Consider the following 61,521-nt stretch of genomic DNA (forward strand, 5'->3'; position numbering starts at 1 on the left):
GAACCTGGTAAATACTTCCTGACCGCACATGTTGATCATTTGGTCGCAGAAATGGAGATCAACTGCAGCTCCTACAAGAAAAGATTCAGATCCATTCTTTAAATACAAATTGTGACATATTTACTAAAAAGGTTGAAGTGTTGCAAGAAATTCAGTCCTTCAGTCTTCATAGTCCAAAGAGAAATGTTAGCGCCCCCCTGTGTTCAAGCACAGGAAAATAGGTTCATGAGGTTGGAACCTGGAGCCCAAATCCTTCTTTTAGTCAAATATTAATCTGGTGAGATGAAACAGACCAAATCCAAGAATTGAAGTTTCCCAGTCTCAGAAATGACTCTCTAGTATTCTGTGCGTATAAGCAGCTGAACGTAAAACCTTTACTGCGTGTGAGGAGAGGTTTGATGGATGTATGTGCGGCAAAGTTTGAGGCAAGCTCTGCATTTTTTTTTCCTTTAGTATTCTCAGTGTGGGATTATCCCAGCAGGACCCTTTGGAGGCGGTCTGCAGGGACGCTGTTCTCCTCCTCAGACTCTGCGTCGCTCTGAGGGTTGGAGCTGCAGGGAGACGTGCACTCCGGGGAGCACAGGTAGTGCATGAGGGGCAGCCGGTACTTTCCACAGAAGTCAACGAATTTGATCTGTCGCACGCATGAATCAAAGTAAACACCTGGGGAGAGACAACAACAAAGTCAAATATACGACACGCTAGAGTACAAAGTGCATCATCGCTCTGCAGTTCAAGGTTTCCGTTCTGTCTTTAATTTTTAGAGTTAATGTTTTTCTGCAGGTTTTAGAATATTCTAGACATTTCAGAACAAAATATTAACCTTCATTTGTTCAAATTGTCATTGCGCCTCATCTGTAAGCAACACAAATCATAAAACAAACTGACGCTGAAATTGGCTTCAATAACTTCTCAGGATTTGTTCATAAAAATGTGTACATTTGTAGCAAAAGTCCATAGAATAGCAGTTTAAAGGCTTCCTTTGGCATTTTAGATCCAGTTCAAGAATCCCAGGTTCAGTTCAACCTCAATTTATAGATAGTCTAAATCTGTGAAAACAGTCTATGACATTTTTGTAATTAGTGAGCATTCAATCAGTGAGTCCAAGTCCAAAATACTGATGAGTAAAATCTTAACTTCTGATGAGGCAAATTAAAGAAGGTAATTAAAAAAAAATTAGAGATTTGTAGCATTTACTAAATTCATTAACTATTATTAGATTGTTGCCGTTTATAAAATGTACGAGGGAAAATGTTTGGAAAACCAAATACTTTTTCTGATTTTGATACAAAATATTAAAAGCATCATCATACCAGCACATTTGGGATTAGGGCACTTGCTGGCAAGGTCCAAGTAGCGCACTAGGTTGGAAGGCATGTCGTATGGAGAGTAGGGAATATTTCTGCTTTTAATGGTACGTCCTGCTAGCTCTAGGAGCGAAGGAGGGTCGTAAATCATCTCTTTGACAAAGCGCACCACAAGAGGGTTGCCTCTAAGACTGAGCTCCTGCATGTGCACCAGGCTGAGGATCTCTCTAGGCAGGTAGGTGAGCAGGTTGTTATGGAGACTTAAAGATCGTAGAGAGTGGAGCCTGGAAAAACAAAGGGGGGCATGAAATCTCAATTGCAAAGTTCAACTACTGGAACAGGTGTACTTATCAGATAAAGCATTTCTTAAGCATAAATTAGGTGGAGGCTGTTAAGATCTGCTGGTAATACCTGGCGAGCTGCGGAGGGACACTTTGGATGCGGTTGTCACATAGTACCAGGTAGGTGAGGTAGGGCAGGTGTGCCAGTTCAGGAGGAATGTCTGAGATGAGGTTTCCACCCAAATACAACATCTCCAAACTAAAAATGATACATGAATAACAGAGCACTTAGTACTGAAGGGAGAAAACATTTTTTTGTCTTAAAACACTCGTTTATGATGTTCAACTCAAAACAGTTCTTTAGGTCATCATCGTCAGTTTTTAAAAGTACTAAATAATCAAACTCAGACAAAAATATCTTCATTCTTAAAAAAAAAAAAAAAAAAAAAAAAAAAGAGAAAAATGTGAAAGGTAGGTTTTATCAGTTAGTTTATTTTTAAGATGCCCATCATCAGTTTTTTGGTAAGAAGCTTAGAATAAAAAATGTTTAGCAGTAAAAGTCAAGTTTTCGTTAAATTTAGCCTGCATTAACAATCCACAAGGGGGAGCCAAAGATGCATGAATCTATGTTTCAAGGATATTCATGGATGATGTCTCCTTTTCACCTGTTTGCAGGCTGGCTTTCTAAATAAAGTTAGAAAGACAAAAGATATGAAGTTGTAGAAAGAGAAAAAAATTTCAACATCACAACTCATTCATTATTATGAGGAAGACATTTGGGAGTAATATCTGCAGAGATATAGTAGCTCTGTTTTAACTTCATTGGCAATAAAATTGTCTTTTCTTTTTTGTTTACCTTTACACCATCTTTCACAAACTGCTCTCAAATCTGTCAGGAGTACACACGTTTATAGCATTAGTAAGAACTACATTCAGCTTTCTAGATGTTATTTTGCCATCATTAGTAATCTTGACTTTGTGCTCCTGACCACAAATTAAACCTGGCGCTACCATGTCTGCATACAGCTGTAATAATTGTCCGTTTGTGTTAAATATGATACGATCTGGCAAGTTATTGGCGGCATAGAATACAAGGTGGCGTAATTAGGAGAAACATGGCGAGAACTATGGATGACTAGTCAGCAAAAGTAAAGGGCCAGACCATCTGCCTGCTGAAACTGATGACACAGCATGTGCTAGTGAGGAGGCCATTATTCTGTCCTGGTGGCAGAGCAGCAAAAAACCCCACTCCTGTGACGGGAAAGGAAATATTCGGGGTCCGCTTGCTGCCCAAATCAATGCACAGAAACGAATTATCCCATTAAGTCTGACACCAGTTGGACTTGATGCAGTTTAAGGGACACAATAACATAATTGCTTGATAACCTTCAGAAGCTAAAACCACCTTTACAGTATCATTTTTTACCACAGAGATGGGAGTTTCATCAATAATCCATACAGAGCTCTACAAATACTTCAAAATGCCTAACATTTGTTTTCCACACATAATTACAAAGAAAGTCACTTTTCATACATAAGTGTCTGCAGCATTTTGAAACTGCTTCTAAAAAATGACCTACAATTATAGCAAAGGCTGAAGGAAGCCTGCTGTAGTTTTCTTTGTAAGTTTGCTTCTGATACCACATATAAAATCGACTCTACAATTGAATACTCAACCCTATCTTTCTGATGTGGAGAAGATTGGTCTCAACTAGAGACTGGCCAGCTGGAAACAAATTAATTTAAAAAATCTGATGTTTTTACAGAGCTGCTACATCAAGAAAAGTGCTCAAATTTAGCTGATTTTTGTTCCGTTGAGGTGTTAAATAAGGGCAAAAACTACAGCGTCAGAGGTATAAAGTGTTTATACAGACCAACACACCTATTGTATCTTGAAGACAAAGACATGGCTTAGATTAGAGGTCAACTCGCCTTCTTTATCCCCCACGTGTCTGATAAAATAGTTTGGAGGTTTAATCTTTGTTCTGGTGTTGGGTCACTCTGACATTTTGTCAAATCAACCCAGGATAAGATAGAAACCATCTTGTGACCGACTGATATCAACATCTTTGAATGCAGACAAAAATCAAGCATAAAATCCATCAATCATCTATACCCACTAATCTTCACAGGGTCACTGGCGTCCATCTCCAGTGGTCATTGAGCGAGAGGCTGGGTACACCCTGGACGGCTTGCCAGTCCATCACAGGGCAAAGCTTCAAATGTTTTGGGGATTCCTTGTTGTTCTGGCCACCAGTTTTTCTTCTAATATGTGAAATTGTGATTTACAAATGAGCTTTTATAGTACTTTAAGCAGGTTTTCTGTTTTATTACATTTTCTGCTATTAATCTTATAACCCCCCTCCCCCCAGTACAATAAATGAGTTTTACATCTTAGTTGCTAGGTAGGTTACTGGCCCAGTACACTAATACTGAATGTATCAGTCAATCATCAGGCTTACAAGTGGAATATAAAACCTTTAATTACCACATCAGGATGCAGACATGGATAATTTAGACCACTAAAAAAACGCTTCATCTAAATTGATTAATGAACTAATACTGAGGAACACAAAACATGAACTGCATAGCTTCAGCACCAGGACAGTTTGTAGTAGGGTTATGCAGCCCGTGGCTCTTTGGACCATAGGTTGCATAGATTTAGTTTTTTAAACACTATTTTCCACAAATATCACTTGTTTTATGTCAAAACTTAATAAAAACAAAATTGAGGCTTCTTAAAAATTTGAACACATTTCCTCTAGTAAATATTAAAATTAAAACGTTTTTTAAAGGACTGTGTCACATTTGTAGATCTAAAGTTTTAATTACTACCCTTTGCCAAAGCTTCACCTAAGAGAAGGCGAAGATAAGACAGTTCCAGTTAAATTGTGATTAACACATTAAGATTCATGGGTTATAATCTGCAGAGGTTTAAAACCTACTCCAGGTCTTTAAAACTGTATTCCATAATTTTATCTTTTGTCTCCATTTCTTTGTTTTTCTATATGTAATTTATTTACACATTTCAAATACGGGGTTCATTCACTCCATCTTCTAGTGCCGCCCTGGCCATCTGCCTGTGCTGGTCATATCAATAACCGTCTCTGGTTAAAACTCCCAGCATGCGATGTTGCACTCACTGATAACAGTGTGACTACTATCAGTTGATGCCACCCGATTAAGTAGGTCAAACTGACTCGTGAAGCACCAGGCCCAGGGTGAGGAAAGTGGGTTTACAACACTTTAAATGACAGCTTGTAATTGATGACTCAAAACATATGCACCAAACAATCAACTTTGCCATTATGCCAACTATGGGAAAAAGAAACCTCAGCAAAACACATTCAACTACTGTTGTCTTGTACCAAAACATAGCATGGATAAGTGAATAGTTCAAAATGTTCCTCTGTGCAGTCAACATATTTAGGTTAAACTGAAGAAAGAAAAAAAAAATTCTCAAATGTTAGTGTTTCCACTTAAATTACCAATCCTGGTTTAAATTTTGTTTACTTTCACAGTAGTTTAGATCTGAAATGTCTACTTGTCTTTAAAATCTGACTTAAAGGAAGTTCTGATAAAGACATTTTGACCGTGAAGCAGCGAGTTCTTTCAACAGAACCAATGGCTGATGTAAATCAGCAGAGTTGGGGAGCTGGCTAAACTCTGTGACCCCAATTCATATACCGTCCATGAATGGGACCTCTTCTCCCTTAGCGAGAACCCATCCCACCAACAGTTATTTGCAGGAGTTAAAAAAAAGGAAGCCACTATTATCTTAGAGGTTAACCAAATTTATCAGCCTACCATCTTTTTAAATGTTGGCAATCGGTCTTGACAGGACAACTTTCACAGTTTTTTTTTTTTGCTTTAAAGACTATCCTTTGATAGCACAATGCTGTATTAACACAATGATGTGTGGCACAAAAACTGCTTCTTTTGTGTTATAGTCTTTTATATTTATTTGCCTAAACACCAGATGTTATTGTTGGAGAAAAAAAGCACATACAATCCCTTTCTTTGCAGAAAAGCATTCAAATATGTTGGCGTTTTTTTCAAAGCAGCATTGGGTTTCAGAGCTAAATTATTAAAAACCATTATAATAAGGGTCCCCTTATTAGCTGCATTTATATGTTAAATGTTGCCTTGTAGTGTTGGATATGGTACATAAACAATTTTACAAGGTTGAGAGAGGCTTTACATGCTCCGTTTAAACACAGCTTATGATTTGCTGAACAAGTGAACTGAACTTCACTCATTATTTAGATATAAGTGCTAATAAATGAGAATATCAAAGGATATTCTCTTACAATTTGTGTAGAGCAAGTATGAGTTAAAATTGACATACTAGCCAAACAGCTGAGAGGTACTTTAACTTTTTGTTCACAATGATTTCCTTAGAAGCAGAACAGGCACAAAGTTTGGGGATGCATTTAATGCAGGAGACTCCAACCTGCCTTTGCCAAACCGTGAAGTTTGGCAAAGGCCTGGTAAATACAAGATTCATATGATCCAGGGTTCCATCTAAAACTTGCAGGACAGTAGAAATTCGAGGACCTCTGATTGAATGGATGATCGGATTCTACTGTCATTGATAGGCACTATTTGCACTGATGTTACCCGTGAACTGCTGAAATAAGGGCATAGTTTTGTATGGGTGAGAAGACTTGCAGAAGTCCATAACTTCAGTGCATAAGTAAAAAAAAAAAACAGAAAAACACAGAAAAAAGCATCATATGCCATACTGTTGCCTGAGCAACATAAAAACTTGGCATTAATTGTAAAAATGTGTTCCATATAATTATTTTTTTTGTACAAAGCTTATCTTACTTCCAAACATTTGCCCCATTAAGTGGGTATGTGTGAATACAGAATTCAAATACTTTAATTTTGCTGGTTTAAATAGTCCAGATTTATGACTAACAATTTTTAAAAGCACGACTGACCAAAGACCGCATGAATTTGAACTTTTTGCATATAAAAAAAAATATTTCTTGCTAGCAGGTCAATCAGCGCAGCAGGCCTTTAGAATAATGGTCACCATAGCAACAGCACATTCGTTCTGTAGTTCTGTTGCAAATTAATGACTTAAATTGATTCCAATCTCTGCATTTTGGGAAGAAACCAGAGTTTGAACAGCTCAAATACAGGCTGCAGTACACCGATACTGCCATATGATCGATTGAATTGATTGAATGAATTGAATCGATTGAACAGCTAGCTGTCTCCTTTGGTTGACTAACCGGCGTTGTTACCTACCTTGTTAAATATTCTATCTCTGCAGGAATACTTTTCAGCCTGTTTCCGCCGATAGAAAGCGACTGCAGGCGCAACAGTTTGGTACACTGGAGCGGGATCTCCTGGAAGCGGTTCCCACTAAAATTCAACACTTCCAGCTGCAGAGAGCCGAACTCCTTGGGCAGAGAGAACTCGTCCAGGCGGTTGTTCTTGGCTAAGAGGGTTTTTAACTTGGTGAGTCTGGTGATGCCCTCACAGATGGCCGTCAGCCCGTTGTTGCTAATGTCCAAAAACTCCAGGTTGCAGAATAGGCTGACCGACGAAGGCAGCGAGGATAGTCGGTTGTAGTTTAGGAAGAGCTGCCTGGTGTCCCTCCGTCTATCCTCGCTGACATTGTTAACGTTGAAAGTATTTAAACTAAGACGTGAAAAGTCAAGCACACAGTCTCTCGTTGCTACTGCTGCTGCTGCTCCTTCTTGACTCTCCATTTTGGTTATTTTCTTATTTTCCCCGTGCGCGCTTCTTCCTAAACTCTTCCCTCAAAACTTAAGTTAGCTCCAAAAGTTTTGTACTTTAAAAAACGAAAAAGGCATCCCTGACTAAACACGGGCTACTCGTTTAACACAACTAGCTTCTGTAGCCAACATTTAACTACTCTCAATGCAACCCTGCTACAATACTGCCTTTCATTCACTGAGGTTTTACTTCCACGTTTTACGATTGGTTGATTACTGACATAAACCCCACCCACTGAAGCGCTGGTTGGTTACTATTCTTGGCTGTCACATTGTATAAGTAATGGAGTAGTTTTATAAGTTTTCCAGATTTACTGCTCAATTTTGATAAATCACAGCTACGCAAAATCACGCCAGGGTGTGTTACAACGGTGAAGAGGTTTTTAGGTGTTGTAACAGTGGAACAATGCTGGTTGATGATCCATCATGCCTGGGGGGCAAACCCTATAGTCATTATGCAACTCCTTTCTTCTGTTGCATTATGCAATGCTCTGCAGATGTGATATGCAGACGAGAAACAAGATAATTTAGTCCAAATTAAGTCTTAATATTATCGCAAAAAAGAAGAAAAGAAAGTTTATCAGCACCATATATATACACACACTTATGGTGCTGCCATCATAATTTTTCACAGGGTGCTGATATTGCATCAATATAGTGATGTTAAGTTTTAGAAACAGAGCACATCATTTCCAGCCTGACTTAAAATGAAAGAATAATCAACATTACTCATTTAATTAAGAAGTTCAGGTAGAAGACCTTTCACTTTTTACAGATTATGTAAAAAGTCATTGCATATTGCATAAGACTATTGGTCAAGTTTCTTAACTGCTACTCTGGACTGAGCAAAAAGAGGAAGTTATGGAGTAATAGGTTGATGATCCCTGGTTTAGTTGATTATCATGTTTTGGTATATTTACATACTCTATTTTCAGATAATGCTTTAACAGTGCTTGATGTGACAAAATAGACTTCTGAAGGCAATTGGTTGTGGTCGCAAGGTGTAAGTTTTGGGGTTGAATACAAATATATGCCTCAGATTTTTGTATTGTGCACCAAGTCATGTATGTTTGTACCAAAGAATCAGATTAAAGTGAAATTTGTGGTCCTAACATGAAAAAGTTTAAAGGGTATGAATACTTGTGTAAGGCACACTATCAGCTACTCACTTAATTCAAGCAATATTTATTTATTTATTTTTCTTCATTTCACAGAGTCTATAACAATAAACTCTTGGCAGGTAGAAGAGCTCAAAACAAACAGAGAAAGTAGTGTTGTGGTGTAAGGGCTTTATTGGCATACATTCCTTACAGTCTGCACTTTTTGTGGAATAGAAAGATGTAGCTCACACCTAATAATGCAACATTCACACAATCATCTATCAGACAGAGTTACAAAGCAGTGGTTTACTGCTAAACTTAAGCAGCGCCCACTCTCATTCTTTTTAGAGGCTGAAACTGTTTGCAGGTCTAAGGCACTCGTGTGTATTGGTCGACACCTCAATTTAGATACAAATGAACACATAAAATAAGACCAACTACTCCAAGGTCACAACACACACTCACGCACTCACACAGTTTATTTGCACCCAGATAACTGGTACGTCTATGCTACTTCAGCTGAGGCTAGTCCTTCTGTTAGTGATTTTGAAAGCACAGGTATAGTGTTGTTGCTGGGTCCAGAGTAACGTTTTACCTGGATAACTTTGTACATCATTCATCAAAACACTTCTTTACGGCTTTGGTTTCAGTTCTCACCATGTAACACTCAGATCAGGTCTCCTTGAGGTGCAGCTCGTCGCAAAAAAAAAAGGACAGACAGTTGGGGAAATGTTCAAGCAACAAAAAAATAAAAAATAAAACAACTTGTCCAAGCATCACATGGTAATACAGGGTGGGTTTCAACACAAGCCAATAACACATTGCACACAGAAACAAACCTTTTTTTTTTTTTTGGCTGAAAAACTATAATGAAAGCATAAAGATACACATACAGTACTTCTGCTTTTTAGTAAACTAAGGGAAGATCGGAGGAAAGAAAGAAGTGCAATGGTTGTAGCGGTGGCCACTGTGGCAGTTCTACGGCAACAAAGTAGCAAGTAGCTTTACCTTCTTAAAAACTCTTAAACCAGGTACCCTCATTTCAACAAGTAGTAGTTCCTACCTTTACCACCTTCAACAGCACAAACATATAAATCCCAAAACAGCTGCGACTTCTTTCTTTTCTAGTAAATGTAAAAAATATATAAAGATAGTAGTAAAAAACAAACAAACAAAAAAGAGCCCTGGGACTAGTGTAGGGGCGCAGTAATACAGTCGATCGTAACAGCATTGAGCAAAAGGCGATCTGTTTCCATTCAGAATGCCCTTGAAACAAACAGACACAGCAAACACTTAAACACTGCAAAAATGTAGAATAATTAACATATCGGGGAAACATAAAAGAAGTCAGTTAGATAAAACTTGTTCGCGAGGGAAGTCAAGTATTAAAGAAGGGTGATGGCACGCATCCTCTTCTTTTTTTTAAGTGTCCTCACTCAGACCTCTTTTGTGCTGGCCTTCATCTTCTCAACCGTTTCCTGCGTTTAAAGACGAGACAAAAACAAAAATTGAGGTGAGTAGATCTGTGAAGACACCCAAGAAAGATTCAATGTATTCTCTCGTAATGCAGTTTTTATCCATTCATCACGGGCAGGGATGTCATAATAAATCAGGGCTACATTTTTAGGTAGAATGATGGGCTCATTAGGACGCTGGTAGGACACTTAATTGTGTCCAATTTGAAACCGTTTACAGTCCCTTTTGATTGAAAGGGGTCCTGTAGGTTTTTGGAGCAACTAATCTGGTCAATCACACAACTCTTGTTTGGAGAAGACATGAGATATTTGCAATATCACACTTTCTTTGACATCTACATAAACAAAAGGTAACATTTGCTATTTAGTAAATTTAGTCCAACTGTTAAAACTTGAAATTATAAAACAGAACAACTTTTCATTGGTATCAGTAAAAAAATAAAAAAAAAAGAGGGAGGTCACACAAAGACAAACCTGCCTCTGTCAGGGCTCTAGGGCATTTACCACTGCTCTACAACTTTTTTGGAAACACGATTATGTTTGAAAGGTGAGCTTAGAGTCCCTCTGTCAGAAATGATTCCCTCAGAGTGACATCTGTTTGCTGTGGCTTTGCAAATCGTTCCTCTGTGGGGTACAGAGCACACGACCCAGCTGACTCAGCAAATGCCTCCAGTCAGACCCCCAGAGGCACCTTTCGAGAATCTGAAGCTGATTTACACATGCAAGTAAGCACACACACCATTAAATAGCTTTTTGCTAACATGGAATTAGTTAAGTGTAGTTTAGTATAGATTGTTACGCAAAACATCAGAAGGCCACAGGAGAATAAGAAAAGCTAAGGATGATTTTTATCTGCTGTCTGTTATCTGTTTCATGTATATGACCCAGTTTTATTGCTCTAATTGAGGTAGCATCGCTTTTTTCCCCCAAGTGTTTGATTTATCTTGATATGCCTGTGGTGATAAAGCTGCTGATAGTGAGATTCACCGCCTCACCAGTGTGTCAGGGTCACTTTAAGTCCTTAATCTATTGTTTTGTGCCAGCGGAGGGTTTGGACTCCAATGTTCTTTGTCCAGACACACACCAAGTTCAGAGTTCACAGAAGGAATATTTGCACACTTTTAGTCTGGTGCTGTTTTGTGAAGGACAGTCAAAACAATATTGTGTGAAAAAAAAACCCCAAGTACTGGGGATCATTTTGTTCCAAAAACGACTTGTAATTTTAATAAATATTGTCGCTCATCTGACTCATATACGTTATCAGTCAAGGAGCGATTTCCACATTGGAGATACAAACCTGGTGTTTGTTGAGCTCAGCCACGCGGAGGTTCCACTCCTCCTCTGTCATTTCTGCTTCAGCATCTGCTGACTCACCCACTGCCGCCTGTTTGTCTGGACAGATAAAACAGAAAAGGTCAAGAGGCATGTGTTAGGTAAAGCGGATACCTTGAATCGCTCCAACGATTCTTAGCAGCAAATCAGATCGTTACCGCCGCAGGTCATCGCGGTGCAGACCCAGTTGCCGCACGCGCAGACGCAGCGATTGCATTCAACCTGGGTCTCTGCCCCGTCTTCGTATGTCTCGTCCTCCAGGGCGCATTCTGCCAAAAAATGCAAGGACTAATGAGCCAAGAGTACAGATTGTGAATGGCTGCAGAGGGATAGCAAAAAAAAAAAGGCATTACAGATATCAGCTTCGACAAACACAACCTGTCAGCGTTTTAGGATGCCGTGTCATCTCGCAACCTTGCTGCAAAATCAAGTTTTAGCTTACTCATGAGTGGTCAGCAGATTTGGCGGCTAAATATGCAGGCCATAAAGTTTAGTGACATGGTTATCACAGGAAATAAAGCAAAAGCGGATCCAAAAAACCTACAGCACTCCTATCATCAGTGTGAGCGTGAGCAGAAGCCGGAGTTTTAAAACGCTTGTCAGCGAGCCAAAATGTGTTTGCGTGCGTTTGCCCTTGACTCTGAAGTAACCACAGGGATCAGTGCTCCCTCCATGCTGACTGGCTGACAGAGTAATGCCTCCGCTTCCTGTGAACTTTATCCCACATACATCCGCACCAGATGACTGACCGAGCAGACGGCATTCCAGATTCTTGAGGAAAGGAAAACACGAACTGGAGGGCTCATTTTCAGAGTTATTTTTGGAATCTTCAAGGATTCAGCTTTATGTTTTTTTTTTTTTTTTGAAAGAATCTCTTTCAGCTCACTCTTCTCTGGTGGGTTGAAACCAGGCTTCAGACAGTTGAGGAACTCATCAAAGTTCAGCTTCCAGTCGGCGTTCTCATCAGAGAGCTCAATGAGGGCGTCGATACAAAGGCTCCTATATAAGAAACAAACAAGCATGCAAATATTAACATAATATTAGCTCTCACATTCACATAACAACAGAGCCCTGGAAAAATAAGAAATGTGAAAATATAATTATAGTATTTAGCAAAAGTGTTAATTTACCCTTTTTATTATATTACCACCACAAATGTTTATGTTTTATTGGGATTTATGTGATGGATCAGCAACAAGTACAGAGTTGTGAAATGATCGAAACTTGTATATGATTTTTTTTTTTTTACAATTCAAAAATCTGATAGGTTTAGTGAGTGTTAGTATTCAGACTCCTTTACTCTGAAAAGCCCAGATAAAATACAGTGAAACAAACGACCAGAAGAAATCACGCTGTTAATTAACCAGCCATCTGTGCATAATTTACTCTTAAAACTGTTGTCTGCTTCTTTAACTGAATCAACACTTTGTATAAACACATTATGTTGAAATTACATACATATCATTTGAGGTTTGTTTCTAAATCGATTTCCCCCCCAAAAAACATCAGGCACAATGACTGAAGAGTTTCTATGAGCATATTTTTAAGCTGTGCTAAAGATTCTCAGCTAATCTTGGATTTAGGCCTGGACTTTGACTGGATCATCCTGACATGAATGTTCTCTAAATCATTCTTTGTGTTTTATGTTTGGAGTTGTACTCCTGCTGGAAGGTTAGTCTTGTTTGCTTTATTTATCTTCCCTTTGTTTCTCACTAACACAGTTGCTCCAGCAGTTTCCAGTTCATGGCTTAAAGAAGCTTTCTGCAGCTGTGTTTCTCAGCCTTGCACTGTCTGTGTTTTGCAGCCAATGTTATTGTTATACAACCTAATCAATCAAACCCAGAGACGTTTGTAGTAATAAGACAAAATGTGAAACAGCTTAAGAGGAGTACATCATGCTGCAAAGCACTTTAGATGAGAAGGCTTTTATTGTGCAGCGTACAGATGCTGACGCCTTAGTAAGTGACTACATGTGGCCTTCTGTGCTGTCCGCTCCGGTTCTGACTGGTTTCATCAAGCTTTCTCAAAATAGCACCACAGCAAACATAACCTAGCTCAGAGTACCACTACGAGAGCGGATATTTGGCAACACCTGGAAAAAAGAAGTGTTGTTTCTGCCAACCCGACCTCACCGTACAGACTTATGTAAGCGTACGAATCAACAAACGCCCACTGACCTGAGCAGCTTGTTGCTCTCCTGGTCTGCGTAGGACTGCAGCTCTCCAACCGACTCGTTGTGCTGGATGAATTTGAGCAGCTCAGAGGAGTCAAGCTGAGAATCGCCATTGTCATACGACTGTAGAAACACGGATGAATGTAATGAATATAACAGATGAAAGGTACAATTAAGAGCTGCACGTGGCCCAGAGCAACCTGGGATGAGCCGCTTTGTGTCCATTTCTGAACATTTTCAGGCACTCGTGCTGTAATTCTGATTTGAAGTGAACATGTAGCCCCTGAAAGCAGGTGCCTTATGTAAAGGCATGCCTCTTTTCATTTTCTTGAAGATGAGTGGGTTGAGGCTTTTTCTGAATAATACCAATTACTTGAATAAAACGGGATCTTTGCACTGAGATATTGTCAGCCAACAGAGAAGGTTTTGCTCTCCTGTTTCTGCAGGGCAACATAACCAGAACATAAACATCTAAAATCTGGTATTTTCATGCGCTGTCAAGAAAACGTGTGATCTTCCGTTTCTTGCTGTCCCAAATGAAATACAACTATACCTTTCCTGCTTTGAGTTAGTCAGTATCACCAAAATCATTTATATTAATTACATTTCGCAAGTAAGTAATTTACATACACAAGGATTACTATGCCTTTAAACAATTCGGAAAAGCCCAGATGATGATCATGGCTTTTGAAGCCTCTGATAGATTAGCATAAGGATGTTCAGTTCCATCAAAAGTTCTGTGAGGCAGAGATGAAATTATTTCGTTAAGAAACGTCAATATCAATACTTGGATAAAAGGAAAAGACACAGTGAAACAAGTCTTGCATTGACATGGGCTGAAAAGCTCCTCAGTAATAAATAACGCTTTACTCCAAAAGCAACGTACAAAGTCAGATTACATTTTGCAAATGCACTCAGGGTCAAGTTCTTCAGTTCTGGAGACTGTCTGGTGAAGATGAAACGGTGACCATTTTTACATTTGAAGGAAAAAGTGGGAAGTTTGCTAGCCTTTGAATCCCAACCAAACAGTGAAGCACAGAGATGGAAGCATCTTGTTTTAGGAGTGTTTGCTGCAGGAGGGACTGGTGCACTTCACAAAAGAGGTAGCATCATCAGAAAACTACAGTGACTGAGGGATATCAAAAACATCTACCCAAGTCAAACAATTTAAATTCAATTGTACCAAATACAAGGAAGATGTATGGAAAATTATAAATTGAAGTCACTTAAAGTCTTTCATTCATTTTTTCTACTTTTTAGCTAATTAAATTAATGTTTAGATATATATCTAATTATACAAATGATGTAAATATCAGGTTTTAATTCAAAATTTTACAAAAATGGCCCTGGAACTCATTTTTCACCAGTCAGCCACCGTTAATACAATTGAAGCAACCAAATTTTAAAAAGATTTACCCAATCCAGATAAGAGAGTAAATCCTTTTTGTTTTTAACAAACTGTTCCAGGAGCCATTTACTCTTAAGCTTTAATGTAATTTAAGTTAGTCAGTAAAGAGGCGGGAGGAGTAGAGAGGGGTGAGACCTCCTCTGTAGAACAGACGTCCTCATTAAACTGAATTATAACCAGTCCTCATGTTTGAAAGGTCTGTAGCAAAAATAATTAGATCCAGTCTGAGTCGGCAATCGCAATCCGGGAGGTTGGAGAAAGGCAAACATTACGGCTGGGTATGAGAGACGCTTGAACAAACAGAGCAAGACCAGTGATGTGCACAAAAAAAGCCCACCTTGAAGTATTTGAGGAGGATTTCAGAGAAGTTGGATCCCTTGGCAAACCAGCCGTCAGGGACGACTTCGGTCTGCAGCCACTGGATAACGCGACCCCTCAGCTCATTGCGGTCAGCAGCGTAGCACACCACTGCAGCAGAGGAAGCATTTCCAAAGGTCAAAAGGTTTAATAAACCATGTGAATAATAAATGCTATCTTGAAAGCATTTTCCCAGTTGACTTCTGTCCCACTCCATTAAACTTTAAACTAAAGGAATTGCATTTTACACAAGAGGTAAAACTAAAATAAAGACCTTCTGTGAAATACTGTGTGTAGACTTAAAAAAAAATCACATGGCTACAAAATATATTCCTGATTTTTGAAGAAAATCTCCTGAAGTAAAAAGCCTACAAATTAATAAATGTTATATTACACTAAGGTAGCATAATCACACACACAACTGTTTTGAGGATGAATATGCTCTTATTTTATGATAAGTATTTTTATTTTATATTCATTATTTTGTAGAAATCAGTTTTTACTTGTACAATTTATTTTTTTTTGCCTTTTTTTTAATCAAAAAAGGCTAATTTTGTTCATCATGATTGTATTGTAAAAGCAATAAGAACGGTAAAACAAGGGGGTAAATACTTTTTATGGGCATTGCATAGAGCTTTTTAAAAAATGTTTTCACCAGGGAAGCCAATAAGTATGCAGCGTTCTGGATGCACACAAACACCAACTCACCTGGGCTGGCAGCTGCTTGGTCTGTTTTCTTTTCTAAAGATTGGAAAAAAAACAGAAACAAACCACAAAATGTAATGCAACATTGATGGAGATGAACTTTGTTCCAGAACAATAAACCATTAAGGTTAATGGGGGGGGGAGGCCTCCTGAGTGACACAATGATCTTGAGAACCTACTTTGAATCTTCTGGCTCTGGTCAAGGTTCAGGTCGGCAATAAAACAATGACGCCGTCGTGTGAGAAGCGAAAGGTTCACTCAAGATAAGACGCTGCTGTTTAATGTATTAATAGTAGAGTTAAGGCGTGCAGACAGTGCAGGACTGTGTGGTAGCGTTTTATGTTTCAGCACGAACTCATTCACCCCACATTATCAGGGCGAAGGATACGAGCCAGTTCAGAGGTCACACATGCTGCTCACCTCGTTAACCATGTGCAACAATTATCTGCACCTGCACCATATTCAAAATCTGCTGAAGAGTCTCTTGCCACCCTGACTATTATCTAACAAATACGTGTAGCATCATATATTAGGTACACAGTTGTACTTGTAAAAAAGTGGACTTTTGTTTCCTGCTGTCACACTGACAGCAGGAAGCAGGAACCAGAAAGCATTGACATTAAAGAACCTAAAGACTGTGTTTATTTTCTCATTACACAAAAATATGTCAGCTTTTATTATTTTTAGATATATATATTTTTATTTTAACACAGAAATTAGGTGAGCTTATGAAAACATTTGAACTACAATGAAACAATTAAATATCGGAAATTGATTAGAGACCAGAAGGTCAAATCCTGAAAATCTATTTTAAAAGTCTGATAAATATTAGGGGCAGACACTCATAAATACTGATTCCTTTCAACGGAAACAACTTTGAATGTGTTATTCATAGCTGCAGGGATGCACTTGTAGAGATTTAATGAGAAAACAACTAATCGAGCTTCTGCTTTTTGCTGTCCTTTACCCCGACAATGTCCATCATGAGCCACTTGGATCTTCAGGCCGCTCAGACAAGCATCTCTGTGAAGCTCACAGTGATTCCTGTAGGTCTTACCATTGCTGCCACACACTGACCTCTTATGGGGCTTGCAGCTCTGCAAAGTGAGAAATGAAGATATAAGTAAAAACTAAGCAAAATAAAAAGATTAAGTTTGTATTTCGACTGTGCTTGCACATGGACGATTGACTCAAGCCGAGAGGCGGCGTTTACCTCAATGCAAAGGCAGCTGGGTTCCCCCTTTTCGTTGACTGCGCACTCTCTGCCGGCCCCGCAGAACACATTGGCACAAACTTTGCCCTTGCTCTGCAGCTCCTGCATGAGAAACACCGGAGCGGACACTTGAGAAATGCATTCTGCATTCGCGCACTGGGTGGTGCTGTTGCAATTGTAGGAAGACGTGACAGTGCCGAGGGCATTCAAACAAGATTAACAAGCACATTTTGCATTTGGGGAATAAAACATAGTGTCTTGTTTGGAGTGAGAGAGTGCTTTCACTTTGCTTTACAGGCTCTCTGAGATTAAACAACCTTTAAGAAGTCCATCATAGAGCAATCCTATACGTAGGGTGCCTTGCTAAAGTAGTACAGTATTCAGTATTTTAAAAATCCTTTCATTGTACAGATGTTCTCTACTTTGTGATGGTCTGTTGCATTAAGTTCCTGATAAAATGCAGTGACGTTTGTGCTTGTAACAAGACAAAATGTACAAAGTTCTAGGGGCGTGATTATCTCTGCCAGGCACTGTAAAACCGTTCCGTTTTTGTGAAAATAATACTAAAACACAAAAGGATTAGAACAAAGATCACTTGGATGAAACGCATTCACTCGTGTGCTCTGGGGTTTTCACTTGCATGAAATTGCTCTCATTTTCTCATGTTTATTCCTTTCATTTGTTGTTTAAAGTCTTTGTTTCTGAACATTGCCAGCAGGCTAAAGAAATGAGGTCACCTCTGCTGCAGACCAGCCAATCACAAGACGCCATGCGGAGCCTCCAGAACTGTTTGTTGACCCCCGCTACCTCCTTCTCAGTGCGTCTTTGTATGTTAGTGGGCGTATTTAAGCTTACTTGTTTGTGTGCGTCTGCGTGTGTGAGTTTGTGTTTATGCAGGGTGTTTCCACATCTGGAGTCTGAGCTGTGTTTTCCTTCTCCCAAACCCTGTGAAATCCTTTCTGCTCTGTTTGTCTCCAGACTCCACTCCCATTTCCCCCCGTTTCCCCACTTCTTCTCCCTGAGCGGCTGTTTCCTGACCGAACGAAGCAGAAAACTTGATGCTCCGAAGACACGTGAGCTGGATCCTAAGTTTCCATGACTGAGAGTTTATGACAGCCTAGTTTGGTATGTAGGACTTAAAAAATGGGTAGATTGTTGTCTCAGAGAAAAACGCTCTAACAATGAATGTAGACGGACGGATTCAGAGGCTGGAAGGGGGTTGACACGCAAGCATCTCCCTGTACCTTAAAACTGGTGAAAGGATTTGCTCATTTCCTTGTGTAGTTCTCACACACAAACTTGCACTCATAAGATGAGGTCATGGAAAATCTTCAAAGCGATTTGCGAGGCCCTAAGCATATTGAACTATTGAGTTTGTTCGACACAGATGGGCCGGAGGCCTGTTGAAACCTGTGGAAACACTCACAGGCCATGAATAATGGAGGAGCTCCTCGGATGAAGCTGCTACAAACGTAGATGTGTGTCTGTCGGGCCGTTCCTCTCTGAGCAGAAGATCCCTGACATTTAGCTAATGAACATGGAGGCTTTTGATTATTCAAATGGGTTGTTGCCATAGTGAGGACATGTGCAGGCTCTTGCTGGGGAGATTTTACAGAGTAGACCGTCAAGCGGCCCTGTTGATGTGACGGCAAAGTGTGGTCACAGCAAAAACGTTGGAGTTTATGACTGACACAAGTCTCTAGATGGCAAAGAACAAAAACGACTGCAATCCCACCTTCTCTACACAAGGAAAGGTGGTCACAAATCTTGCCTGTTTAGATTTCACTGTGCATACAAGAACAAGGACATGGAGCTCTTTATATCCACTACTGGATTCATGATAGTCTTAGTTTTGAGGGTGTATTTGAATGGTGATATTAAACCCTGTGAACACTGACCTACTCCTAAACATCTGTAAATATGGTGTTTATAAAGAAGGCCCTGAGTTTAAATCCTGACTGGCCTTTCTGCAGTTTGCATGTTCTCCCTGTGCATGCATGGTTTTCCTCAGTGGTACTCCAACTTCCTCCCACAGTTCGAAAATCCTGTTAGTCTTGTGTTTGTTCCTCCCTGTGATGCCCTACTGACCTAGGGAGTACTTTGCGTTTCACCTGAACAGTCACCGATCCTTTAGCAGGAATAAAAACATTATTTATGTGTAAAAATGATTTTTTTTAATAAGCAAGTTTAGTGATTGTAATATAAGCATTAAAAAATAAAGCTGTACACACAAAAGCTATAGTCACAAAAAATACTTTTAATGAAATTATCTAGCCACAAGATGTTAGTCTTACTATTGTATGCTATGTGCTGAATATGCTAGTTTTCTTATTTTCTTAAATCAAGATAAAAATACATAAAGGTTGTTTTATTCTGATTATGCCTCAAGAAACCAAAGCTTAAACCTTGAACAAGTTCATCTTTTAATTTTAGATTAGAAAAATTTATTTTAGACCTGGAATAATTCGTAAGACATTAGGAATTATTTTTTTAGATCATATATTTATTTCAACCCAAAAACCACAACCATATTGCAGGCACATCGTTCCTTATAGCTCAATGTATTACTGTCACATATCAAGCTCGTTTTACAGCAATCACACTTCACTGCTAATAGTTTCATTTGACCAATGTCTCAGAATTTCCTGAGCAAATGAAACTCCAAGTTTGTCTTGGTAGTTGTGTAATAATAGAATTAACTCAAGATATTAAAGCTGAAAAATAACTAGTTAGAATTTATTTTAACCCAGAAATTATGACTGTGATGCTGGCAGATGGATTAAGTAAAAAAAAAAAAAGAAAACATCCATTACAAGCCTTCTTCTGCTATAGATCATCCCCAAGTGACAGCAATACTGCATGATGAAACTGGCTGCAACACAATGACGGCTGATTTTTGCACCAGAATCACAAATGCTATTTAAAAAGACGCTTTCCTCTTAAAATAACAACACATGGTGTGGAGAATCATCACGTCCAAATGTATGACACGATGCAGTCGTGCTTCGGCTTATATCAGGCATGTCCAATTTTCAAACTATGCTATACTTTAAAATAAAAACAAAATGAATGAAAAGCAAATAAGTGGTTGTTCAAAGATACACTTTGGACAACCTTTGAGCAAACTCCAGTCGGCAAAGCTACGAGCTGCATGAATGTTGGCACCAACTAAACTCCCAGCTAATAGCAGTTTGCTGTACTACTGTTACTTTTAAGGGGCAGAAAGACAAACAGGTTAATATAAGCTCTTGAAGACAGGTAAAATTTATGGGTGTTTATATTTCTCATCAAGGCTATGTTTCACACTAACATTAACAAATGATGCAGATACATTTATTCTAACTGTATAAATTAACATAGAGTTTTAGCACAAGCAGGGACATTTGCTGCTTTTCTGTGTAAAATAAAATAATCTTTCTAATTTGAAACTTCTTTTTTTACTTCTGAGTAAATACTCTGCTACAATGAAACTGTTTTACTTAACGGTTAAAAAGAGAATCTCATACTTTGTCATAAATAGCCTTCAGAAGATCTCTGCTCTCTCTTTACTACTCCCAACCGCATCAGACATCCCTCTGGAAATGGTCATCTGAATTTTAGACTTTTTCTTCAGCAACTCAAACTGGGATGTTAAATATTTCAATCTTAATGTTTCAATTTTTCCAAAGGTTTCTCTTTCTTAGTTTTTGCAATATCGGTGTTAAATTAATCAGAGTGCTTGCAGAGAGGTATGTGGTTTCACTCAGTGGGAAATAAAAATCATCCCTACTTCACCTACAGACATTCTTCATACAATCTTCTCCTAGCTCTTTGTACAGAGGCAAATACTTATAAAAATGATTAATAAATGATGAATGTAGGGGGAAATCTATTAGTGCAAATATGACAAAGATCTTCCATAAACATTATTTTGTAAGATATTCTTGAAAGCATTCGTATTAACTCCATCATCAGCAGAGCAGACACCGCAAAGAAAGCACAGAGTCAGACAGTTTTAACTACAGGGACTCTCCTACTTCACTCAGTAAATCCTGCTCTCCTCCCATTTAATGTTAATCATAAAGACTGTTGCTCAGTGGATCATAAAAACAATAACAAGTCCTTCATAAAGCAAACCCCCTTGTGCTAATTACTGACTGCACACATAAAGTGCATTGCTCATTTTTCTCAGTTCTGCTTACAGTTTAGCGTAAGCAGCAGGAAACTATTTAAAGGCTCTAAGTAGATTAAAATATAAAAAGTTTTTTTTAATACCCAGTGAAACTCCCCAAGAGAGCTTAGAAATGAGACAAGGGAGGAGAATAAGTGAGCTGGAAAAAAAAAAGAAAATAAATGGAGGCTGTGATGGGAATATCAATTTGAGTTCTGCCCATATATGAAGCTTAGGAAGACTTGAGTAAAATATCCTGCTCTGCTGATGAAGATGGAGACAGTGAAACATATGAGGAAAAACAAATGTGGTGAGAAAGCCTTTCATGTTTTCTAATATTTTTAGACATGTGTACACGAGAAAGAGTTACAGTGCAGGTTGGCACATGTTCCGTGCATCCATGTGTGTCTGAAGGCAGCCGATCAATGTTTCTGTCCTGAGGAAGTGACTCCACAGATGTCATGAATTCAGTCCCACAATGCACCCTGCCTATCATTAGCACAGAAAACGTTGATCTTGTGACTGTAAGCATCCGGCAGCTCCAGCAAACATGATAATGATAATGATAAAATAAGCTCATTAGATGCTGAGTGTAGCTTTTACGTTGATAATGGAGAGGCTCATTTAATCAACTTTAACAGTTTTCTTTTGGCTTTGTCAGCAGCTTGCTGTAATTTAACAAAAGACACTGCAACAGAAATTCAGCTTGTTCCTTTTGCGCACAGTTTAGTAAAGCATCCACATCAGTTTAACTATTAAAACACTAACTTGCCCTTGATTTTATTTGGATATTGCATGATAGACCAACCGAGGGTGGTGTGTCCTTTAGGAAAATAAACTAAAATGATATATGGTTTTTTAAATCTAAAAAGTGTGGCAAACATTTTAATTCAGTCCCATTACTCAGGAATTCTGAAATAAAAGATAGCTCAACCAAAATGCTTTGAAATTGCTCTGTGTGTGGCAGAAAAATAGCCGTGACAACTGCATTTGTGTGGTAAAACACGGTGGTGGCATCATCATGCTGTGGCGATATTCTTCAGAAGGGGACAGAGTTCATGACAAACTGGATGGAACTAAATAGAATATAAATATAAATATAATTTAATCAACAGGCAACATTAAACATAGAGCAATTAATGCAATCAAATTATTAGAACTTTTTTATGGATTTGAGTGGCCCAGTCAAAGCCCAGATCTCAATCTGTTGAGCATTCCTCAAGTGTAGTTCTGACACTAGTTGGGTCAGCTGACTATGAAACATGACAAACTGACCATGCAAACCAAATAACTCTAATTATCCTCCTGCTGGAAGGACATATGTGCTGGTGCTACACAGTCCAATTTAATGCAGTGGCCTTTAAGAAGATTAGAGAAAATTACTTCAAATTAAATCAGTCGTCAGACTGGGTTTGAAACATCTCAAGGTGACACAAAGTTATGCAGTGTGTTATGGAAACATCCAGCAGTGTTGACTCTCTTTCATACCCCAGGAGGTCAGATATGAAAAGGCCAAAATAATGAAAAGGAGAAAATGACTAAATGACCAGCATACAACCCCCTCACCTGCCCAGAATTCCAGTGTTTCACGTTGTGCCTATTATTTCAAGCTATCACTTTTTAAAATGTTGTGGTTTTGGATGTTTTCATGCCCGACCCTTTTTGTTAAAAAAAAAATAAAAAAAATAGAGTACTTTTTGTCATGGGGTCATATCTGCCAGAAAAACACTTTGCACATCCTTGACGTAAAGTAATTTTCTATATTCCGCTTTACTGAAACACGGTGAGATGACTCAGATAAAAAATTATCTACCGGGAAGTAAGAGCTTGCTTGGCTTAGTCATTGTTGTTTTTAAACTCTGAAATTGCCCTAGAGGAGATCAGAACTAGACAAGTGAAAACAGGATGTGATATAAAATGATAGGTTAGCATTAAATTATATTTACTTCTACAATAGGCTTAAATGATCCGGTTTTAACCAAATTCTTACACTATCTATATCTAGGCTCAAGTGTGAAAAACCACACACTTCATATTCCACTGAGTCATAATTCAATAAATAAATACGAAACCAAAACGTTATGTCTGCAAAAAAACCATATACTAAAAACCTAAATACATAAAAACCATAAACGTATACTTTTATTTTTTAAACTATGTTTTTAACCATGTTTAAAAAAAAAACTGAAGTGAAAAAAGAGATAAATAAATTGAAAAAAGAGTTTGACTCAGGCAGGAGTTGGGAGAATGAGAACATTGGGTGGGGGTCGCATTCCTGAGCAATGTTTTGCCTCAGCTGATGTCCAACACCGTTCGTCTTGATCCAAAAACTCCTCCGAATCTGGGTCAGATGCTGAGGAAGTGCCTCCGCTCTCCCACTCTCCAACATTTCCCGTTATTCCCCTTCAGCTCTCAACAATCCAACGCTCGACAGCTTTAGGAGAGGTTTGCTCACGCTAACGGAGAACAGGATATTTTAGGGTTAAGCTTGAGCAACGCAAAAGATACATTAAGACCTCCTTCCCCTTCTCACGTCTCCTGAAGCAGAATTTACCAGAAGTAAAATAGAGCACAGCCAGAAAAAAAAAAATCTTACTTCACACCCTCTGAACTACATTCCAGTTTTCTCCTTTAAGGAATTTATGCGAGTTGTGGCCTAATCCATCACACATGGGAGAAACATGACAAGACTATCATCCGCTCTAGTTAGTAGTCATTACGGAGAGATGTGGCTCAATAATTTACATCCCCACCCTCCCAAACGCTCAGGACCTGAATCTAATCAACTTTATCTGCACTCGACTCACTTTTTCTGTACAAGGGAGCCACTTGAGAACCGACATACAGTAAAAATCTTTAATCAAACCCCAAAATGACAGAATCCACTGGCACGCTTCCCACAGGCTCAAACTCCTGGTGAGCGTTTGTTGGATTAAACGACAACTGACTGGCAGTTTACAGCGTAAAATACAGGGTATGTCCTTGAATTAATGAGGTCAAAGACTTGAGGGCATTGCCTGATCTCAGCGGGGGATCTCTGCCTTTCTCTCCTGGGTGCACTAGGTTTGAGATTGAGCCGGCAGAAACAAAAGGATGACCGATTTACACTCCTTCGGTCTTCTCGGTTCTTTCTTCGGTGTGAAAGGAATGCACCAACGGACAGGATGATGTCACCTCAGTCTGCAGTCTGTTATTTTACACCCACCCAAGTCCCGGCCTTTTTTCTTTTTTTTTTCCAGAGCCGAAACTTGGTGACTGAACCTAGAAAGAAAAAGTCAGAAACTGAAACAAGAATTGAGAGAAAGAACCATAACGTGGTAAAACTGGAAACAAAGACAGGCTAAACAAAACGGGAAATAAGTCACAGTCTGGGCTGAGCTACATCTGCAAGCAGTTAAAACGTCACCAGAACATAAGAAAGAGCCCTACCCCCAGCCCTGTTCACCCTCCTGTTCGTCAGCTGTCCCTTCTTTCTATATATGCTGTATTTCACGCAAAAAAAAAACTACATCTCTCTCTCTTTCACCAGCCGACCAACTGTTTCTGTCTCTACTTTGTCCCTCTTCAACCTCAATGGACCTCTGCTCTGGCCAGAGCCTTTTTTACGCTACAAGGAAGGTGAAGTGAGGGTTATGGGAAGGGAGGGCTTAGGCTCAGACTGCAACCCGAGGAATGAACAGACTGTCTACCCTCCTCTCTGAGGCCAATATGAGGGGCTAATGGCTAGAACATGTCTGTAATGGGAAAAGACCCGGCTTACAAGCTGCAGGGTGGATTTAAAAGTTGTGTTGGCCTGCAAGGATGAATTATACCACACATTCACCGGCTCTAATATCCGCAGCAGTTTATTGCCAGTTTCCAAAATCCAGTTTTTAAACTGGATTTCCAAATACAGACTTTGGAAGTCTGTATTGGGAAATACAGACTTCCAAAGTAAAAGAGGGTTCAGTGTTTTTAAAACAAATGATTAAACAAAACATTTATCTTAAACTAGTACCAACTTTAGAAGCACAGCTAGCGTTACGAAAATACATAAGTACATCCTTGGCCTACAATGTAGGTTTGAGGTCAGCAACCTCTTGAGTGCAACTGTCCTGCAACTTTTGGATGGATCCCACACACCTGAATCAAAAGGCTGAGATACCTCCTTAGTAGTCAGCAAATTTTGCAAACTCTTGCTCATTAAACATTCATTTGATTCAGGTGTGTTAGATCAGAGATCCATTCTAAAGTTTCAGGGCAGTTCCAATCGAGGACTGGTACTGCCCTGAGGAAGTAGCTTAACTTAACTCTGAGATTTACAGAAGACTGAATATTCACAGCGCACAAGAGTTAAATGCTCTTAAGTTTAAAGAAAGCCTTCCTGTTATCTGTTGTTTCGCTCTCTCTCACAAACTGAATGAAATGTCTCAATGTCTCACAAGTAGGTAGTGCAGATATATTTATTATTCAATTTCAAATTTGGCTCCAGACTATTTAAAAAAAAGTAAAGTAATCATCAGAAATTTATTTTTCACTAAAATGTCTCTGCTTTGGAAACATGCTCTTATTTTGAAATTATTTTTGTTGTATGTTTATCAACTCACACCCTGATGTCACAGTGATTGTGTCAATTTTTTAGTTTGTAGATATCCCCATCCCTCTCTCTGTAGCAGGACACAAGTCAAATTTTCTTCAGGAGTGACTCAAAACACACAATCAGCTGACCCTCCAAACTCTCCAGAACCCAGTTTGATGGCGTCTCAAGCATCCCTGAGAGTTCAACCTAATCCCACAAACATCACGTCCCAAAGCATCTGTTCAGAATGCCACAGTAGCCACACAACCTATCAGTGCTGCTTTGTTAAACAAGGACAGGGGGAAGGGATTCTACTTTGTCCTGTGTACACAGAAACTAAAGTAATTAAAATGCTTGACATTTTAGTGTGAAAAGAAAAATACTTGCAGTCAGCATTGTTGGCAGATAACACACAAAGCGCAAGCCTGAGCAAATGAAAAATTAACACCTCTCTGCAGCTCCTCAGCATTGTTCTACAGAAGAGTGGTTAAAAAAAACTTTGACTATTACTAACATTGTGCGCTGTCATTACATAAAAGGTCTAAGCCAGCTCAAATCTTTCACACTTTTTGAAAAAAGATACTGAATTTTTCACATGCCACTACTACAAGCAGTAACTTTAACATTAATAATACATCAAAACACTAAAGAAGAACATCTTCAGCACAGCCACAGATAATCCCAACACAAAAGCAGCTCATGCTTTTTGTGTGCCAGAGTTTACCGCTTCCTTTGACTGTTATGTTATTCAGCAAGTTTAAAGTTTAATATTGGCAGCATTAGGAAAAAGCAATAAGCAGGGAAGGTGGAGGAGACCCCAGCTCTTTAGTAGATTGTAAAGCAGAACACATTCGAGTGCGCATGTGAAGTAAGCCTGTGTGTTATTGTTGTTTGCCGCGGGCTACTTGGACTTTAATGGAAATGTTTTCACAATGTGCTTTGAAGATTAAAATTAAAAATAAAATGATAGTTATTTTAGAATTAATATTAACAAAATCTCAGTATTATGTTTGATATAAGACTTTGTATGAGAATGAAATTTAAAGAGGGAGACAATGTGGTTTTATGTGGTAAACTGGTTCTACAAAAGATTGACTTAGAGGGTTTAATTTCAATGCTTGCCAAACATTTCTGACTTTTCCTTTTAAAACCAGAACAGGCCAACGTAAACTGAGCTTAAAAATCACACATGACTAATTATGTCCCTTCTGGATTATATTTAAAAATGCCAAAGTAAAGGCTGCATAGTTTTTATGTGTGAAAAATGTGAAAACCATGTATCCTTTTATTCCATTTCACAACTCTGCCCTACTTCGGTCTGGCCCGTCATGTAAAAACAGTAAAGTGTGTGGTTGTCAAAAAAAAAAAAAAATTATAAATTCAAGAGTTTTGGTTCCTTTTCAAAACACTGAATATATAATGACCAAGTAACTGTAAATAGCTACTAAGAGGTTCAGAACATTATCACAAAGTGGAAAAAGACATTTGGCTAGGGGCATTTAATGTCTTTTTCTTTCTCTAACAGATTTTTTTGTGATATCGCTCATGTTAGCTGAGTTCCTTCACACTACAGCTCACCATTCCTGTATAAATATATATTGAATGTGTCTCAGCTGGCATTGTTTTTATCTCTCCAGCATATTTATTGTGCTTTTTCTTACTCATTCACGCACTGAAGTGGTCTGTCATTTGAGTGCATACGTATATACATATATATGTAATTGTGTTAATTTCTGAGCGAAGCTCCAGTGAATACAGAGTGCTCATAATGATAAGACACCAGTACAGCTGGTAAGCTAAATAAGGGCTCGTTTCAAGTCAAGCCAAGAAGAGGAGAACAGATACTGCAGGGACACGACACAAAGCACCAACCCACCTTTTTTCCCTCTTCACACAGCCAAACCTTACATCACTCCCCCCCCTTGATAATTGCCTGGCAATGGCTCCGTCTCCTCTCTGTTTTACATCAGGCTATCTCACCGGCCGCCCTGCACAATCCCTGCTCGGGATCCATGACCGACTGTTGAGCTCTAGTAATTAGAGCAGGCTGTTACAGGGAGAGGACACGGCGTCCCTCTAATGCTCATGTTCTGTCCACCTGGGCAGATATTTTTAGCCCACCTTGAATGAGCAAGAACAAGCATCAACATGTAAGCAATGTTGGGCGCCCATACCAGGAGCCACAACTCAATTAGACCTGCTGGAGAGCTAGAACCACTGAAAGAGTCAGTTTCTATTCTTCTTTGTCCTTGTTGACGGCAGTGGAGAGTGGAGAATGTGCGCTTTCCTTATTGGGCGTACTTCCTGCTGAAATCTAGTTTTTTTTGTTTTGTTTTTTCACTCCAGAGCGGCGATAACAAAATTAACCACTGTGTCATTCCACCCCAGTTTCCTTCCATCCAACACAATCACACTGCATGCCATAAAAACAGTAATCCAAACATTTCTCTCCCTCTATTTATGCGCGAGTATGTGCGCACACATGTCCCCCGAGGCTGAAAACTCTTATGACTTTCCCTTTCCCTGCATCTCACCTCCTTTACATATGAGACTCCCGGTGTGCTTTAGTAAAACATCAACATTTTATCCATGAGATGCATATCTCTCTTCCAGCCTGCAGACAAACACACACACACACACACACACACACACACACACACACCTACACACACACACACACACACACACACACACACACACACACACACACACACACACACACACACGCATACAGAGAGCTTCGCATGAGGCCCGACCCTGGCCACCCAGCCACGCTGCATTTCTGAGCAGCTTATCTTCAAACGCAGCAATTTCTCACCTCCAGAAGCAAACAGCCATTCTCCTTGATAACAAATGAAGAGGTTGTGTCCTCAGTTGAATAGCCTATGCTCATGGCAGTAAATAAAAACATCAGTCAATGCAAAGAAAATTGTGTTTTCATCCATTATTCAAGACTCTGTTGGGTTTTTTTTTCTGCTTCACATTCTGGAAATGTAACACCTATAACCTATAACAACCCTGAAAACACATCCCCACCCCTCGCGTGCTTTATTCTGAGGGGACTTTGCTCCAACTTGCTGACCTCTTTCGGACAGCACTCTGGTATGTCAGCTCAAGCTATTCCCACGGCAGTCAACAGGCCATATATTATCAAGGTAATTACCTCTTCAGAATGGATGCCTTTCTAATACCTCCCCATTTGCTACGTTCAGTACAGCCGGCTTCTTCATGCTCCGTCTCCTCCGTGAAATACCTCACAGGACACAAGCACGGATCCAATAAAGACAAACACAGAGCCACATTCAGCAGTCCAGCCGGCAAGAGACAGAAGGAGCAGTGGAAGGTCAGGAGGGAGGGCAACCATGCCAGGCGTCGAGCAAGGCTGTTGCAGCATGGAGTCACTAATTGCCATTTGCAAAATAAGACTATAGCAGCCACTGCAAGAATCTGAAATGTCTAGGCTCTAATTAGGTAAATGTTCAGCAATTATTCCTTCTTCCTGTAACTGTGCATTTTAACAAAACAGTCAACACAGAGCCAGGTGTTGAAACAGCTGCGTGCTTCGATGGTATCGCCATCAAGTGCCAACTTTAGGTTGTGTATTTGTACTTCATCAAGGAATGTGTTGGAAAAACACAACTCATTTTCGTGTTAAGCATTCGGTAACAAGATCCACACTGTTTGCATCCAAGTACGATAATTGAAAGTTACAGTGAGAAGAAACAGAATCGGAAAACTCTGCTGTCTAATAGATTGTTTACTTGTTTTCATGGAAAGCTGGAACTAAGCTGCAAAGGAAGTACCAACCAAGATGTAGGTTCTGGCTTTCGGGAAGTTTAGAGAGATGTGATGCCCGCAACATCTGTTGGTACTTTTATTCCATGGCAACATATGACTTTGGTGAAGGAAGTGAAAGCTGTTATTATGGGTCCAGGAAATGAAGGTGGGTCCTTTAACCTTGACATCCTGTTATGATACCAAGGTGGCACAAGTTGGTGGTAGAAGCATTGAAAAAATTCAACAATGGCTGCACAATATGAGGACATCATGCATTATTCAATAATGTAAGTGAAAGTTCTGATGACAATAGGACATTTGGATCACCACATACTGTACAGTTTCTGCCTGAAATCCACCAGAGGGTTCATCTAGGAGCTGTAGCCCATTTTGAAAATCCCACACAGGGATGCTATCATTTCAGTGGAGACGTCTCATTCGACAGCAGTTGTAAATAGTTTGAACCTCCCTCCGGTGTGCCCTGGATGTCTGGAGAGAACCACAACGCTGGAAGGCAATTTATCTTCTGAATATTTGTCACATTTTCTCTGCAACTCACTTTGTCTTATTTCTTCAATATCTAGTATGTAAACGAACTTAGCGAGCAGGATTTCTACATGGTTTTCATGTCAAGCTTCAAGACTTTTTATTGTTTTCCCAGCGTTTTCAATACATTATCAGATCATTTTTACAGCATCAATAAAAAACTTGGAAACTATGATTTGATGGACAGACGGACGGATGGATGAAACACCTGTAAATATTCTTCAATCAACCATTTGGGACACATACACCCAACTTCCAGGAAATGTTAGTCCGGTTTTAGTTGTTCTTTTTTTGCAATGTAACACTTTAAAGATTTATGTTTTGCCCATTGCAATTCCACTTCCTAGCACTGATGCTGAAATGAGTTTTATTTGCTCCCTAGACTGTCGAAAAGAGAATGTTTTCATTTAATCAGAAATTAAAACATAACTTGCGTTTAAAACAATAAATAAAAATGTATAGGATTGCTCCAAATGAACAAAAATAAATGGAAATTTTCAAAAATAGCACTTCTGACAACCAAGTGACTGCAGTTTTTCAGATCACAAGAAATACAGATTTGGCTGCATGAACACATTCATGGTAGCTAAATGCACAAACAGTAAAAGTGTAAAAATAATAGAACCACCACCCATCACGGTTATTAATCTATCATTTTAAAACTTCACTTGCCAACCTACAAACAGCATGACAGTTAATACCTTACTGTCATTGTGAAAAAGATATTTATCATTAAAGGAATTAGTTGTCCAATGATAATAATAATAATAAAGTATAATTGGTTCTGTTTGCAAACCCAAAAAACTATTTTTACTAATTGTATAGATTTGCTGTTTAAACCATCCCTCTACTATTGGATCCTTGTGATCATCACCAATGTGCTTATGCTTCAAAATGTAATTGAACGCTACTATTACCTACTGCCTACGTTACTCTAGTGGTGAATTACCTATATTGATATTGGGTACGTTTCTAAGGTTCTGACTTTTTTAAACTGATTGATTTATAGCTACAAATAACAATAAAACTTTAATCACTGTTGATTTGTAATCACAATCAAATCCCACAACCCTTGTGATTAAAACAGAAGTAATTATCACTGTTCTTTAATGTAGTTTCTACCTGAGCAGATAGCCTGACCAGTGAACTTGTTACGCTTGTGAAATTTGACAAAAGCGTATACTGCTCTGCAGGAAAAAAGCAGGTTTACTTGAAAGCTACGATTAAATTAGCGTTTAAGTAAATCTAATATAATTCTAGCCCTAATGATCCAGTAAGTACATTATTTATGTCTGTTTCAAGTAAAAGCAATTGCAAATAATAATATCTGTATTTTTCTGTGTGTAATACCTTACGTATTATCTTACCCATACCCATACTGATCCTCGCCTCATTGGAACTATACCCATCCTGTTTTTCACGTGGTCCCATCAGGCCTCCTAACGGTACATTACCTCTGTGTGTTTACTCAAAGGTTCTACGGCTTAGCGCCGCAGTGTGATACCCAGAAGGTGAGTTTTCTCACAGCTCATTAACATGAAATACATGCCGTTTGGCATGCTAGTACAACACAGTGCTGGTGTGCCCTCAGAACAGCTGGCAGCTGGTTTCACAGCAAAACATGCTACAATATTGATAAAGAAGCCCAAGAAGCCATTAAAGAGCAGTCCATCCTTCGATCCTTGTATAGAGCTGAATGCTGTCACTTTCTTTGACTCATAGAGGGTTTTTCAGAGATGACTGTTAGACAGCTGACCATAGGAGGAGTGTGGTTCACTGCCAAAACAAGAAGGATCTTTTTTTTTTTTCCCTCCCCAGTTGCACAATTATCAGAATGCCTGTAATAAAAGGCACTCCCAGTGGTAATTTAGCTAAACCATAAGAGATTGATCACAGTTGTGGTTTTATTGTCCCTGTTGTAGAGAAACACAGATTAAATCTCATCTAATAATATTTGGACACATTCCAACCTTTTTCCAAATGTGTGGACAAAGCCCGGATGTCTTACTTCATGGACCGTTACAAAGTGGCCAATACAAACTTATAGGCGTCATTTTCCAATAATGATAAAAAAAAAAGTTGAAATTCTAAAACTTACCTCTGCTTTACAGAGAGCCACGGCCAGCAGAAGGACTACAGCGACGCTTCTCAACATCTGGAAGCAAAAGGAGAAAGTGAGGTTTTGGTTTGGTGGATGAGAGAAACGGTACAACGACGCGTCTTTTTTTTTAAATCCCTCTCCTCCCTCCCGCCTCCTCCCGTTTTCCAGAGCGAAAACTTGAGGAAAATCTTTGTTCCCATACCGTTTAGATCAAACAACAAAGCGGTCCCGCTCAGGAAGGAAAACCCGGTGCTGGTCGGAGTATTTTATCCGGATGGAGTCGAGCTGGAGATCCGCGGTTCGAAGAAATTTGAGGAGAGCCGAGGAATTCCTGCCAGTCCGTCCGTCTCCTCCTCCTCTCTCTCCGCTGCGGCCAATGGGAACACCCGGAGCCCTCCGAGGAGGCTAGCAGAGAAAACTGAGGAGGGGGAGGCAGCAGAGAAACTGTGGGCTCACTGGCGACTACATGGGTATTGTTCTCCGACTAATTTGGCCTGCATTAAGATGCGCATTACTTCTATTTCAGTACTTTGCTGCAGACAAAGACAAGAGAGGAGGAATCAATATGAAATGGGTAGCAAAAAGCTGCTGATTGGAAAATAAAACTATTTGGACGGATCAAAAGTTTGTTGAACCTCACAGAAATATTTCTCCTTTGGTTGGGAGATGTTTATGATTTACAACCCATTGAACTTTAACTCAAACATGGCTCCAATTAAACCAGCGCAATAGATTTCCAACCTATTTAACTTTAATGCAAATATGGTTCCAATTAAGCCAACCCAATAGTCATAAAAAAAAGCAAGGCAGACTCATAATAGCGTAACACTGACAGGCTCAGATTTTGGTAGGGGAAAATGGCGCATTGCCCAAAGGGGCCTGTGGGCAACAAGGACCCTGAGGGGGAAACATATCAGTCATCTACACTCAACAAATTTTCTGTGGCTTATATGTCAGTTCATTGCAGCTGGCTAATGAAGCTGCAGATTTTAAAATAGATTCAGATTTGAGCTTAAATTAAATTCTGGTTTCTGTCACAAATAGTTTTTTTATGCACTTTGTGTTTTCAATCATTTCCTTGTTTATGTTCTACAGGTTTTGCCTTATTCTGTTAAGTTCTCTGTATTTGTTGTTGTTCTAATGGGGTTTGCATTGACTGTAGGATCCCTCTGTTTAGTTTGTTAGTTCATTTTTGTTCTCTGCTCCTTTTACATTTGATTTTCTTAGTTCATTGCCAGACCTTCTCTTAATCTGAAGACCAGCTGAGAGTCTTTTCTGTCATGGTGAGTGTTTTTAAGTGAATATTTATTGAAAAATGAAGAGAAAAGCAAAATACGGGAAGCCAGATTTGAACAAAAATAAACCATAATAAAAAGCCAGCCAGGAGACATGAGGAGAATGCAGTGAACCTGGGAAGTAACGAAAGGAACCAGTGAGGAGTGACTGAGAAAGAGGTGCTGGGAAGTTGAATGTTGAAACAATGGACCTCAGCTAATTAGGTAAATGACTGCAGGTGTGAGGGGAGAGAGCAAGAGGCAGATTGGGGAGAGAGAGAGAGAAAGTGGCACTAAGAAATTAAACAGTAAAGCAAACTAAACATAATTAAAGTAAAAATAACGGGACAAAAGAAATAAGCAAACTATAATCACTAACAAAAGACTGAACCAAAGAACAAGACTTGTCTAACCAAAACAAGAAACAAACACACAAAAGAATAATGAAACTAGAATCAAACTAAACAACCTAAGATACCAGGATCTTAATACTCTTCAGCTTTTATTGTGGTAATTCATCTTCCTCCCTCAGTTTCCTTGCTGTCTTCCTCTCACAGCTGTTCCACATCTGGTATATCATCATTTTCCACACTTAGCTTCTCCATTCACTACCTCAACTACCTGCTCACCCCAGCATCATTTTTATCATTATTATTTCTATTAAGTCACTCAAACGTCAGTTTAAATGCCTTACAGTCCAAGTTTGATATATGTGTTATTTTAAATTAATCAGAGCTTCTTAAAAATATAAATAGCTATGAAAATGTATGAATGAGTATGAAAATGTACATAGTTCATTTAATTATTAAATGTCCTTATTTTATTTGGGCATTTTTAATGAAAAGTCGCTGATTTGATTTATTTATTATTTTGGAGTAGTTGTAGGTTTGAGTTTGGTTGTGTCACAAGAGGAGGCAGAGAAAGACGAGCAACCGCTTAGGGAAACACTTTTGCGAGAATGGCTGCTGTAAGTTTTTCATAATTGTTTTGTACATTTCAGTGTGATTTTACATGATAGACAGAGAAGTGAAAGGAAACGGATTGCTTTCAACTTCTTCTTGTCACAAATGAAAATAGGAAAGTGTCCATATAAATTTAGAGTCTGATATCTTTCAACTGCAACTGACATCCTCCAATAGGCAAAGAGCTCAGCTGTGTGTGATTTAATCTCAGTATAAAAACAAGAAAAAGCCCCACTTTTTTTGTCTTAATTTTAAAGTATGGAGCTGCTAAAAAAAACTCCCATGACTCTAAGTGGAGCCACATGATTTGGTCAGGTGAGGCAAAGTCTGACCTTTTCTACAACAAGCACACAGAAACTTATATGTAAAGCAATGAAAGTCCATATTATTGTTCAGGTTTTCTTATCTTTGTCACAGCTTTCTGATGCTGTTGGGAATGTTCAACAGAAAAAAAAACCTGTATAAAATGTATGTATCATAGATTATCCAGATTAAGAAGAAATACCTCACGTCAACATAACAAAACCAGAACCAACGCTAATTTTTAAGATGGGAAAAACCAACAATAATCACTTTGAATAAAGTTTAACACGTTGTCTACCTCAGTATCCAAAAGTTTGTCTTTCACATGGGCAGCTTGACATTTTCAAAGATTTCTTTTTATAAATGTTTTGAATAGAAATGCCTTTAATTTAGTTGAAGCTCACATTTACCCCCTTGAATTAAAATCAGTAGTGTCAGGTGACTCAGATTTCTGGTTTTAGTGTTTGCAGATCCTTCTTTCTTCTAAATATACAGTATCTGTAGCATTAAATGTTTCAGCTTTAAACAGGCAGCCACATCGTTAATCTTTGAGGCAGCACTTGTCCTCTTCTGCCATCATATTTCAATTAGATTTCTTTAGAACCATAAAAAAATATATATATATTAGTAAAATTACTTTTTAAAAAAAAAACCTCATAAACTAGAAGATTCATCCTCAGAGCTTCAAAGCCTGATTTCAGCGTTTCAGGGTTACACACCACCGCTGGTGTTCATGCTCCAAAATGAGTAATTTGAGTAATTAGGAAGAACGTCCAAGGCAGAGAACGCAGCGGCACGCTAAAGTTTGAATATAAAAAAGAAAATGAATTATTTTTTTAACCGCAAGCCATCAATTACAGTATGACCTCATCCCCTCTCAGTTATTTTACACCCCAAGGCCTTTTCCATTTGTATGCACAATGTGTGTTCAGGGTGAATAATGATAAACCAATTCGCTTTTGTTATCTGACATTAGTTTCGTGCTCTCGCGCTCATATTATTGTTGATGGTTATTCTACTTTTTCTCCATACTGTCTCTCTCAATCATTGGCCTTTTGTTTGCTTTTCTGCTTTGTTGCCATACATGAAGCTGTGAGAAAAGGTTTCATTTCTAATTTTTATGCTTGCCTTTGGGAGTTGCCACACTAAAGTTCAAGACTGAATTAAAGCAGCAAGGCAAAGCTAAATGTATCATCATGGTAAGAAATTCGATTATGGAGATATATTTTTTTTGTCTTTAAGAAAATGCTTTTTCACTGTGTATCTAGGCGCAGAACCTGAATCTAATTTTGGAATGGAGAGTACCACTGCAATGCCAAATCTAATATAACACAACAGATAAACGTCATGATCTGTGAGTGTTTGGGCTTTATTTAGGGTTGGTCTTTTTCATGTTTTATATTATAAAGTCAGCTGTAATTTTCACATCTCTAATTTAAAAACTAAAAGTAATGAGAGCTGTCCAATTTCTTTCTTGAAATTCTGATAAAAGTTACATTTTCATACATTCTATTATTGAGTTAAATTAAAGCATTGTTGCAGGAAACAGAAAATACGACCCCCAACATATTTTGTGTCTTTTTATCGTTGTGCTTTCACTGGGTTAGAAATGTCACCACGTTCTGTCTCTGATTTCTGACTTTTTCTTTTTGAGCTTCCTGCCTTTGTGAGGCAAATGTTTACTTAGAACCTGCAGCCATCAATCATTTTTGCCTTCCAGTAAACTTCTTCACCTATCATTGTTACATTTAGATCATTTTAGAATTTGCTAAAGTCAAAATTATTTAGATGATAAAATCCTAAAACTGAATTTTTTTTACTTTATCAGTTCTACCTACAACTATAAATTTCTTCTTCTTTCCTTTTTCAGGACGTATAATAGCTTGGTTTCCCATTCTAAAATCCGCCCTCATTATCTAAATTGAGATCACGCTGACTGCTGTACACTGACAGGACTCTCACAATGATCTTTGGGAAATGTATTTTAGGATTCGGAGTTTGTGCTTAGTTCTGCTTTCTTGGTTTATTTTCCGTAATGTTTTAATTTTTAAGTTGAACCTTGTTTCTTTGTTGACATTTACTTCCTGTTTCATTGTCGCCTCACCGCTTTTCAGTTTCTAATCAGCTTAATTTAATGTTTGCACTGCGATGTTTAGATTAATTTCATAAATGTTTATGACAGTTGTCATGAAGTGTCATTCGGTAAATAATGACACTTTTAATGCAAAGTTGCTCTAAAAGTTGCATTAAAAGTCCATTAAAAGTGCCAATTTTGCATAATTTTGTAAATTATGATAAGTTAATGCAAAGTTGGCATTTTTAATGGACTTTTAATGCAACTTTTAGAGCAACTTTGCATTAAAAGTGTCATTATTTACCAAGTGACACTTCATGACAACGGTCATAAACATTCATAAAGACTTCTTTATGTACATGGCAGATGTTATGTCATGTTTATGACAGTGTCATGTCAGTCTTATGCACACCCCTTCAAATAAAGTGTTACCGTACACATACACTTTTATTTAAATTTATGGTTTTTGCACTAGGACAAAATAATTACTCCATTAAAGTCAGAGTTTGTGCAGTTTAATGACTTTAATGACAAGGAAACCACACAATGGCCTTGGTGCTATGGTGAAGCTTAAACAGAGCTGTGCAAAATGAATGCCAGAAAACCTCAATGAATTTAAGCAATTTAAGTAATATTGAAAAGAACATAAAGCCAAAAGTCCTAAAAACATGAGATTAACAATCTTAGTGGAAAGTAGTGGAAAGTAAGCACTACTAAGTTATTACTGTTAAAATTTTGATCAAACTTGCTTGATCATAACTTGACTTAGTTTCTCACTCGCAGATTTTGCATACTGACTTAATTTTTTCATAATAATTCAAATGAACTTAGCTTGTTTGGGGTCTATTTGGGCATTTTAAGTTAAATATAGAACCTAAGTAATTTCAGACTCTTGCTGTTACTTAAATAAACAATTGAAAAGGGTGCACAGTTTAACCAGTTTTATTTTGTTTGATTGTGTCATTCAGTTAGGAAACATCTCCTGAGAGAAGTATAACAGAGAAGACAGAGTCTCAGCTCGTAGTTGCTCCACAGCTTTCTCCTTGAACTTTACACAGCGCTGAGCGCCGAAGAACTTGGCCTGTCTTTGAGAACGTCTTGCCTGTAACTTTCCTGTCATCAACCTCCGTTTCCACACCTTCTGCATGCACAAAAATGTGTTGCACTAAGATGAGCTTTCTCACGCGCTGTCTACCTCTGTACGCTGACTCGGAACGCTACATTTATTTTTATCTCAATTTTGCTTTTTTGTTAATAAAGTACATATTTGACCTGGTTGTGGAAAAGAGAAATATTTCTGTACAGGAGACCTTATCAAATGCTCAGTAAGATGTTCAAAGTTTGGAAAATTGTTTTCTAACCTCATCCTGATTTAAACTTTTCCACTTGTCTGCTGTGAAACTTTGCTAAGATAAAAACCACACACAGGACTCTGTCAGTTACGTCTATTCTGAAAACTGATTTTATTTAAGCACACTAGAATAGAGGGGCTGGATTCAAATGTATTACAATGTTTTCAGTTTGTTGGGTTTTTTGAACACCATGTTATCAGTGTAATATTTTTTCTTCCATCCTTTTGAGTCCTTTTTAAGATCTCAAAATCCCTCACATACTATAAACTCTCATCTATTATAAATAAGAAAGAAGACAACTTTTACCTGTGGTTTAGATAAATGTGTTACAGACAACATCAGCTACTCTTGGTATTTTTGGCACCTTTTGAACCTCTTGTACTTTTCCATGTTTTATCATATTAAAAAAACTTTTGCAATTTGACAAGGAATGGACAAAAAGAGCACAGTCGTCAGATGTGCAAACCTGGTGGAGATATTATCCAACTCATTTGTAGCTGTAAATGTGTTTCCGCAAAACGAACTGAGGATGGTTGAATACACGTTCAACTTGCTTTTCAGAGTTTTATTAGTAAAAAAAAAATTAATCCTCCTTTTCCTTCCACTTCTCAGTTAATACACTAAATCTCCCCTCCCAAAATACTAAATATTGTTTTTGTGATGTGGTAAAATGTGAGAAAGTTCAAAGAATTACATTTTGCAACACACTGTAAACAGTAGAAATATAAAACTTAAGCACTTCAAAAAACTTCAAAAAACTTAATATAAAACTTCAAAAGTCAGATTTTCATGGAAAAAGTAGACCCAGTAAATTATTTCAAAATGTTCCTACTTTTAATGTGCAGTTTATCTTCTACACTGGGACTGAAAATAAGCAAATCAAGCAAAAAACAGTGCAACAATCTGGCTGCAAAGTGTGAACACAGAGAATTACAGTACTTTGAAACACTTTTTGTCAGCGTCCCAGAGCCTGGTTTGGCGTTGTTTGTCCTCTGTGCCCTGCAAAAGTTTCTTAAACATGATTGTTGAGTTGTCCACAGCCGCTTTCTGGGGACCCCACATATTTTCTTTCAGATTTATTTCTGAAAAATAAAAATTCCTCTGCATCCCCAGCTTTCTTGCAGAGACCTGAGGGTTTTGGGTCAAAACTGAAAGTTATTTAGAACAACTCATGATTTTATCCAAGAACATTAGGTGGTTTAAAACTCAGAAATATTGTAACTGTGCTTAAGTTTTATGTTTATGCATCTCTTAGATACTTTATCTAAAGCGGCTTTTATAACAATGCAGAAGTAGGGAGTTCTGAGAAAACCGTGGACTTAACCAGAAGAGCTTGATTTTTATCAAAGATGATGTGTTTCATCTTCTACTGTCAGGCCATAGTAACGGTTTTAACAAATAAGTGAAAAATCTATTTGTAAAACATTTAAATACTGCATCTATACTATGAAAGCTAACTATAAGGTGATTCTGAAGACAAAATATGCATAAAAATTTGGAAATTAATATCTGAAAAAAAATAATCAGCCCACTAAGGAAAGAAAAGAAGCAGGTACACCTTGGCCTAAAAATATGTTGTGGTTAATTTGTGCTTCTTTAGGTTTATTTTAGTCTCCGTGTCTTTGCTCTTTGCACGAGCATGCGTTGGTTTCTTCCGGGCCTGTAACCTTTCTCTCACAAACTTCAACCTTGGTAGCACATAACTAATACAAGGCCTCAGCAAACCACAGTCAACATTATGTTCCGATCGGGTTGGACACTCAGATTGGCCTCTCTTTCTGGGCTTTACATTGTTAACATGTTTTTTTCAGACCAAATTAGCTGCATGATGGATGATTCTCTGGATGACATGGTTGTGAAAATAGCAACACGATAATTAATGCATCAGCATCTGTGTTCCCAGCCTACAGAAACTGGCTTTTTTTTTGTCCCACAACCTTTTATGACAAATAAGGATTAAACATGCAAACACGGTTTTCTTCTTTGTAAAACGAAGGATGATTAAAGTTTCCTTGTAGTTTCTGCCAGCAAACATATCCAGTCTCACACCAATGCAAAACTGGCACAGAAACAAAACAACGCAATCAAGACATGTTCTGCCCTTTGCAGTTCAGGCTCCTTTTGCTGATTTAAATTCATGCACAGAGTACATGTGTATGTGGGAGCAGACCGTGCAATGTTCACCACACACAACAGAGGTAGAGTAGCTGCTCTGATGTCTCTCTGTGTTCTGCCAGGGGCTTTCTAACAGGCATCTCAAATATTCACAAACATCCATCAATGCCTGTGAGGGTCAGAGACGAGATGCAGCCACTAAGACTCGCCCATACACACACATTCGTGCAATCAGTGGCTGCTGTGCTCCCTGAGATTTCTGTTATCAATGGGTTTAAAAAAAATATAGATATATACATATATATAAAATCTCAGATCTACAGAGTAATTCAGAGAGAAGTTGTGTTTGTGTCTGGATTGTGGTTGCAAAAAGAGGCCCCCTTAACGTTAGGCCAATAACGAGGAGTTTGGAGTAATACTCCTTGTTATATAAGTTTGTGGAGTGTGCATTCAGGTGATGGAAACATAGTTGTTGTGTTTGCACCAAAGTGTGAGAATCTGTGTGGTTGAACGTTGAGGCTTTCTCTGGTAGGTTCATGTGTGTAGGAGAGCCCTGCAGTAGAAGATAATAGGATTAAGGCTCCTCGGTCAAAGTGTAACAGGAATTATATCTCTCTCTGCCTGCTGGATATGAGAAGTGCAAAAAATTCAAAGACAGAGGAGGAGAGATAATAGATGCAATCGAATCAGCTAAACACTGCTACTCATTAGCTGGCTTTCTTTTTTCTGTCATGAAAAAAGAAAGCAACAAACAGGATTATTCACATGTTTTTGAGTAAGAACCATCACTCTCTATTCAGTGATCTTATCAGGGCTTGTGCACCTCCTGAATGCTCTCAACCAGGATCCCAGTCATGGAAATCCATCTGAAAACAGTTCCAATTAACAGAATAGACCTAAATAAGTGTGGGAGGAGAACTCGGTGCAAACTCACACGTGTATTTGCAGAGAGATGGGTCTTAGTCAACACTCACACTCAAGGGCACACTTTGAAACAAGTTTTCTGTTTGTCAGAGACAAGCAACCCGCTGATGCTTACCATCACCCTTTAAATAGAGCAACATTGGTTATCAAGTTCATACTCACAACTTGGTGAAATAATTTAACCATAACATTTTTCATTGAATTATTAATTATTAACAAAATATTCACTCATGAAGAAGAGATTGTCACAACAGGAAAACTCCTCATAATAGTTAGTAAGAGATTTATTGAGGCCATGACTAATAGTCTGTTAGTTATTCATGAAGAGAGGCAAGAAGAAAGCAATTTTTGAAAGAAAGCCGCATTTGCAGTTTGCTATAAGTAATGTAGGGGACACTGCAGATATGTGGAAGTAGGTGATTGGATCAGAAGGCACTAAAATGTAATGTTCTGACCTACAAGTATATGTGTATATGTTGTTTGTTATTGTGGTTTCTTGCATAGTTTTTTTTCTCTCTCTCTCTCTGCAGGTCTAGAGGCAGACTTCTAGCAAAGAGACTTATGCCTTCTCTATGCTTCTTTCTCTCCTCTACTCCTTTTTCCTTTCCCTTAAAGCATTTTCTCCACCTTTTTCTCCCTCTTTCTCTCCTTTTTTCATGCCTGTGTACATTCATTATATATGAAATAAACCCACCTGTGTAAGCCTTTGATAAAAAAGTAAGACTTGGTAAAATTGCAGTTACTGTTTTATTAAACCACCTTTGGTCACATATTACCTCAACCTGTTCCTCTTCACAGGTCATTTTTCAAATGGAAATCTCATTGCTACGGACTGTCACTTACCACAGTTTTCTGTTAATAATGCTACAACAAAGATTTCTAATGGAAACCTCACGATGTGTGTTGCAAACAGTTAATGGGTGACTTTTGACTCAAGCCCCTGCAACACACGTGAGTTTCCTTTTCCTGTTCTTTGACATTTTCTGTGGGCTTTTTGTGAGACAATATGTCTGTGTGGGCAATGAGTAAACGAGAAATGTACTGAATAGAAACCACTTCTATATAGGACAGATGCTGTTTCTAGTATCTGTCCTTTTTTAGCCCATATCATGGCACTAGAGCTTCATTAGAGCTTTACTAGAGGATTATTGTGCACAAAGACATACAGGTGACTGAAGCCGACCTTTACATTTTATCTTCTGGCTTTTTAAATACCATCTCCTTCGTGGTTACACATTTTTAGGAATCCTACACAGAGAACAGATACTAGGGTTTAGCTCATTGTCAGGTGCAGTGTAATAAAACCTCACACACATCGATACATTCTTGAAACTATTTCATATTTCTTATCTACTCTTGAATTTCCTAAGCTTGGCGAAACTGTTGTTTTTCTGTCAACCTACTACTTTATGTACTTAAACAGGTACTACTTCAGTAATGTTTTTTTTTTTAATTATTCGTAATGTCTGACGGTAATGTGGCAACTGAAACTGAAAAAAAAATTTAGTTGCAACACTTGTTAAAGGTGTAGTAGGTAAATTATAAAAATATTTACATATTTGTTGACACTTTCACAACATATAACATGAAAGAGATCTGTTTAAAAAAAAGTCTAGCTCCTCTGCCTCCTCCCTGTGATCCTGCTGTCATGTGCAATACACTGCTTGGTCAGAAACAACCAATCAGAGCCAGTATCCGAATCTTAGTACTGTCAAACATGCTAATGTAAGCGCTGCTTAAGATTGCCGGTTTGCTGCAGCTGTGTTGATGGTACAGAAACAAGTTAGCATTACAGGAAAACTGTCTTTGGTGGCCATGTTTGCCAGGTGCCACCGTCACAGTAAACTCCACTTTGAGGAAGGAGACGAAGAGAAACAGAGAACAAGAGTCAGGGTGTGAGCAGCGTGTATATGAGTATGATTGACAGTGTTAACAAGGTCCTCCTTTGTGAAGATGGCAGCAGGACCACAGGGAGAAGGCTTTTTTTTTGTTCACAGATTACATGTTTAATTTAATACTGTCATAACAAATGTAAAAAAAAAACAAAAAACAACATACTTTTTTAAATAAAAGTTACCCAAAACCTTTAAGGATTCAATGTTTTCACATATGGACATGTTGGTTTGGATAATGTTTTTCCTTGCATTTTGTGTTTGATTGGATTATCTGTGTTTGATATAAATATTTTTTGTACAGAAAAACTCGCTCTTGGCACATATGCAACCAGTTTCTCCATGCGGAATGCCTGAAATACATATTACACAGGGACATACCAGTCATCTGTCAAAAAGAAAAACAACTTACTCATACCATAATGATTAACCAAATCCCCCTGATTCATCCCCAAAACACCAGGTGCAAATTTACCCCGATGGGCCCCAGGCTGGTCATAATGAGTCCATTCAGGATGAAAACCTGTGGGAAACCACTCTGTCAGCTTCTGCTGGATTTACATAATGGTGTTCTGAAAAGCATTTTGTCCAATTTTTCGCACAAAGTCTTGTCAAACCAATTTAAAAGTAACAAAATATGTGAAAATATAATCCAGAAGATCAGTCGTCGGTGCAGTCAGTCCATCTGTTCAGTCAACAGATCGAAAGAGAAAAACAATTTGAAAATGTTTCCATCTGTGTGTTTGTTTGTCCCTCAGGCCTCTTCTACAGTTTGCCAGTGAACGTTAAATGATTCCGTGATGAAACTATTGTGGTCAGATGATCGACCTCTTTGGCATGACCTCAGCCTGTCATGTTTAGAGAAAGTTGAAAAGTTGCATGCAAGCTAAGATTAAACATTATGACGTGGAAGAGTTTCAGCTCTTAGAAGATAGGACATACTTGGTCCTTATTGAAACATCTTGGAGAATAATTCAAAACATGCTGCTAAGGCAATAGACTGGCTGAAGAAAACTAAAGGTCCTGGAGACGCCTCGCAGTTTTGTAGACATCAATCCTACAGAAAATTTATGGATGCAGCTAAAACCTTGACTTACTCAGTGACTGTCAAGAAACGTAAAGGATTTAAAGTTAAAAGAGCGGGGCTAAATCTATCCTTGTTAGCAAGATAGTTTCTTACTGCTTGTGCTTTCCAATAAAGTTATTTACCTAATGTCTGCTTAGGTAAGGGATCTAGTGCTTATTTAACTCGGCGCCAGCACTGTTTGTTTATATCTTTGTATGTCAGCCATTTTATCAAATCATCAAGGAGTGAAATGAATAGTTCTCCTTGTGTAATGGATTCTATAAAACTGGTAACCAAAACCAGAAGAGAACAAAATGTGACCAAACGCTCATCATGATCACAACTTGTGTGGTCCGTTACTTAACAAAGCTGCCTTTTTTCTAGCAAGCAATGTCTAATGGGGATCTAACAAAACTGGGCAGATAACTGTAATATCTAAATTTGAACAAATTTACCTGCCTCAATTTTTTTAAATAAATCCCTGCAAGCCTATACATCAAATTTACCAAAACAGAGAATGCTCCATCATAAAATGTAGCTTTGTCATCAAGCATGCTGATCTTTGAGTGGATCAAATGATTTTTCCCCTTCCTTCACTCTTATTTAGTTGCTTAATACATAAGATTATTTTGTGGGTTTTTTTTGCTGTGTGGAAAGTCACACTTGTCAATGCTTGAAGAACTTTCCCACTGCTCTACACTATATGCACATGGAGTGCTTTACATTCTCCCTAGTAAGCATTTGAGGAACAAAATGAAGACACAAAGTCTTTCACCACAACACTTGGCCAAGCCATGTAAATGATTTTACAATATAAACCACCTTTCACATAACTTACACCTGCAAAGCTATGCAGAAATGCATACCCCACATGTCATGGTTTACACTCTTGTAACTTCACGTTGCTTCACCAGGTACCACAGTTTGCCATTTCCCACAGGAAGTCTAACCATAATTCGTGTGACAGAAAGGCATCAGAAAAGAAATTCAGATTTGATAAAGAAACTTACTAATTTAGGTATTAGGAACTGAAGCAGATGTAGTTTTTAAAGCCTCACCTCTGGGATGCAAAATGGAACAGAAGTGCAGGTTTTCAAAGTTATCTAAAAGAGTTGGACAAGAAAACAAACACTGCTAATCATTTGAATCAGGCTCTTCACCTGGTCATAGTGGTTGTAACGTGGTGTAATAAAATTCAAATTAAACCAGGCGGCTCTGATGTCTCTCATATCTTTTTGAGCCTAGACTCCAGCTATGTGGTTGCTCTGCATGTGAATTTTATTTTTATGACTAAAAATAATCTTTCTGAACAATTAACTCCAATTTTGTTTAGCAGAAAAAAACAAACAACTAAATCTAAATGACTTAGTTCTGTTTTTAGTTATTTTTGAAGAACTGTGCACATGACTCGAACATGACTTTACCTCAACCCTCACAAGATTATACGTGCAGTTTTGACTTCAGATCAGCCAAACAGCAACTAACCACTTCCTTTTCTCAGCACCTCCTCCGCAACAACATTTAAGGCAGGCAGTAATGTTCCAGCTAGTCTTTCACTGTCTGATGGTCATAATGTTCAGCCTGAAGCAAGCTGCTCTGCTCTTCAGTCAGCTGTTACAGACAACCTACGTATTTGCAGGTACAGAGACTATTTGTATTTGTTATGCAAGATTCTTAAATTAGGATGTCCTGTTAATTTATTTTTTTCAATTCCCTTCAATGTCAGCGACCGCTACAGCAGGCCACTACGATGTGTTGGTGTCCAGAGGAGACTCAGTCCTGCTCACTTGCAATATATCTAACAAAAATGCAACACTGATCAACTGGACCAAAGACAGATGGGTTTTTATGTACTCCTTCTCCAGTAATCAAACTTTTTCAAATTTCTCCTCTCACAGACTGAGAATAGACACAAACATTCCTTCTACACTCGGTATTGATAATGCTCAGCATGATGATGCAGGACTTTATACTTGTCATATAACTCAGAAAAAAGGCCTTCACAACATGTCATGGAACGTAACAGTTCCTGAAAATCAAAACGGTATGTAAGCTTTTACTGGCCCTTTCTGTTACACACACTGTAAAATTTAAATTTAATTTATGTGCCGTGTTGATAATCTTTTTTAGGAGCCAGTTCACCACAGTACATTATATTCACACTACCATCTGCCTTTGGATTGTTTTTATGTTGTTCAGCATTAACTGTCTGCCTCTGCAGGTGAGTGATATTTGATTCTAGATTTGCAACAAGCACACAAATTTCACTTTGTTTTGTTTTCCTTAAGAGCTACAAGCATTACTGGCACAGCTGATGTCACTATAATGATATGATCAGTATATTATATATAAATAATCTTGTTTCTTTTGACCCGTCCTGGTTGTTTACCAGATAGTTTGACTGTAAAAATTGCTTAACTTTTTTTAAATTTATTTATCTTTTTACAAAGACATTTCAGAAGAAAACAAAACAAAATCAAAACTGCCATTTCTGAAAATTAGATTGTTGGTGGGTGTCTTCTCTTTAGGTAAAGGATGCCTAAAAAATGCATTGATAAGGTGCAATAATGTGATCATGAAGGCCCTAAAATGTTGAACGTGACAATAATGGAACAAGCACTGCCAGAAAAAACATTGAGAAATTATTTTAACATAGATTTCTCTCTTTTTTTATTTAGTATTTGTTGTGTTTTTTGTGACATCTCACTCAGAACATCTTGGTTCCGTATTATTTTTCATATTATTCTCATTGCATAGGATATATATTGAAAATATATCAAATATAAATATCTTATTTTTAAACACCTTTTTTGAATTATCTATTAACATTACATTTTCTTGTCTTTGTCAAAGCTCTTGATTAACTCACATAAACATATCCAGTTTATGTTGCACAAAAAACTGAAATTCTTTTATGTTTAATATTTGTTTGTGGCTCACTGTAAAAACTTTGCATCATATTTCTTAAACACTTTAAAAACACAGAATATATTTTAACTATATTCACCATAAAACACAGCTTTGGTTTTTTAATTTTGGTGAGTCTGCATTTTGTACGGTACTTTTCAAAGTCAGAATATGTCAAATTTGATTATTTTTACTGAGCTTACTAAAAAGTATTTCTTGTCCATCACTAGAAATTATACAGCTGCTCCTTGTAATATCAGAATCAATGTATTTAAGATAAGATTAGAGTATTACATCAGACTAACAAAAAACTAATACAGCAGTATGGGCTTAGTGAAAAATATATGTACTTTTAACATGAAAATAATCATCACATGATCTAATTATTGAATATGACTGCATGTGTAGTTGAGAACACAAAATGTCAATATAATTAAAAGGAAGACAACTAGAAGACTCATTTTGAAGATTTTTAGAAAAAAAAACATAACTTAGGAGTATTTTTTCTGTACTTTTTTTTCTTTTACTTGAGTAATATATAAAAGTAACTTTACTGTCAGGTACAATTTCTGGCTACTCCAATCAGCTTTTTTGCATGTCACTGAATGACATGCGTAAACATTAATTAAAAATGCCTCAGACACAAATGTCTGGTGAGACTTTTGGTTTGTAAACAAATATTATTGTCCTGTTATTTTCTGTCTCCTGAGCCTGGTGTTCCCTTTGAAGATCAAATAAAGGTACATGTCATGATTTAGGTTTGATGGTGGATCCAAATGCAGAAAGGAGAGATGGAGGCAGATTTTAGATGAAGAATGTTTAGTAAAAGAAAATGATGAAAAAAACTTACAATGAAACCACAGGGAACCAGAGTCAAACAAAAACAGGAATCCAGACCAGAAACCCAGGATAAAAGAGGGAGGTAACAGAATCAAACAACAAATCTCCAAAACAATCCTGACATTAGAGGAAATAGCAAATATGGTCACTATAACACTTTGCACTGTTAGGTTTCTTCACTGAATTTTACATTGTGTCTGTATAACTACATCAATTTTACAAATTAAATCAGATTAAACACAATTACTCAAGTACTCACTACTTAAGAAACATTTTTACCAAATACATTTTTACATTTACTTGAGTAAATTTTATAGCTATTCTTTCCAGCTCTGCATAGGGTTTTGAACAGTCATGTGATTGTAATTTTCAGAACTAGAAATCAGATATTAGAATCTGACAATTAATGAACCATCTGGATGCTTTGTGGACAAGGTTTTTTTTTGTGCTATATCTGACTTATTACATCTATTACTATGTGAATGCCAGCAATTTTAAAATAGCCTTATTGTGCAACATGTTACCTGACCTTGTTAGTCTCTTTTACAAAGTAGTACCAGAATAGTTATGAAGATTAATGGTTATTGTTTTATCTCTGCAGAAAATATGGCACCAGAAAAGAAAGACGGAAACCAGTCCAACACCAGACTCAGCTTCAATTGGGAGGACAGGTCAGAACATTTTCTGTGATTTGCATACTTTTATTTCGGCCTTTTTGACTTGGAGACTAAAGTGTATTTGAAGCTACCGACCTCACTTCCGTCTTTATTGGACCGTTTTTGTCTGCTTGTACTGATAATTGGCAGAGCTACAGAGATGAGTATGACTACTTCTCCAGACAAACACAACTCATCAGAAAAGCGTAATGTTTTTTTACAGTCATCTCTGACCGCTGACCTAGTCATATTTTATCAGTGCTTGTACTCTTGTCTAATAAACAGCGTGATTACTTGTTCTTCTGCTTTCTGCGTACTTCCGCTGTTTGGCTCTTCTGACCTTTAACTGCGACTCTGTCTTTTTGCTGCAGGAAGTCCACGATCAGCTGGAAGGTACAGGTCAGTGGAGGAGCAAAAAGCACAGAAGAGACTACATGGAAAGACTGAATTCTGTATATGGTCAAGTCTGAGCTCAGACCTCTTTAATTTACTTGAAGAAAAATACCCGGTTTGAAGGACATTGCTATTATTATTTAACCAAGGAGATGTTTAACATGTCAATAAAAAAGTCACAAATCAACAACATATATGTCTTTACACATTGTCTATAATGTGCAGAATATTTGTAACCATGATGTACTTTATGGGGAAGTTCAACTGTACAAGAAAAGCAACGTAGTTATTAATTCATGTTCATTTGAATTTATTTTACTGCTTAAATGCAGTGTAGTACAACTCATGCCCAGTAGAGGGCAGGTGTGTCGAGTCTTTTTCCACATTCTCTCATTTGCAAACACTATTATTTCTCTGAGTCTATTTTCTAAATGCCAGTCTGCCAAACATTATTTTCTTGTCCATGGTAAGATGAAGGTACACCTAGTCCTCTGATAAGGTTTGGTGACAGACAGTAAACTGATCAGTTTTATTATCAATATGTTGACATGGCTGTGTTATTAAAAATGCAAAGAAGTGTATGTCCTTAAGATAACAAAATACGTGTGGGAGGCAGATGTAAAGTGAGAAAATGTGTCAGAGAGGAAGAACTGAAACATGAATAATTTCCAGGGAACAGTCAGATGCAGAGGTACTGTGGTCATGTAAAACCGTCTGTAATCAGATGCAACTAGTTCCTTCTTAAGGACTTCACAGATAAGTACAACTGAAGAAACATCTCTGGATGTCGCCATGTAATCAAAACATTCCATAAAATTAAACTTCATAAGCTTCTTAGGCAACTAAAATTTCATTTGTAAATTTGGAAAATGTGTTTTTTTGGTTGTTGTTGTTTTTTTTTTACATAACATTAAAACTAAACGCTGGGCCTCCAGTTTATCTCAGTTTCTGAAACTGATTCCATTATGAAGAGTTCACCAATCACCCCAAATCTGACCGACAAGAGAAAATGTAATGATGGAAAACCGGGCACTTGATCATGAGAAATAACATTTCTATACAAAAAGAGATGTAATTTATTTCTATATCTCAGATTAGATTGGTAATTTCTGTACTCTGCCAAAGTAATAAAGAGTACAGAATGACTCTTTTGCTACATACCTCCGTTACTCGGGTCACGTTCATCACAGCCACCTTTCTGCCCTCTGGCACCCTGCTGTGCGCTCCAGTAGTACCTACTGGACCTGTGATGTTTCCTCATTGCAATACTTACCCTCAATAACAGGATTCTTATCCAGCCTATCCTCCCCTTAGAGACCCACGTGGAATAAGAACCACCAAGATGCTGCACATTCACTGTTAATTCTGGAAATATATTTAATTTTGGACCTCCCTTGCTTTATTCCTGTTTTCTCTAGGTCAGAAATTAAACCATAGCAATCAGTTTATAAAGATGCCATTTATTTAGACTTTTTTAATCCTTAAACTATTTTTATGTGGCCTCACATCAGCTATCTGCTAATAATGTCTTTCAGCTTTTAGCTGAAAATGAACACATATATGTTACAATTTCCAATTCTGACCTGATGTCAGAGACTAATTTGAAGTTTATTAAATTAGATGTGTTTGTGTGTTTTCAATTTAGTTCTTTAATTTTATTCCAATCTAAACCTATACTACTACACATGTACATTAATACATGTCTAATCACTGGGACATTTTTCTTTGAAATACTGTCTGTATCTACTTAAAATGGGTCTTTTAAATGAAATAAAATAAAGACTTTGTGTGACTTTACCAGAGTGTCAAACTGCAGTAGAAGGTTTGTTAGATTTAACGCAGTGGGATTTCTACCATGATTGTGCTGTAAAAAAAAAATCAATAAAAAAGACAATCATTAATGTTTAAACTTTAACTTTAATAACATAAAGTTACCTAATTTTTAAAGTGCAATCAGTAATACTTTTATAACAAATTTATATCAGTGATGATTTCTTGGTTAATGTCAAGTTGTCATAACAAAGACATTTTGAATAATGTCAACTTTGTATTAAAAGTGTCATAATTTACCGAATGACGCTTTATGACAACAGTCATAAATATTCATGAAGGCTTATTCATGTTCACGACAGGAGTTATGTCAGTCTTATTCACCCCCCTTCAAATAAAGTGTTACCGTTTGTTTTAAACGCACAGAGTGACCTCGCTATGCCTTTAAAACTTATTAGACACAATATTATTAGACACAATATTTGACTTGTGTCTAATATTTGTTAAGTTCTAAATGTGTATACATTGGCAGAATTATGGAAAACATAAATAGTTTATTTTTCTACTTTGAGTTATAGCTCTTCATTAACAAAATGGATCAAAGTTTATTTAGCTTTTCTTCTCCGAGGTTAGTTTCTGATAAACATTTGAGCTGTGCTTTACTTTACACTTTTGTTTTTTCAAAGAAACGGAAACAGCCATTTCCTTTTCTGCACTCCTTCAAGCAGCATCAGATAACAGAAAATCTGACTCCTCATAAGTAGGTGGACATCATGCTCCTCTTGAAGCAAGAAGCTTTGCTCTTTATCCAGCTGGTAAATACCTGGAGTGTCTCAACAGGTAAGGAGTGAATTTCTGTTTAGAATTTTTTTTTTCTTCAGATTTTAACTATAATTATTAGTTTTTCAATTTCGTCATCTCCTACAGCAGACCACTGGGATGTGTTGGTGTCCAGAGGAGACTCAGTCCTGCTCACTTGCAATATATATAATGAAAATACAACTATGATCCAATGGACCAAAGGCAAATGTTTTTTTTTTTCATACTCCTCCTCCAGTAATCGAACTTTGTCAAATTTCCCCTGTCACAGACTGAGACGAGACATAAACATACCTTCTACATTAAGTATTGACAGTGCTCAGCATGATGATGCAGGACTTTATACTTGCAGTATAACTGAGACAACTGGCTTTTACAGCATTACGTGGACTGTAACAGTTCTTGAAAATCAAAACGGTATGTAATGAACACATCTGCAACACATATACTGTGAAGTTTAAATTTTAATCTTTGGTTAATAATCCTTTTTTTTTCAGCAATCGGTTCATCACAGTATATTACAATCATATTTCCATTTGCCATTGGATTACTTTTATGTTTCATGGTTACAGCTTTCTGCCTCTGCAGGTCAGTGAACTTTTATTGACTTGGGCTTCTGATTTTTTTAAACTACCAAAAACAATAAAAATAATAATAATTACCTTAAAACTTTTAATAAGTGAAGCCAGAGAAATGTGTTTTTTGGTTCTGTGGATAACTTCTTACCCAAAGCGTGATCACTTTCTGTGAATATTTCCTCATCAGAAAAACCAATGTGTTTTACAGATGTTGTAAACAACACTGAGAAAGAAACATCAAGTTAAAGTTTTGTGGTAAAACTCTTTGATTATCATTTAATGTTAGCAGGAGGAACATATCTGGAAACCAAAACCAGGACAGCAGAACATTTACTTGGGTTCAATACAACATTATGGATGGTGTGAAGGTTAGAGAAACTTTGTCATGCAGTTTGTTTGTTTTTTTATTCCAGCAAAGTGCTTTTATTCCTGCAACACTCACTGCTTTTCTTTTCTTTCCCAAACTTGGTTCTTTTCCTACCGTCAACCCTTGTAGGAAGTTCCTTCACCATTCCAAACTACTGCAATATGGAGGAGAATTGACAAGCAGGACATGGAAGCAGTACTGATGACTAGAGGAACAATGAGCAAATCACACCACTCACCACGTAAATCTATTTAGTTCACACTTTGGTATGAAGGATTCATCAAAAAGATCCAGTTTGGAAGATATAACATATATTTTATTCTTAAAACTGGAAATTCAAACATACAATCTAATGTAACTGTAACATGTAACCTCTGTTTTCAACGGAAACAATTTATGATGTTTGCATCATGTTTTTGTGATAATCTAAATAATAGCGTGCTTTATGGGAGATGTTCTTACATATTCTAATGCTAAATGCTTCTTTTAATGGCAATAAATTAAGCTCAAACTGACAAACATTTTAGAATCAAATTAATCAAGTGGAATTTATCTTATTTTATTCCAGCAGGGGGCGTGGTTCGCTTCTTTTGAAATGGAATTTGTGGAGAATTTAGAAGTAGTAAATATTCTATTTGAAACAAAGTATGTAATATTACATTGGTAATTATTTAATGTCAGACAACTGCTGAATGGTGGTACAGTTCCCTCACAGGAAGAAGGTCACATACCTCAGTTTCATGTTTTCTATGTGGAGTTTAAGTGTTTTTACGGGATTTACCTCCTCACTAACAGGTGCTGTATTTTGTACTTTCTATATTCGAACTAATTTAACTGGTAAATGTATAGTTTTTGTTTGGGGGAAAGTTTAAACCTGATTTATTTCAGATGTTTTGCTTTAATAATTCGCTCCTCTTTGAGTACCACTGGTCATGTGTTGCCATGGAAGCGCACCAATGAGCAGTGCTGACAAGGACTAAGGATTAAGGATTCAATTACCTTTCTGGGAAAATCCACATTGTTTGAGAAGGAGGGGAGATGTTTTGGATTTTGTTTGTGTTGTTGATGAAGTGCAAACACATATCGCTTGACCTTGATTTTCAGTATGAATACAGACCGTGAAAGCGGGGCCTCACAATCCTTCTGACTTTTTGGGTTTTTAAGCAGGTGTCAGAAAAGTTACAACAGGGATAACGGGGCGTGGCCGAACGATGGTCACCCCTCTCCGATCGCAAGTTTTGGATCCTGTTTGGTTCTTATCTCTTTGGTGGGCATTGTTTTTCTGCCTTGGCCATTTTTTTAGGCCTAAAAGTAGTTTGGCACAGATCTCAAACCAACACACACAGATAAAGTGTAAACTGTGTCCGAGGTTAAGATCTCAGGAGGATTATTATTGTTTTTTGTTGTTTATTCAAAATCTTTTTCTCTTTCTTACTGTTTATTTAATGTCACATGCTGTTTTTTATTATGTAAAGCACTTTGAAATGCCTTGCTGCTGAAATGTGCTATACAAATAAAATTTGATTGATTGATTGATTGATTGATTGATTGATTGATTGATTGATTGATTGATTGATTGATTGATTGATTGATTGATTGATTGATTGATTGATTGATTGATTGATTAAAGATCACTGTGAATAAGATACCTGATACATTGATAAACAGTAAAAACATTGCTCATTTGAAAGAAAAAATATTTGGAAAGGCTTTCATTAGTATTGGCTTTCATTTGGATCCTCGTTGGTCTTGCATGCACCAATTACTGTGATGTGAGGAACTGACCTGGTCACTGTTCAGACAGGATCCACTGTACTGTCTGAACAAAATCCAATGTGAAAAGTTTTTTACTTGTGATGATTTCAAAATATATATAATTCATTAATGTCCTTATGAAATACCACCTGTGGTTGATCTAATTATTTAGTCTGAAAACAAATTCATCAGCACCAGTTAATATCAGACATTTGTCAATGAGATACAGCAGATCTCATGGTAAAAAGCAATTTTACCTTTCATCACAATTTCAGTATTTTTTCAGTGACGAATTTTGATATATTCAATATCAACAATTTTCTTCTGACCTCAAGGAAAATGCCACTGTGGCATCCATCCATCCATCCATTGTCTTAACACCATTGTCCCTTAATGGGGTCGGGAGGGGTGCTGGTGCCTGTCTCCAGCTAACGTTCCGGGCGAGAGGTGGGGTCACCCTGGACAGGTTGCCAGTCTGTCGCAGGGCAACACAGAGACACACAGGACAAACAACCACGCACACACACATACACTCACACCTAGGGGCAATTTAGACAGACCACTTAACCTAACAGTGGGAGGACCGTGGGAGGAAACCGGAGTACCAGGAGAAAACCCACACATGCACAGGGAGAACATGCAAACTCCATGCAGAAAGACCGGGGCCGGGAATCGAACCCAGAACTTTCTTGCTGCAAGGCAACAGCTCTACCAACTGCGCCACTGTCATCTAAAAAGATAAATACAACAACATTCAATAGCTGATGTGTCACCATTTCATAAAGGGTTAAAAACAGTTCTCTATTTGTGCTTTAGTTTCCAATAAACATTTCACCTTGCTAAAGAGGTTTTTTTTTTTTCAAAGAACCTCAAACAGCCACTTCCTTTACTGCGACATTATAAGATAACAGTATATTCCTGCTCCTCTTATGTCATCATGTTCAGCCTGAAGCAAAATGCTCTGCTCTCAGAAACCAAAACCAGGACAGCAGAACATTACTTGGGTAAAACATTCTGGATGGGGTGAAGGTTAGAGAAACTTTATCATGCAGTTTGTTTTATATTCAAGAAAGTGCTATATTTTCCACAACACTCACTGCTTTTCTCTTCTTTTCTTTTCTTTTCTTTTCTCTTCTTTTCTTTTCCAATCTTGGTTCTTTCCTGCCTTCCATCCTTGTAGGAAGTGCCTACAAACTACAGCAATATGGAGGAGAACTGACAAGCAGGACGTGGAGGCAGTACTGATGACTACAGGAACAATGAGCAAATCACATCACCCAGGAAATGACTGAACTACATACATTTAGTTCACAGTTTTTGTTCTAATTATAGATTTAGTTCCAACACAAATTCATCAGCTCCAGTTAATTATTACTGTCAAACATTTGTCAATGAGATACAGCATCTTATGGTAAAAGCAATGTTAAATGTTATCACAATTTTAACCTCAGTGATGAATTTTGATACATTCAATATCAATATCTTTCTTCTAACCTCAATGAAGATGCCACTGTGGCAGTGAGATCTAAAAAATACAAATACAGCATTCAACAACTGATTAAAAAGTTAAAATTGCTCAAATGAAACTGAAGATAATACGCATGAAAAACATGGATTAAGTAAATTATTTCATGCTCCGTCTATGAATTTAATGTAGCAGGACATAACATAAATCTATACAGATGTTTGCATTTTCTGTGGTGTGTGTTATCAGGATTTTCTGCTTGAGCCACAAAATGTGATTTGAGATGGTAGGATATAATGAAACCTCATTTTCTCAGACTGTATCATGAGAAGCTTTTGCATCTCTGCACTGTCCTCCAGCTGAATGTCCATCAGAAGGAAAAACAAACAGATCAGAGACACTGCGACACAGACGAAGAGGTTCTGCTTGTTGTGGTTTGCAAAAAGGTGTTGGGATAAAGAAAACTTTTACATTCTTAGTTCATAAAAAGATTCAGTGGAATAACCATCAGCGTCTAGACGGAAACATTTTTTTTATTTTTAAAACAATGGTTTATTGACATTATTTATTTAAAATTTCATCAGCTTTCTTATCTGAATGCTGTTTCCATGAACTCTTTGACACTCTTCCTAAAAATGTTTTAAAGACACATTGAATCACTTCCCTTGCTCATCCTCTGCATTTACATTTATAGAAGATGATAAAGTGACAGTCTGGTTCTCACTCTCAGATGGTCAATCTGAGGCAAGCATCTCTTCTCTTCATTTAGTTAAAACTGCAGAATGTCTTCGAAGGTATTGTGCAGATTTCTTCTTGTTTTGCATGTTTTCATCTAGATTTGAATTGAGTTTTACTGTAACATTGGTCTGTATATTTCAGTGTCAGAGACTCAGATGGAAGCTCATTGGAACATGTTGGTGTCTGGAACAATGGCAGATCTATCTTTTCATATCCACATCAGACATTTTAAAATTTGTCCTCTAAAAACATCAAAATAAACCCGAACATTCCTTCTAAGCTCAGGATCTTTAGAGATCCACATGATAATGCAGGATTGCAAACATGTTCTGTCGTGGCCCTCAATAGTTGTCCTCAGGGACCACTGCCCTGAATTTTTTAAGTGTTTCCCTTCTGCCACACACCTGACCTGAATAAATGGACAATTAACATATTTTTACAGTACTTGATGACATGCAGTAGATAATGCTATCATTTGAATCAGGTGAGCTGGAGCATAACATTTAGAATATGCAGGGCAGTGGTCCATGACAGCCAGGACTGAGAAACACCGAGCTAGAGTCAATTAGTTTTGCATCAACTTTGTATTTATTTGTCCAGTACAACAGTGACAAGTTGAACAGCCAGATGCAGAAGCTCTAACATCTACTCTAGACAGGTCAAACAGAGCCTCTTAAAGGGATGTTCTAGGGTGAATTAGAACTAATTTTCATGATGTGGTTGAACTTAATGAATGACCTCACTTTCTTCTTCATTGGAGTGTTTTTGTCTGCTTGTATTGATAACTGATGTGCACAAAGATGTGTGTTGCTTCTTCTCCAAACAAGCAAATAACTCTCACTTCCCAGTCACACCAGATCTCAAGAAGCTCGTCTTCTTCTACAGTCATCTCAGACCCAGAGCCTGCAATGAACTGAAACTGGTTTTTAACTGAAATAAAATATTCTGACTCATTTATTTAGATTTAGTCCAGTAGAGGGCATGTGCAAATCATGCTGTAACACAGCATCTTCTTTGTTATTAAACAAAGGAGGTGAGTTGTTATTGGACATAACCAGTCAGTAACTTTAAGAAGAAGAAATGACATTAGATGGACCAAACAGGGACTGCGGGATTTTCGTCTTGTGCGTTTGTGGTTACTCTGACAATAACTCAAACAGAAATAGTTTCTTCTGTGTTTTTTCAAAGAACCACAAACAGTCACTTCCTTTTCTGAGCTCCTTTACTGCGACATTATAAGAAAACAGAGTATCTTCCTGCTCCTCATATGTCATCATGTTCAGCCTGAAGCAAGCTGCTCTGCTCTTCAGTCAGCTGTTACAGACAACCTACGTATTTGCAGGTACAGAGACTATTTGTATTTGTTATGCAAGATTCTTAAATTAGGATGTCCTGTTAATTAATTTTTTTCAATTCCCTTCAATGTCAGCGATCGGTACAGCAAGCCACTACGATGTGTTGGTGTCCAGAGGAGACTCAGTCCTGCTCACTTGCAATATATCTAACAAAAATGCAACAATGATCAACTGGACCAAAGACAGATGGGTTTTTATATACTCCTTCTCCAGTAATCAAACTTTTTCAAATTTCTCCTCTCACAGACTGAGAATAGACACAAACATTCCTTCTACACTCAGTATTGATAATGCTCAGCATGATGATGCAGGACTTTATACTTGTCATATAACTGAGAAAAAAGGCATTAACAACATGTCATGGACCGTAACAGTTCTTGAAAATCAAAACGGTATGTAAGCATTTACTGACCCTTTCTGTTACACACACTGTAACATTTAAATTTAATTTATGTGCCATGTTGATCATCTTTTTTAGGAGCCAGTTTACCACAGTACATTATATTCACACTACCATCTGCCTTTGGATTGCTTTTATGTTGTTCAGCATTAACTGTCTGCCTCTGCAGGTGAGTGATATTTGATTCTAGATTTGCAACAAGCACACAAATTTCACTTTGTTTTGTTTTCCTTAAGAGCTACAAGCATTACTGGCACAGCTGATGTCACTATAATGATATGATCAGTATATTATATATAAATAATTCTGGTAGTGTGAATTATATTCACACTACCATCTGCCTTTGGATTGCTTTTATGCTTCATGACTACAGCTCTCTGCCTCCACAGGTCAGTGAAATCTCTTAAGTTTTTAATCCAGAATGAAAACGTAATTTTTCTGCTTCTGATGAAGCTATAAAGTTCAAATAATATCAATTTACCTTGAAATTTCAACTGAATCCTTTTTTATATGCTCTCAGTTTAGATTATTTTTAATTTTCAATGAATTTACAAGCGCAGGGATTCATTTAGAGCATATTCTTCGTTGTTCAAACTGGTTATATCATAATAAAGCTGACCACTAATATATTTTAAAAACAATAAATGCAAAAGGATTTGTGGAAGCACGTTGATAATAATCTCAGTATGTTGATCATCAATTTGGTTGCTCTTCTTTTATAATTCTTATATTCATTATATTCATTGCCAATGCAAGCCGGAACTTTCTGAGAAAAAAACAAACATCTGAATTACTGTGGACTCTTATTGACTTATGCTTCTTTTAAAACTAATAAAGTGTTTTCTAAAACTACCAAGAAAATAAAAAAATATATATATTCAAACTTTTAATGGGTAAAGCCATTGAAATTTCTTTTTTGGTTTTGTTGATCACTTCCTGACTGAAGCAAAATCACATACTGTGAACATTTCCTTATCAGAAAAACAATGTGTTTTACAGACGCAGCAGGTTTTATGGTGCCAGTCTTTGGTTATTATTTAATATTAGCAGGAGAAGGAACAAACCCAGAACCCAAAACCAGGACAGCAGAACATTTACTTGGGTTCATTACAACATTCTGGATGGAGTGAAGGTTAGAGGAACTTTGTTATCATGCAGTTTGTTTATTATTCCAGCAAAGTGTTTTACTTTCTGCAACACTAACATTTTTTGTTTCTTTCCCAATCTTGGCTCTTTTTCTACCTTCAATCCTTGTAGGCAGTTTCTTCACCATTCCAAACTACAGCGATATGGAGGATAGCTGACAAGCAGGATGTGGAGGCAGTACTGATGACTAGAAAAACGAGCACATCACACCACTCAGGAAATGACTGACCTAAATATATGCTCACGTCGTGGTTTAAACGATTCTTCAAGAAGAAGATGCAGTTTTAAAAGATGTAACATTTTTTTATCCCTAAAACTGGGAATTCAAACATGCAATTTAACATTTTAGTGGTACCATATAACCTCTGTTTGCAACTGGACTGATTTATGATGTTTCCTCTAAATGTATTTTTATGTTATAATATTTCAATGCACATTCATAAAATGCTTATTTTAATAGCAATAAATTCAGCTCAATTAGACTCATTTCATTTTAGTGTCAAATCTGTAAAGTGGAATTTTATCTTATTTCTTTCCAGCAGGGGGCGTGGTTGTGTTACAATCATCTTATGCTTAAACAGAATTGACACAGAACTGCTGAAACATGTGGTTCAGTTTTTTTGAAATTGAATTTGTGGAGAATTTAGATGTAGTAAATATTTTAACATTTAATTTTAATCTGATTGTATAGCACTTATTATTTCACACTGAAGAGATATTGTTATAAAAACAAAACAACAAAAACATCCAAGTTTATTTAGTTTTTGTTCTGATTATAGATTTAGTCCCAACACAAGTCCATCAGCTCCAGTTAGTTATTACTGTCAAACATTTGTCAATGAGATACAGGAGATCTCGTGGAAAAAGCAGTCTCAACTTTTACCACAATTTTAGTCTTTTTTCACTGACAAATTTTGATACATTCAATATCAATATCTTTCTTCTAACCTAGAAGAAATCGCCAGTGTGGCAGTGAGATCACAAAATACAAATACAACATTCAACAACTGGTCTATCACTATTAAACAAAAGGTTATAATTACTCAAATGAAACTGAAGACAAAATGCATAAAATACATGAATTAAGTAAATTATTTAGTAATCTATTGATACATTTAATGTAGCAGAACATAACATAAATCTATGCAGATGTTTTCATTTTCTGTGGTGTGTTATCAGGATTTTCTGCTTGAGCCACAAAATGTGATTTGAGATGGTAGGATATGATGAAACCTCATTTTCTCAGACTGTATCATGAGAAGCTTTTGCATTTCTGCACTGTCCTCCAGCTGAATGTCCATCAGAAAAACAAACAGATCAGAGACACTGCGACACAGACGAAGAGGTTCTGCTTCTGGTTTGCAAAAGATGTTGGGATAAAGAAAACTTTGGGATTCTTAAAGATTCAGTGGCATAACTCAGTCAGCATCTAAAAGCAAACATTTAGTTTTAGCTTATTGACATTGAATATTTATTAGACTAAAGATCAGATCATTTTAAAGACACATTCGACCACTTCCCTTCCTTGGCAATATGCATAGTCACATCAGACGTTCTAAAATTTTGTCCCTGAAAGAGTCAAAATAAACTCAAACATTCCTTCCAAGCTCAGTATCTTTATGGATCCACATGATAATGCAGGATTGTTTACATGTTCTGTCCTGGGCTTCAATACTTGTCCTCCGGTACCACCGTCTTGAATTTTTTAAGTGTTTCCTTTCTGCCACTCACCTGACCTGAATAAATGGGCAATTAACATATTTTTACAGTACTTAATGACATGCAGGAAATCCAAACATCCATCCATTTTCTTGCACCCTTGTCCCTCAGTGGGGTCGGGAGGGTTGCTGGTGCCCATCTCCAGCTAATGTTTCGGGCGAGAGGCAGGGTACACCCTGGACAGGTCGCCAGTCTGTCGCAGGGCAACACAAAGACACACAGGACAAACAACCATGCACACACACACTCACACCTAAGGGCAATTTGGAAAGGCCAATTAACCTGACAGTCATTTTTTTGGACTGTGGGAGGAAACCGGAGTACCCGGAGAAAACCCATGCATGCACAGGGAGAACATGCAAACTCCATGCAGAAAAACCCCAGACCGGGAATCAAACCCAGAACCTTCTTGCTG

At 37.6% G+C, this 61,521-nt stretch overlaps 3 protein-coding genes and 1 long non-coding RNA gene across 4 annotated transcripts; 2 read left to right on the top strand and 2 right to left on the bottom strand.

Annotated features, from left to right (window-relative positions):
* Window positions 1-352: 352 nt before the first annotated feature.
* Window positions 353-7,540, bottom strand: lrrc58b (leucine rich repeat containing 58b). Its single transcript, XM_008401219.3, has 4 exons — window positions 6,848-7,540; window positions 1,719-1,847; window positions 1,314-1,591; window positions 353-663 (listed from the first exon to the last, which is right to left on the bottom strand). Exons 1-4 carry the CDS (start codon window positions 7,312-7,314, stop codon window positions 470-472), a joined length of 1,068 nt encoding a protein of 355 aa, XP_008399441.1. The 5' UTR covers window positions 7,315-7,540; the 3' UTR covers window positions 353-469.
* A 1,073-nt stretch (window positions 7,541-8,613) lies between these two features.
* On the bottom strand, window positions 8,614-32,703 carry fstl1b (follistatin-like 1b). Its single transcript, XM_081602458.1, has 11 exons — window positions 32,439-32,703; window positions 32,234-32,290; window positions 17,105-17,206; window positions 16,859-16,988; window positions 15,895-15,927; window positions 15,167-15,297; window positions 13,426-13,544; window positions 12,135-12,247; window positions 11,407-11,517; window positions 11,214-11,308; window positions 8,614-9,919 (listed from the first exon to the last, which is right to left on the bottom strand). The coding sequence occupies exons 2-11, from the start codon at window positions 32,288-32,290 to the stop codon at window positions 9,878-9,880; spliced, it is 933 nt and encodes a 310-aa protein (XP_081458584.1). The 5' UTR covers window positions 32,439-32,703; the 3' UTR covers window positions 8,614-9,877.
* A 12,919-nt stretch (window positions 32,704-45,622) lies between these two features.
* Window positions 45,623-49,186, top strand: LOC103459550 (uncharacterized). Its single transcript, XM_008401198.3, has 5 exons — window positions 45,623-45,837; window positions 45,925-46,242; window positions 46,329-46,419; window positions 48,547-48,616; window positions 48,973-49,186. Exons 1-5 carry the CDS (start codon window positions 45,735-45,737, stop codon window positions 49,069-49,071), a joined length of 681 nt encoding a protein of 226 aa, XP_008399420.1. The 5' UTR covers window positions 45,623-45,734; the 3' UTR covers window positions 49,072-49,186.
* Window positions 49,187-56,896: 7,710 nt separating this feature from the next.
* LOC103459544 (uncharacterized) lies at window positions 56,897-59,810 on the top strand. Its single transcript, XR_532768.2, has 5 exons — window positions 56,897-57,828; window positions 57,916-58,233; window positions 58,320-58,630; window positions 59,241-59,373; window positions 59,499-59,810. It is a non-coding gene; the product is annotated as an uncharacterized LOC103459544 (long non-coding RNA).
* The last annotated feature ends 1,711 nt before the right edge of the window (window positions 59,811-61,521 follow it).

The sequence above is a fragment of the Poecilia reticulata genome, chromosome 2 (genome assembly GCF_904066995.2).
Source record: "Poecilia reticulata chromosome 2, P_reticulata-male-v2, whole genome shotgun sequence".
Lineage (NCBI taxonomy): Eukaryota > Metazoa > Chordata > Actinopteri > Cyprinodontiformes > Poeciliidae > Poecilia > Poecilia reticulata.

What these genes read in the sequence shown, in the direction of transcription:
- lrrc58b (XM_008401219.3), bottom strand. Translation starts at nt 7,314, where the DNA reads ATGGAGAGTCAAGAAGGAGCAGCAGCAGCAGTAGCAACGAGAGACTGT. An exon ending in GAGATAGAATATTTAACAAG is followed by an intron (nt 1,848 to 6,847) that starts GTAGGTAACAAC and finishes TATCATTTTTAG; the next exon opens with TTTGGAGATGTTGTATTTGG. An exon ending in GTCCCTCCGCAGCTCGCCAG is followed by an intron (nt 1,592 to 1,718) that starts GTATTACCAGCA and finishes TTGTTTTTCCAG; the next exon opens with GCTCCACTCTCTACGATCTT.
- fstl1b (XM_081602458.1), bottom strand. Translation starts at nt 32,290, where the DNA reads ATGTTGAGAAGCGTCGCTGTAGTCCTTCTGCTGGCCGTGGCTCTCTGT. An exon ending in TGGCTCTCTGTAAAGCAGAG is followed by an intron (nt 17,207 to 32,233) that starts GTAAGTTTTAGA and finishes TTTCTCATGCAG; the next exon opens with GAGCTGCAGAGCAAGGGCAA. An exon ending in CCAAGCAGCTGCCAGCCCAG is followed by an intron (nt 15,298 to 15,894) that starts GTGAGTTGGTGT and finishes CCTCTGCTGCAG; the next exon opens with TGGTGTGCTACGCTGCTGAC.
- LOC103459550 (XM_008401198.3), top strand. Translation starts at nt 45,735, where the DNA reads ATGTTCCAGCTAGTCTTTCACTGTCTGATGGTCATAATGTTCAGCCTG. An exon ending in AGTTCCTGAAAATCAAAACG is followed by an intron (nt 46,243 to 46,328) that starts GTATGTAAGCTT and finishes AATCTTTTTTAG; the next exon opens with GAGCCAGTTCACCACAGTAC. An exon ending in AGCTTCAATTGGGAGGACAG is followed by an intron (nt 48,617 to 48,972) that starts GTCAGAACATTT and finishes TTTTTGCTGCAG; the next exon opens with GAAGTCCACGATCAGCTGGA.